Source organism: Nicotiana tomentosiformis, chromosome 11 (assembly GCF_000390325.3).
Source record: "Nicotiana tomentosiformis chromosome 11, ASM39032v3, whole genome shotgun sequence".
NCBI classification, from domain to species: domain Eukaryota; kingdom Viridiplantae; phylum Streptophyta; class Magnoliopsida; order Solanales; family Solanaceae; genus Nicotiana; species Nicotiana tomentosiformis.
In genome coordinates, this window is record NC_090822.1 from 29,434,208 (window position 1) to 29,506,296 (window position 72,089).

A 72,089-nucleotide genomic window follows, 5' to 3' on the forward strand; every position below is an offset into this window, starting at 1 on the left:
ATCAGATTGTGGATGATAAGTTGAAGAAGTATTGAGTTGTACCCCCTATAAAGAGAATAACTCTTGCCAAAATGAGCTTAAGAACACTTAATCCTGATCACTTGTAATATTATCAGGTAATCCATGTAATCTAACAATGACATCCATGAATACCTTGGCTACACTTTGGGCAAAATAAGGATGCTTTAAAGGTATAAAGTGCCCATACTTGCTTAATTTATTCACCACTACCAATATGACCTCATAGACATGTGACTTAGGAGAGCCATAAATAAGGTCTATGCTATTCAGAGACCAAACCACATCTGGAATTAGAAGTGGTTGTAGCAATCCAAGATATGCAGCAAGATCTGATTTGTTTCTTTGACATACATCACAATTCTGCGCAAAGATCTTCACATCTTTTCTGATTTCCTTTCAGTAAAACAATGCCAACCGACTCTTTAATGTGGCCTCAACCCCTGAATGTCCTCCTTGGGGTGTAGAATGCCGTAATTTCATGATGGGTTTCCTTAGCTGCAGAACCTTACCAACTACCAACGTCCCCTTCCTTCTTAGCTGGTTGTTACTCCAAGTAAACTATGAGTGAGAGGTTGGATTAGCTTGCAATTGTTCAACCAGTGTCTTCAACTCATTAGATGTTTCCCAACTTTTAACTATATCTTGAAGTAGGTCACAGTTAGTGGTTGAAATGACCAATGACATAAGCTCATCCCCATGAATCCTTAATAGTGCATCAACCACTTTATTTTTCACTCATTTCTTGTATCCAATGGTGTAGGCAAAGGGCACCAGCTTAGTTAGCCATATCAATTGTGAATTAGTGTGAAGTTTCTGTTCTATTAAAAACTTCAAAGTCCTTTGATCAGTTCTAATGATGAACTTCTGGCCAAGACGATATTGAGACCATTTGGTAATTGCATGCACTATAGCTAGTAATTTCCTGTCATGCACTGAAAGAGCAGCATGCCTAGGAGATAATGTCCTGTTAATGAATGCAACATGACGTCCTTGATGCTTGAGCACAAGCCCTATGCTATAACTACTAGCATCAGTTTCCAAAACAAAAGTCTTGCTCATATTAGGGAGAGCTAAGACTGGTGCTTTAGACAATGCCTCCTTCAGTTGTTCAAATGCATGGGAAGCTCCTGGAAACCATTTGAAGTTATCTTTATTCAAAAGTTCAGTCAAAGGTTTGATAATAATGCCCAAACCTTGTATGAATCTCCTATAATAGTCGACCAACCCTATAAATCCTCTTAATTGCTTAAGAGTAGTAGATGTAGGCCATTTCTGCACAACTGCTATTTTTGAGGGTCTGTGGACACCCCATATTCAGTGATAAAGTGGCATAGATATTCTATATTTTGCACACTAAAGAAACATTTACTCTCTTTGATATAGAGCTGGTGTTTCTTCATCTCATAGAATACATACTTAGGTGTACTAAATGGTCCTCCATATTCCTATTGTACATTAAGATATCATCAAAAAAGACCAACACATATTTCCTAAGAAAATCATGGAAGACTGAATTCATTAAGCCCTGAAATGTTGCTGGTGCATTTGACAATCCAAAAAGCATCACCAAGTATTCAAAATGACTTGAATGGGTTCTAAATGCAGTCTTGGGAACATCTTCTTCTGCCATTCTCAATTGATTATATCTTGATCTAAGATCAATTTTTGAGAAGATCTTAGAACCTCCCAATTCATCTAACAAATCTTCTACAATAGGTATTGGGAATTTGTTCTTTACAATGTACTTGTTTAAGTCCCTATAATCAACACACAACCTCCATGTACCATCTTTCTTCCCCACTAAAACCACAGGAGAAGCAAAAGGGTTGCTATTTGGTTGAACTATTCCTTGATCTAACATTTGTTGCACCAATGTCTCAATGATATCCTTTTTAATAGAAGGATATCTATATGGCATCTTATTAATAGGTTTAGTCCCAGACTGTAACACAATTTTATGGTAAAAAATTCCCCTAGAAGGTAGTAATTGTGTAGGCTTATCAAATACCTCCCTAAACTCTTCCACCAATTTTAGCAACCTAGGATCTTTTTCATGTTCACATTTAGTTTCTAGTGAATACCACTGTAATTTGTTACACATAGCAGGTACTACTTGTATCATACAAAGTTGTGACTGATTACCTGAGAATTTTGTCAACTTCCCAGCTCCAGAAGTTTGCACTTGCTTTCCTGCACCTCTCAGGACATGTTTCCTGCCCTTGCACATGAATTCCATGGTCAGTGTTCTAAAGTTCATTTTTGATGTCTCCCAGAGTAAGCAACTACTGCACTCCCAATACTATTCCACAAGACCCCAAAGGCAGCAGTAAGAAGTTTGTTGAAAACTCAACACCTTAAAGTAGTCAGAGTATTCTACACATTTTGTTAACCTTTATCATATTGCCATTTGGTGCAGCTACTAACTAAGGCATAGTCTCCTTAATAAGACATCCCAATTTCTGGACCAATTCAGGGTCTATGAAATTGTGGGAGCTACCTGTATCAACCAATATATGTAATGACTTCTTTGAATGATAGTTAGTTACTTTTAAGGTTTTGTATCCCAGGGATCCATTTAAAGCATGAATTGAAATCTCCATTTGCTCCATAGTTTGATTTAACTCCAATTATGATCCTTCTGATTCACCAGAATTTTCATCTTCCTTAGTGTTTTCCTCCACCTGCTCCTCTAATTTCTGAAGGTACAGTTGCTTGAAATTTTTACACCTGTGATCAGGTACATACTTCTCATTGCAGAAGTAACATAATCCTTGAGCACTTTTTCATTCATTTGTAGACTAACAGTTCTCATGTTAAATCCTTTGGGAGCCGTAAAATATCCAACATTTGGTGTTGGAAGTAGAGGTTTGTTTTGGGTCCTATGGTCGGTATATTTTTTTGTGGTTGTATCTTGGGTATGTGACAGAGAGAAAGATTGTCTAATGGTAGCAAGATAAGCTTCTTGCATTCTAGCAGCCTTGTAGACTTGAGACAGGGTGGTTCGATTTGTAATTTTTACTGCAATATTTAGCTCATGCTTCAATCCCCCAAGAAAATAACTAATTGCATTCTTCTGAGATCACCCTTGTCATATGTCTCTCGAAGGTGGCTTGGTACTCCCTCACACTCCCAGTTTATCTAACTTTCTTTATTTATTCTATGAGATCATCAAAATCAACGCCAAATCGTTCTACCAAAGACTTAACATACTCAGTCCATGTAGCTGGTTGTAAGTATTGCATGTATCTCATAAATGGCATATGCATTGGATGGCTTCCCCATCCAATTGCATCGATGCCACCTCTATTTTCTCATATCCTACAACCATTTCCATGGAAAAAAAATTATTCGATCTTGAATATCCAAGACCTCAGATCATTCCATGTGAACCTCAAGAATTCCATCCTCGGCCATCTAGAATAATTTGAGTTACGATTGTATCTGGCAGGACTCTTGTCCCTATGTGATCTTTCTTCTGATTTCCTCGACATAGAAGGTCCATATTCAGGCCCTAATAGAGCTTTATCCTTACGATTCTCTCCAGAATTAGTCAGTTGCTCCTTCAGCTCGAGCACTGTCTGATCTAAATGCTTTAAGTTGGAAACTTCTCCAGGCTCCAATATCTTCCATATGTTTCTGCATCATCTCACGCAATTCCCCCATTTCATTGATGGAATTGTCATTTGATCGAACACCTTTCGTCAAGATTTTGCCAATGAGCGATAAACTTTGATACCAATGTTAACTGAATTGCAGGAATTTCAAAGAACTCGAGGATTCAGCAGTTGATCAAGAGCTTAGCAGTGAAGCTCGAGAGAACAACTAGGTTTGAGAAGAGAAATTGTAAAAAGGAAGGAAAGAAGAAGAAAAGTAGAATAGAAAAGTTGAATCTTACTATTATGAAATGTAATCTCTGTAATACAATGATTTATATGAAGGGAATGAAATACTAACTGATTTTACAGCTTGTAATCTTTCACTGTTACTAACCAACTAATTGCTAACTAACTTTCTAATAACTAGTAACGATTTCTAACTAACTCTGAGCTGACATGGAATTTGGCTGACGTGGCATTTCTCATTTGCATTTCATGTATCAAAATCCTCAATCACCAATCTTTATATGAAAATATTTTCCCTAGTCACATTTCACTTTTCGGTAAGGTTTGAATTTCTTTTTCTAGTACAGGGTGAAAGGTTGAAACCTCCACGTTTCTAGCACTTCTTCTTTTATATATGACGCCTTTATTGTTTATAACGCTAATTATAAAGTGAGATGCGTCGTGTATTTTTGTTATGAATTAAAGTTAATGTGATAGGGAACACAACAAAAGATATAATTCACTTAGTGATTGCTTTGAATCTCAAACATCATATATATGGGGAGGGGCGTTTTGTTTTTGATGAAAACGATAGCACTAGGACCTCAGTTACAAACATGAAAAAGAAATAGTAATAAACAGAAAATATTAAATCTGGAAAAGTTTTTCGCGCTCATGAAATTACTTAAATTGTTAACCATTATCATACACCCAAAAGAGCTTTTCATTAGGCTTTATCCGAAGAAGAATTATAGTGTGTCATGAAATACTAGAATTACTTTCCTTGTGTGTCAATTTTCATTTGTCGGCGAATATCGTCTTTTTTTCTCTTTCTTTTGTTCAACTTTGAATTGGAGCCAATTGATGATTTCGAAGACTAAGAAGATGAAAGTAAGAGAGCCAATAACTGCGATGTAGGCAGGTCTCCACTTGTCGTCTTCTTGCATTATTTTTATCCCTTTGAATATGTTGACACAAATCACTGCAAGTAATGCATACCCTAGAGAATGATGGTACATACTCCAGTATATGTGAAGTTCATCGTCTTTTTTGGGTTTTAATCTCAGTGCCAGCGCCTGTATATAAAAATTAACCAAATAATTAATTAGATATTTGACAAGTGGCGGTAATAAGATTTTCATCAAGAGAATTCAAAAAAATAAAAATATGCAAAAAAAACCCAAGAGAATTCATTATATAAGATATATACGTAAGATTAATGAAATTAAATATTATATGCACAATTTAATTTTTCGACGAAAACAGTTAAAATGAACCCCATCCACCCCTAATTCTGGCCATGCATTTTTGGTGTATATCATGGATTAAGTTATTGAAATCGCTAAACTTCAATTAGGAAGAACGTAGAATGAATATTTTTAATACTAATTTTATTTAAATCCTTTCTCTAAAGAGATTTTATCAGAAGTATTTAACTTATACATACCCCGTTCTTGTAAAAGAACTTTTATATTATCCCTATTCATAGAGTATATATAATTGGAGTAATGGCTTTATTAGAGAGAAAAAAAGTTACAAAATTATCCTCTGCACTCCAACTTCAAATCCCACGTTAGTCATGTTTGATTAGACATCAATATGATCTTGCCACTTTATACGAGTGAATCATTTCAAAGGCATGGAGAAATAGTAACTTTAAATGGAGGGATCGGGGCAAATGCAATGAAGAGAAAAATATCAACCTACACATGGTGTTCACACAAAATATAATCCATTAGTTTATCATGGTTAAGTGATAGATTGATATGAGAGTACATACTATTAATAAACTATGGTTAGTAGTAAAAGAGTTTGTGAAAGATTTATTGAAAACGGAAGCATTTTATCCATCACTGGAAGAAAAATAACAAATATAATAATTAATATGGTTGACCATAAGGAAGAGCATGTTCTTTAGCGCGATAATAGTTCTCTTAATCGAATACTTATTATGATAACGAATATTCCATTTAAAAACTAAAAAATAACTCTCCGTTTACTTCTTTTTTATTGTATTGATAGATTTTGATGTAAACATTGATCGTAGATAAAAAATTTTTCCAATAAGTTAGGTGGAGAGAGAGTGTGTTTTACTTGTAGGGTGGCAAATGTGAAGATGGAGATGCCAAAAGCTCCATGTTTGGGAAAAGAGTAATATTTGGAAGAAATTCCAAGCCAGAGTCCAAGTCCCCAACCAGTTGCACCAATAATATATCCAAATGCTTGACATGTCTTATGAGCATGTTTCCATTCATCATGTTTATTCCATTGTATTGGTCCCTTTTTGAAGTATCTCGCTATTATCACACCAATAGGAAGGATTACACCCCAACCAATAATGTTAAGTATTCCATGAGCCTGCATATACAAAAATAATATAATTAAGCAAAAGAAATTCATCTAAATAATTGGCAGATGTATATATAATTTGTATATTATCGTGTATAGTTTATATATACCGATTAGATTAAGTAAACATTGAATTCAACCAGCTATATGTGTAAAATCCCCAAAAAATTACTGTTTTAAATAGTCGAGCGCGCTTCAATATCTAATAATAGATACTACTTGATATGTTTGGTATATGCAAGAGTGACCTATTACAAAATTTTGATTTTAGATACCTGTGTGTTAATGCTTCAGAAATAAATGGAAATTGTGATTTGTTTACAAGAAAAATACACAGGTAAAATGGTTTAAGCAAGATTAAATAATACAGTAATTAATTAAAATTTTACGCCTTAATTCCAAATTAAGGTTAGTTATAAGTATTAAATAAGAGTACGTAATTGTGAGAGAAAAAAAAAAAATCATATTATGGCGAAATCAAATCTTATAATTAAAGGACTTAATTTTTATCATCTTTTGATAAAAGGGCTTGAAAGCCGTCTTAGAAACGTAACATCAATCTGTTATACCACTTAACAAAATGTAATCGAGTAGTATGGGGTCTCTGGTAAATTAAAGTACTTTCTAAAACTTTGAATTTCTACATTTTAGCTTCTAATTAAATAAAATTTTGGGAAAAAGAAGAAGCTAGGAAAAAAAGAGAACTTTAAAGCACTCGTTAGGAGACGTTTTGTTACAGGAATTATGGGGTTATCTCACTATAAATTTCAGTATTTGGTTGTGAGTATTAGCTAAATGCATGATAAAATTTATACCAAAATCATGGGAAGGAGCTGAACTACGTGGGCGAAAGGGGATTCAGCCCCGAAAATTACACTGTTTATGTAAGGCCAATTTTTTTCTCATATATATATATATATTAGATGTTGAATCCCATTAACTTCTTTGCGTGCCAGCTTTTTAAATTTTTTAAATCCCTTTGGTGAAAATCATGCTTTCTCCACTGATTATGGGATTATTTATCCCACATAGAAGGTGGAATTATAATCTGAGTTATAATTCTAGTTATAATCAAGGTGAGATAAGATATAGGATAAGATTAATACCTTGTTTAGTTTGAGGTATAAATTTATCCTGCGATAAATTTATACCGCCAACCAAACAAGGTATAAATTTAATCCCAAACTTAATCCAGGATATCCCATCTTATCTCACTTTATCCCATCAAATGTGGGATTATTTTATCCTATCTCTCATGTGTTATAAATTAGTACTAGGATTATAATCCCAGAATAATTTAGTCCGCGTACCAAACGAACCGTAAGAGTATAATCGTGGGATAACCTTGTTTTGGAGTTTGGACCAAACGACCCCTTACCGTTCATTAGTGTGCTCCTTATGTCTAATAGTTTCAAGGCTGCATGCATGCATGCTACGAAGAAAGACAATTACTACGTACAATCGTTCATGATAAGTGAGATTAGTAATATAAAAAATAAGACAGATAACCTGCTAAAGCATTTTAAGATAATGCAGATTTAAACAGTCAGTACCAAGAGAAAAAAGAGAGTAGAGTAATTAAGAAGAATGATCCAAAGTTAATTAGGCTTACAGTTCTTGCATGATGACGTTTAGCAGCTCTAAAACGTAAAGATTTGCCAGTCTCCAAATCAATGGTCTCTGTGCCATCATAGTTATGGAGAGTTTTATCATGAATCTTGGGTTCCATTCCTGCTGCAACTTTTCCAACTTGCCAAACATGATTAATTCTTGAAATACTAACTGACTGAGGAAGATGTATAGTTGCTTCTATTATGTGATATTGAAAACTCAGAGAACTAAACCTCAATTTGCTTACATTCAAATCAATAGGAGAAGGTAACAATTTGCACTCTATTTTGATATATTCTGTGACATTGTACTTGTCACCAAGAAATGAACCATTTATCTGCTTGATACCAATAAGAGCTTGAGTCCCCACCATTCTTGGTTCTGGTCCAAAGTTCAAACCCCAGGCTAACCATCCTGTTTCACTTTGTAATTTAGCTCCTACCATTACCTGGCGAATTCAGAATTTATAGTTAGTCAGGAGTGGCAGAATCAGGAATTTTGACAAGGGAATTCAGAAAAGAAAAAAAAAAGGTCACATTTGAGATTTGAACCGCAGCCAAACACGACTTTTGAATCATTTTTACTACTAGGGCAGCCCGGTGTACTAAGCTCCCGCTATGCGCGGGGTCTGGGGAAGGGCAGGACCACAATAGTCTATTGTACGTTGTACGCAACCTTACCCTCTATTTCTGCAAGAGGCTGTTTCCACGGCTCGAACCCGTGATCTCCTGGTCACATGGCATCAACTTTACCAGTTACGCCAAAAGTACTCCCCTTGAACTACTATTCAACAAATTTATGTATATATACTTGCAGTGTAACTAATTTACAGCAAAAGGAGTTCTATTACACAATGTTAGTGTGCGAATACAATGAATTTAATCTAAATATATAATCACAAACATAATTTATTTTTGTGTGCATGTGCTTATGATCGAGATGAAAGTAATGAGTTCAATTTAACCTGGAGGATATGAGTGTTGTTCTCCAAATTCCATGCAAACTCAACCCCATTGCTATGTTCGTACCTCTTGCATAACGTTAGATTTCTGCTGAGGGCTTCAGACCAGAAGTCATCACTGCAACGATGAGCATGAATTGTAATTGAAAATAAAGACAAAAGGAAGATTGAGTTTGAGACCAAAAATATTAAACAAGATGGAGACATCTTCACTTTTTTATTGGCCTTTTCTATTTCTCCTGTTTCTACCTCAAGGTAGGACAGTATATATAAGAGCCAACCCAAGTTAAAAGGGGAAAATTTTCCATGAGTTTTTGCATGGAGTCAGAAAAATTGGAGTTAAAAAGAAGTAATGTATTTGTTCTGTTTTCTTTATTCATTTTTCTCACTTTTTGGATAATATCTGATGTTCTTTTTGGGAACAAAGTGTGAGGCTTAAAGCAGTGTTTTAGTTACTCTTCCTAGGTACTTACTTTACTCCTCTTTTTGTTGCTTTTATTGTTTAAAATAAAATGCTTTTACCAAAGTGAGACGCTTCACACTTTATTGCATACTCCAACATTAATGTGTTTCACGTATTCACTATTCAGTATATATAATGGAATTGCAAAGACTTCCACTTGTCTTTGAACAAGTTATTTTCATGATTTTACTTTGGGTTGTTGAAAGAAGAATTAAGAAGCTGTTTCAGCTAAGGTCGTATAAGTAAGAATGTAAATTATATCAAAGTAAAGAATCGTTTCTTTCTCAACCAATAAAAAAAGGACCTTCGTCACTAGAAAAGAGGTGGCAAATCGTGAAAAAAGCTCATACTAAACACAAATACAGTGGATAATATTCCATTTAAAGGATGTCCTAAAACACCTTCCATGTAAACCACTAGGTAGCCACATTTGACTCGCCCCAAAAATGCTTTCTGGGAGGGAAGGGACTGAGTTCAAAGGTTTGTAATGTAAAGAACATTTGAAACAAATCAATTCTCAATAATGTTACCAATTTCACAATTTTGAGAGCAGGACTTTTCCTTGGCCAAACAACTTCACTTTTAACAGAAGACAAAAACACCCTTGTCCGATGTTATCATCCTTTTTGCAGCAGCAGTGCCAACAATCCTCTCAAGCTGAATTCAAGTGAAAGTAAATTTAAGAGACGGTACATTGACAAAAGCATTCATACAAGATACGAATGAACTCATAATTATATACGAGGAATTTGAAGTCATACCCGAAGCTGGTCAAAACGAGAAAATAGAACAGTGGAAGCAGACCCCTGTAGCATGTTTACAACCTGCACGAGAAATGAAATAGATCACTATGTGAACTACCATATAATCCTAATTGGAGAGTTGAAGTAGAGATGATCACCTCTGGGTAAAATTCTTTCCGCTCTGGAAGTGAATATATGATCAAGTTCTGGATGCCACGTATCTAATTTCCAGGAAAATAATTATTATTATTATGCAGACATTGAATAAAAGAAGACTGATAATATCTTTTAGAGGAATCTAAGGATATACAACCGATAATTGTGAAAGAAAACAAGATCAATACCAACATTAACTGCCAAATGGCTGTGTAATTGAGCAGGAAAAAGAGTGGAGAAAGTAAGGGAGCATGAATAGCACTCAAGATAGAGAACCTTGTATCGATGATAGAAGTGAGCTCTTTCAGTGTAAAGCATAATCTTTTTCGTTTCGTTGAAAAACCACACTCGTGCACGAGATATATCACTCTGCTCAGTGTACCTAGAAGCAAAGACAAACAACTGAACCTTAAAACCAGAACAGCCTACTCATATAATAACAAGTAGACCACTTGGATCACAAAATCCGATTTTATACACAGAAATGCAAAGCAATTTGAACACAAGATGTTACTCACTCTCCCAATAAACAAAAGGATGCCTCTTGTGATTTCAAAAAATTCCTTACTCGGATAAACTCAAAGTAAGAGCTAATAAATAGCATTATACCACCCTGCAGAACAGAAAAAATAATTAAGGAAAGACAATTTCTCATACAGCTGAATGCTTAAGAAAAATGAATTTGTTTCTCGAGCTCAGATGATGATACCTGAATGGAATCCTTTATCTTGGGGAACACCTGAAACAACAGACTTCACCAGTGTGAGATTTGACCATACACCAATAGAACATCACTATTGTAAGACCAACTGATTTGATGATGATATTAACTTTACAAAATCAGGTTACACGTGTAGAAGGGTGTGTGGTTATATAGTTATGCCATATGAGTTTACAAAGATCTCGGACTACTCCATTTATTGCCTTATTTGACTAGATGCTCAAATTCTTTCACATGCACAGAATAATGTACAATTCCATAACTAGTGAGTAAATGACAATTACCAAAGAAAGAAGACTGTCTCTATTTACATCGAAAAAATAGTACAAATGCAGATCATAAACAGCCCAGGAGACAAAAGAAGAAATGGGAGGTACCGCGATTGTATTGAATAAAATTTTAGTCTATATACACCAACATATTTTAGATTATCAAGTTGAAATTGAAACAAACGTTTTATACAGACAAGAAAAATGATTAGAGTATCAAGTGGCAAAATAATCATTTACACTGATACATACCCATCTAGACGGCAGCGAATTTAAATTGCTATTGACTTATCTCTAGCGTCATCACTAAAAAGGGAAAAAAGTTGAACTTATGATATAAAATATTAATGACAATATAGGATCTAAGAAAATTAGAGGCAAAAGGATGAATCATTTGGTGGCTCTATAACACAGCAGAAATAATGGAGTTAAACAGATCAGACAGTCGGACAGTAGTTATGTTAACTCAAGCAAAATACAATAATAAGATCAGGTGCTGTTTGACATGAATTACGGAGCTTATTTCTTATTATTCAGATTACTGATCATCCATTTAGCGATGACATACTCACTTCCGTTGGAGACTTCTTATCTGCACTCTCATTATTTTTTCCCTTTATTTTGTGTTGCGTTTGGGGGGGGGGGGGGGGGGGGATGGATTAAAGAATTTGACAAAATTTTGATTAATATAGGTGAAGAAAACAAACAGGCACTACAACAACAAAAAGTGGATATCAGTTTTAACAGTTTAGAAATACATTCCATCTTGTCAAAGGCGGAGCAAGCTTTATGTCTGAACTTGTGGAAATATATCACCACAATATTTTGACTCAGGTCATCATGACGAGAAATGACTGACAATGCAGAAGGATAACAGACCTTTTTTGTGAAATAGTCAAACCGAGCATCATCAGCATCTTCTGCAGTCTTCACATCAAAACGCTCATAAATCTGCAAGTTTGAGAAATAGCAAAAACCCATAAGCAGAGAAAGGAATCTATAGTACTTCCACAGGAACATGATTAATCAAATTCATGTCAGCAATTATAAAATAAAACAGAAGCCAGACAAGATTCAAACTTAATAATTTTAGATGAGGTAGTCACATTATCAACATAATCAAAAAGTGACATAACTACAGACACAAAACTTGATGTATTCCTTTTGATAAACTGAAATTCTTACACTGGAATTTGGTCGTATTCATGCTAAAATATTAAACATAACTATAAGACCATACTTTTATTACTCACCTGCCTTATTTGAAGTACTACCTTTGGTAAAATACCTTTATACTCGCTTGCCAATTTGACCTGAAAATACAGCACTTAGATAAGCAATATCTCTCTTTTCTAAGCATCCTCAGAATGTAAGCATGCTGGAATTCCATATTGATAATTTTGGACAGTACAAAGGATATTTCTAGCCACTTTCTCGTATTTTATGTTATATTTTCGAAGAGCAAATGTATGCGACCCTTCAAAACTCAAAATAAAGTAAGAAGAACTACATATTAAACTCACATTACAATTTTTATCTCCCACTAATTAGAAAATATTGTATAATGGAAATTTATTCATCATTTTCCATAAGTTTAGCCACGTATATCATCCTCATAGAGCAATGCTACTGGAAGGAGGAATGGAGAAGTCAAGTGGAGGATGTTTTCAATCACAGGAAAAAAACTAACTAAAATTACAGCTTCAAAGTGCCGCCAGGGCTTTGGTCTAGTGATAAGAGCGCAGCCAGTGATGTGTGGTTTAGACCCACTTCCTGGTTCGGACCCTGCTGCAGACAAGTCCGGTATTTAAGAGTAAAGGGTAGAGGGTTAGGTAGGTCCATTATCTACCAAGTTTTGAACCGTGCATCACGGGTCCTCGGGGATTTCTTGGTTATAAGAAAAATATTACAACTTTCAAAGTATAGCTGTAAATCAGCAGTTAATGGGCGAATAATTTAGTTCAGCCATGATGACAAGGCTATCAACGTCTTAACAATTTGGGTGAACAAAATAATTCTATCAGACTGGTCCAGTAATTTGCTTTAACAAGTGGACCAATAATTCCTGTCCCCTTTTTCTTTTGTAGATCAAGAATAATTTGTACCCTTCTAAAAAGCATATACATCTTTTTCCCGATAGATGCTCAAACAATGCCCAAAATACTTATTCTTCCCCCAACTCACCAACTTATGATACACCAAACACCAGAGGTAATAACCGAGGGAAAGGGGATGACAAAAAGAACTGTCAAAAGGTGGGTTATTACTATCCCAATGTTTCAAATCATTGTCACCAGAGAAAAGAGGGCTGTTATTTCTATGCAATGCCAAATGGACAGACCTTTCCTTCGTGGTTGAGGCAATGATGGTTAAATAACCCATTGATATCTGCGTAGGACAGAAAATAACTTTAGCTCTTAGGCCCTAATTAAAAACAATTATCAAGAATGATACCAGAATTTAAAGATTGTATCATTAGCATCTATCTTCACTGCCTAAAACACCACACAAAAGTTGTGAACTACCTGGATTTATATGAGAAGATAAGATTATAGATTGGCGGTAGAATGGCGCTTGACCGTCTAAATACCTAGAATTGACATTCACAAAAAGCAAATTATTAGCAAAAAGCATCACTCTGCAACATGTTCTAATGGATAACAGAAGTTGGCAATAAGGCAAAAAAAAGAGGAGCAGCTTACGAGCATACCACTGCCTAATGCGCATAATATCTGTTCCATGCTGCTCGGAAGGTATCCGATTTAATTGTTCAACAATTGTATTCACGTGTGACCAATTCTGCGAGTATAAAAATATGAACAAAAGATAATAAAATGTAGACATACACTAAATCATTCCAAGGGGCATAGATGAACTTTCAAACTACCTGCATCAGTATGACATCTGCATGGTCAACAATCAGAATCTGCTCAAATGGTAATTATACCGTTAGTTGATAAAAAGGTAATGAGCATTACTAAAAAAGATTAGAGCACAAACCATAAACTTCCAAACTAATATCACAATACAAACAAAGATTACCTCTATAGAAGAAAGATAATCAACATTTTTTTCCTTAAACATTTCTGCCTCCCCGATTTTCTGAAGGAATAAATCGATAAGAAGTTAGTCACAGCTTAACTTATAACAATTTCCTACTATAGAGTAGAGCTGCAGAGTGTTAGCATAAGAGAACAAGCTTTGAGCAAATCTGTTGATATATTGAAACAGGGTATAGAAATGACAAGAACAGAGTTCTGAGGCTACAGAACAACGCATGATGTTTGCTTAGCCCTGTATAGCATACTACAGATATAAGCCCCCCCACCCCCCCCCAAAAAAAAAAATCAGTCAAGAGGTGACAATTTTCAAGATCCCTTTATCATATAAACTTATTGCTTTGAATTTTAGATAACTTTCTTTTCATTTTCTGTATTCCGGAAAAGTATCCTATATACGTCAAACATAAGAGAGAATCAAAGATTTTATGAAAGATCTAAACACCATAAAATGACAAAGAGCAATGAGAATCAAACAAGTGTATGTATTAGCAAACTTACAGTGATTAGGCCAAGTGGGGAAGCAACAATCATGTCTGACGAGTAGAAGTCACCGTACAACTTTATGCTCCTCCTAAAATAAAAAAACATGCATATGTTTTGCATTAGGAAAAACAATGACCATAAAAATGCTCCATATGGATTTCTCCAAAATTTTGATATATTCAGTGGAGTTACTCATATCTATGTACACAGTTTCATTAACTTATGAGTGTTCTCTATTCTGTAAGAAAAGATTGTGTCTCGATTTATCCATCTTCACGTATTGCATATATTCCATATTGAACTATGTGCCACATCCATGAATTGGTAGGCAAAGCTTACTTAGATTAAAACCAAGTAAAAGCATATAGCCACAATACGGCCATGAACATACATGACATTTTTAAAATTATGGGTTTCATTAAATGACTTCGTTCTTTTTATAAATTGTGATTTTATTTAGCAAAATGTGTATCAAGGACTACTATGACATGCAGGGAGTTGAGATAGACCAACTCAACTTTTCCCATAGGAACCTGCTTGCATAATAACATAGTACTTATGCGAGTTGTTCATGACTGAATAAAGTGAGCAAACTATGTTTCCATTGAGTAACGCTTACCAGCAATATATAGAGCATCTAAGTCGAAAAGCACTTGAAAAAAGAAGTGCAGCTTTCATGATGCAGTAAGTGTTTGGGCAATTTCACCAGAGTTGAGAAATATACCTGGTGAACTTAATTCCAAGCATGAAATGATCATTGTTATTTCCCCCAAATAATGCTTGAAAATCAGATGGTTTTAAGCTCTTTTTTGATTCAGTGCTTTCGACCACATCTTCATCCTCCTTGTCTTCGCTTACTCCAGCCCCGAATTCTCTATAGAAACGTTCACGCTCCTCTACATTAGACTGAGGGAATCAACACCACATTAATATAGTCTGAAGAAGCAATATCGCCGTCTAAAACAAGCCTACATGATGCCAAAATAAGCAACTTGATCTTGGTTAAGTGGCACCTAACTGAATAATGTCTTTATCTTAATTATGGGCTCCACTTTATGATTCTCTCTAAGTCTTAACTATTTCACATCTAACAAGGTCAATACGTTTTTCCAGAAATCTAAAGATTCACATCAAGCCCTAAAATGACAGGGCCATAGATCAAGTCTTCTAGAAGTAGCTACATTGTGCAAGATCAGACATGTAATTCCGTTTTACAGCAAACTGATTAATAGAAGTTTGCATATTGCTGCGAAAAATGAAATAGCACATACTTGATATATGTTATCTTACGATGGCAAGGTGCCTATGGCAAGTTGCTTGATCCCCAACACGAGTCAATATAATATCTTACTAGGCAAAGTTTTGTGCACTTTGCAGCAACTAACATAAATTTCTAGGTCAAGCAGCAACAGCATGAGCAACAACACTCTTGCTCAACTCCAACAAGGTCAAAGCATTTCATCTTATTAAAAATAAAAGCATTTAATGGAACCTGATGCAGAAATCTTGGAAGGCACTGCTGATATATTTTGCATGAGAATTCAGAAAAGTGGAAAAGCTCATGTACCTTGTATTTAGGAGGTGTCAAATCGATCAGCCTCTTGACTACCCGAAATGCAACACTTGCTAGAGGGAGAAGGATCAAAACCTGAACCAATCACAAGAAAATGATCTATATTCTTACAAGTTAACCAATCACAAGAGAATGATCACCACTATAAGTTTCACAGTGCTTCGTAAATGATAAGGGTACAAAAACGACCACAAGGAAATGCAAGATCATTGTACAAAAATTGGTACAGATTAAACAACAGATCTAACCAAAAAAGCACGTTCATCAAGAAAATTAAGCCAACCTGTCACCAAGAAATGTATTTGAAAATTGATCATGCTCATATTAAAATCCAGAATATAGAGCCGTAAGCGGAACTCAAAAGTACTGTTAATTCCTAAGACTCAGGTGATAGTCAACTGTACTTTTGCTATGTCTAAAGACAGAGTTGAGCAGGTAGTTAATGTTAGGGGGACAGGAGCGCAGCCCCGTGCGCAAAGCCTCTGCTATGCCAGGGTCCGGGAAAGAGCCGGACCACATTGGGTGCAGCCTTACCTTGCATTTGTGTAAGAGGTCTCTTGGTCATATGGCGGCAACTTTTACCATTGCGCCAAGGCTCCCCTTCTATGGGACAGAGAATAAGGAAAATCTTATGATAAAATGACTAAAGGTAGTGGATTCTGAACCTCCAGAGGGGAATAAGCTTATCCATAGGGATCTGATCCATTGGCGCAGCTAATTGGGAAAAACTTTTAACAACAACAACAACCCAGTATAATCCCACTAGTGGGATCTGGAAAGGGTAGTGTGTACGCAGACCTTACCCCTACCCTGGGGTAGTGAGGCTGTTTCCAATAGACCCTCGGCATCCTTCCCTCCAAGAACTACCCACCTTGCTCTTGGGGTGACTCGAACTCACAACCTCTTGATTGGAAGTGGAGGGTGATTGGAAGTGGAAAAACTTTTAAGAGATCATTAATCCGCCCAGCTGGAATACAAGTGAAATATATAAGCAGAAAAGAAGAAAATGAACTAGGATCATAGAATAAGTAGGACATATCAACAAGAGAGGTTGCTCTAGTGGCAAGGGCACTCCACTTCGAACCAAGATGTCGGAAGTTTGAATCACCGAGAGAAGAAGTGGGAATAGCCACTGTTAGTCCCTCGTGAGGGGTTTAAGGAGGCACGTTTACCAAGTCACGAAAAAAGAATTTAGAAGGGCATACCACATGTGCCTAACACATTAAAAGGCCCTATCGATCCTAGTCGAAAAAGAAATTTTATCAGGTATTTCTGATTCTTTGGAAATGGGAAATGTTGTGGTTCAACTTCTTAAAGGCTAACCCAACTATCAGGATTGATACGCATAAAAGGTGGGTCAGTGGTGGAATACGTTGAAGTATCTCTTTCAAAAAGACTAAGAGCAGGATCGGAAGGTTATAGTTGTACTTCAAGTAGTCTCCTCTGCAATAATCCAACTCCATCATAACTATGATGTATGATATAGCATTTAAGAGTAGAACTTCAGCAGACAATACAAAAGGTAATGTCAGGAAAGTGCAGGTACGAAGAGTAGGTTGGTATTTTCTCTTTTTAACCAAGTCACACAATTCCCCACAAATAGGAAATAACTACACTACCATATACAAATATAATTCTAAGAATAACCTCAATTTCACACATCAAAGCCCCGATTGTCTAAAATTTAGACAACGATGCACCTTCAACAAAACTTACCAAGCTACATCACATGGATTCCTTCGCGGATACGTATCCAGTACTGGTGTGGGGAAATATCTGGTGCGAGTATGTCAAGTTTTTTTTGCTAGTTCTAGTGTATTTTTAAGAATCAGCACAAAGTACTCACATCCTTGACCCTTATCACACCCAAAATACTCACAACCCTATAATAACCCCTTATCACACCCGTCCAACGGGTACGTCAAGGCAAATAAAGAATCGGCATAACATACATAACAGGTGTCTATTTCTCACGACTTCATTTTCAGAAGCATAACGACAAAAATAGGTACATACCTTAGGGCGAGTAAAGCCACGGTCAAGAAAAGCTTCATTATTAAGGATATCTGCTTTCACACTCTCCTGAAGCTTAGCAAGTTTCGCCTCGTTCTTCTTTACAAGATCCCTAGTTCTGAATATATGATTGAGCTGCATAACATGATTCCCTCAAAATAATCAAGACATGGTTGCAATTTTGGATATGAACTACATCACGCAAAATAGAACAAAGAGATTATGGTGAAAAGAAGTTTAGCAGATGCTCTTACAGAATGCATAACATAAGCATCCATGGTATTTGAATCTTCTTCTAGACCTTTGAGATAGAAGGGTTTCTTGTTGTGGTGCAAAATATCCCGGTAGCTGTTGCCTACATGAATGAAGGAAGTCATAGCAATTACAACACTTATAAATAGCAGAACGAAGAAACAGAAAGTAATACATGGACAGCAAGATAAAATTCACCAGGTTAACCACAAAAGCGGCGCCGCAAGAATAAGTCAAGTATGAATACATAGTCAAGCATTTTACCTTTTTTGCAATAAGTCAAGTTTAGAGTAGTGAAGCATTTTAGTCTTCTTATTTTTTCCTTGGGGGGTTAATTATAGTATTTGGACCAGCTTGCCTTCATCTCGACCAATCCACCAGGCCTACTACAATACACAAGCATAAGTGTCGCGTAGTTGGCAAACCTGCCCGCAAAAAGCTGCAGAAGATGGGCTCACACTGAGGTTTGTTATGACGATTCCAATCTGGTGATCCTGTATCCTCCACCAAGCCACCCACACTCTCCCTCCTCCATCCTTTTTTATTTTTCATTTTTGTTTACTTTTTGCTGTGCCCAATTACATGTATACAATTATTGCACTTGGAACAATTCCAGTTGTGTAAAATTTACAAAATCAAATACATACATATAACAACTCCACAAGTATTTTCACCGCAAAATGACACAGTAGCTGATAATGCAGCCTAGGACATCTCTATACCGTTAACGATCTCTTCTTGTTCTAATTTCGCCACAAGATTAACTCAAATCCATTACTCTACTTTTATTGATAACCAAATTCATTGCTCTACTTTAACTTCACTAAATCACACCTAATAGGAAGCACTACTTCAGACAAAAATACATGGTGTTATTAAACCACAACTATCAATGTAGAACCACAAAACATCAGGAAACAAGTGATACAACCACTTTGATTGGCAAACTGAAAGAAATCGGGTGCTGGAGTCGCACTAATGATCTGCTCTGAGGGTTGCGGACTGCGATTTATACATCCTCCACAAGTCATTGCAAAATAACTAAGAAACAGGCACATAGTTCTATCCACCAATCATCAAACCACAGACAACATACATTTGATAAATCTAATACGAGTAAATGACCAAAACAAACTTGATGGGCTTTACTTACAGAGGGAGAAAAATAATCTCTGCTTTGATGAATCAAAATCGGACCCTCCAGACTTCTCATAGATACCTAACCAATGCTTGTATAGTGTCGGCTTCAAGCCATGAAATAAGAAGCCGTCTAGCTCCTGCAGAATAGCTATGCAACTTCTTGAATAGGAAGATCGTTGTGGAAAAGCAAAGCATAAAATTAAAATCGTTGAACGTATTGACTATTGATGTAGCATAGAGCAGTGCAGTTAGGTATTGTAAGGTTTGCCTCTACTCAGCAATGCAACAAAAGACATTCCTTTGTGAACCTAACACAGTCACCTACAAAATATGACCTAAACTCATCCATTAAGCATCAAAAACATAGTACACATATAACTCAATACAAATATAGGGAGTAATATTTTAGAAAAGAGAGTTCTTGATTGTCAATATCCTTAACAGGCTTAAGTTGTTTATCCCAAAAAGAAACAACAGAACGCACACACAAGTTTAGACTAATGGATATTAAAAGGAGAAATTCATAAAGGAACTGCAGAGTACCAAGACAAGCACTACAATAAGTATTAGGGTATTACCGCACCTTCAAGTTTGAAGCTTGACACAAATAATTGGAATTGACAAGGATCTAAAGAAAGGCAGATGCAAAATGAGAATTGATACCACAATCCTAAAAAACCCTAGAAAAAAATGGAAGCCCTACCAGATGGACAAAAATTATTAACCTCCGGCAACAGCACTGTCCATGAACTACTTTTTTGGGGGGAAAATGACATTGTATAGCCGCTCTTAAAATAATAGCCAAAAATATATATATATTTTGTATATATATACATTTTGTATGTTATATACAAAAATTATACAAATTCTATATACGTTTTCGGCTACCAAATGTAAATAGCTTTTGGCGCGGGCTAAAAGTGAAAAAAGCCCTTTTTTTGGGATGAACAAGAAATCCCTCTGGGGCCAACCCTTGGGACTAACCGCAGCCATGGAAACTCAGGGATAAGGGGCCCGCCCCTCTACCCTTCTCCAATTAAACACCACACTTAATTCGCATGGTACAGGGCTCGAACATGTGACCTAAGTATTCAACGTTTGCCACTTAAACTATGCCCTAGGGACGCACTGCCCATGAACTATTTTCTGTTCCTTTTGAAAAATAGGCAAATAAATCCAAGAAGATTTTAAGCAGGACACCACTTCCAAATCATTTGGATAAAAAATACTCTATAGATTTATCGGCAAATTTTCCACTAAATTGGATGTTAGGTCCAGCGAAGATATGTGTTGCTCCAACAATTCTGCAATGAAGTAAGGAAAATCACAGACCACTATTTATTTATTTACCAAACTCATATTACTTGAGCATAGCCTAATAGATCTTTGTAACACCCTGGAAAATTTTGAAGTACTTAAGCGCTATTAAGAAAGTCGATGTGCACTAATTATATTATTTTGTGTTTACGAGGTCTATTAATGGAATTGATATCAATTAGATATGATAATAAGTGTACGAGTCATATTATAAGTGATGTGGGGTCTAGGGAGAGCCCTCAATGCAAGTCAAGTTGAGAATTTCATGATAGACTAAAGTTGCAAATGAGTACGCACAAGACCAAACTTTGGACGAGCATATATATATATATATAAGGAGTTATGTGGTGGATGACCTATCAAATTAAAGGTCTTTGAGTATAGTTTCTAACACTTCAAACCGTTTGTCATTTGGACATTCCTACAAGAAGTTATGACCAAATTACCAAAGGCTGGCAGTGAAGTGCTGCCATAGCATCCAGGTCCGCATCCGACCTTCAAAGAGGAGTGAAGTGGGGATGCGAAGCATCCAGGGCCGCATCCGAAACCCAGAAATCTGGGCCTATAAATACAAGGTCGGGTAAAGAGGGTATTTTGTGTATTTGGGGGTTAGGGTTCTTGAAGTGAAGGGGCAATTTTGAGCTCAAGTCAAGTCCAATCCACCAAGGTAAGTTGTTAATGATGTTTTGGGTTGATTATCACTCAATATACATGAGTTCTAACATCATTTTTACATCCAAATACAAGATTTCATCATCAAATCCTCAAGAACACGAAAATCACCAAAGTTGTGATTTTTCAAGATTGATCTACTAGAGGTAATTCCAATGCTTCAAACTCGTTTATTATGAGTAGTTAGAAGTATTTGAAGCATTTGTTACAAGTTTTAATGGTTGAAAGATTGGATTATAAAACTCTAGTTCATGGCATGAATAGTACTTTTGAGAAAATAAGAGAGAAGGTGAATGGTAATCTTGGCGATGAAATTTATGAATACAATGAACCTATGGGATTTGTTACTAAATTGGTCCCAATGGATGTTGATATTGTAGATTGAAGTTGCTTAGTATAGTAGATCGTTGTATTATCATTAAGGGGTGAATTTCAGTTTCGGATCGTTGGCATTGAATTGAGGAGACAAGAAGGCATTCGGAGGTGGATACGCACGGATTGGAAATTTCCTGAGTATTGATTAGCTTGCTCGACGTTGGGTTCATCTTGTTGAGGTAAGTAACAGTTTTAACTCTGGCTTTGGGGGTATAAACCCGGAGATTTGACATCACGTGATTACTTGGAAGTGATACCCACGCTAGGTGATGAGCGTGTGGGTGTACACCACGAGGGATTGAGACTTGGTCCGTCCCGTGAGGCTGTGAGGCCTAATGGCTATTATTTGTGGTTATGTGTTTATTTGTTGTTGAACTTGTTTGCTTTCATGTTAGAGATCATGCTTAGGCTTTATTCATGCTCACATTATTTGTACTCAGTCATAAAAATTATTGTACATGTTTACCTCAGTCTCTATTAATTGCTAATATACGGTGATACTCGATGCGGGTTGTGTTCCCTTATTATTGATGATGGTGAGGCTAGTGAGGTACATGATTGAGTGAGGCCGAGTGCATGGTTGTGAGGATATTAATACCATAGCGCGTGAGTTGTCCGCGTAGCATGTGAGTTGACCGTGCGGATCCAGGTATTTATACCATAGCGCGTGAGTTGTCCACGTAGCACGTGAGTTGACCGTGCGGATCCAGGTAGTACATGATTGAGTGAGGCCGAAGGCCTGGTTGCGAGGATATTAATACCATAGCGCGTGAGTTGTCCGCGTAGCACGTGAGTTGATCGTGCGGGTCCAGGTATTGATACCATAGCGCGTGAGTTGTCCGCGTAGCACGTGAGTTGACCGTGCGGATCCAGGTATTGATATGATGACACGTGAGTTGTCTGTGCTTAGCGCTTGGGCTTTGGGAGCCCCTCCGGAGTCTGTACACACCCCCAGTGAGCGCAAGAGTGTTTTGAGTATTGAGTGCTGAGTGTGAGTGATGAGTGATGGAGTGACACTGCTGTGAGGTTGTATTTATTTGTGTTGTTGCTGCATTTATCTGTTAAACTTCTTTGTGGAATTTACAGAGTTATGGAATTTACCTATTTATTTCTGCTTATTTTTAAATTGTGAAAATAAATAATTGGACTGTTTTACTTAGCTCTTCGCTATTGCTCAGTTCCTTAGTTATTTCTGTTACTTGCTGAGGTGGTTGTACTCATGCTACACCCTGCACTTTATGTGCAGATTCAGGTGAGTTAGAGCGCGGCGATCGTTGAGTTCAGGCCGGGTATTTGTGGAGATTGCAAGGTAGCTGCTAGCGTCCGCAGGACCTTGTTACTCCTTTTATCATTTCTTCTTTTGGATTGTATTGACAGTTAGACAGTTTCATTTCTTAGTTCATAGATTTAGACGCTCATGACTTAGTGACACCCCGATGTTTGGGGCTCGTTTCCGTATTTTCTATATTATATTTAGAGTTGATTTAGTTTATGAGAAATTCAAATGTTGGAAATGTTTTATTAAATTCTTATAATCGGTTTAGTAGAAATATTTTGGAAAATAGGCTTGCCTTGTAACACGATAGGCGCCATCACGACCATGGTTAGATTTTGGGTAGTGACAAGTTGGTATCAGAGCCTAGGTTACATAGGTCTCACGAGTCATGAGCGGGTTTAGTAGAGTCTTACGGATCGGTACGGAGACGTCTGTACTTATCTTCGAGAGGCTGCAGAACCTTTAGGAAAACTTCACATTCTTGAATTCTTTTCGTGCGTTAATGATTCAGCTTGAAGTGTAACTATTTGAATTTCTTCCACGCATTTGTATGCGAACATGAGCGCTCGGTATCAGTTGTGCATCAACGGCTTGTGATTCCCTGGATGAGGTGCGAGATGTAATTTCTGTGCGTTGATGTTGGGCCAGTCTGGAGGACATGAGGCCGGTTTTTGACTGTAGCTTAAGCACTGAGGTGTTGATTGTATGAGCGCGTGCTTGTGGTACTTTGGGGGATATTTAAGAGAGTATTTAGCAGCTTATGAGCCTTAGGGCGGTGTGGTTTTATGCTTGGGTCTCGTGTGGTGAGTCTGGGTTGAGGATTATGGCGTTATGGCGGGGCAAAGTATCAATTTGAAGGTAATTCAGAAGGGACTCGGGTAGATAGGACATCTTGGTAGTAGGTTGGATCGGCATGGTAATGTGTATGATTAGTTCTTTGGGTGTGTATGAGGTAATGAGTTCTATAGGTGTTTTGTGGCAATGTCCTTGGGTTTTTGGTGGCCTTTGTAGCTTGGTTGAGTTAGAAGGATTCAGTCCTGACGGATTTGTTTTGAGCCATTGGGGTTCTCTGGCAGGTGGACGGCCTAGTTACAGGGGAAACTCTGCCAAAATTTTTACGAATTTGTAAAGAAAGCCAAATTTTAAGGGCCATAAGTAAGTTGAAATTTTTGAAAGGAAGTATGAGATTGATGTAGTCATGAGTTCCTATGTATAATGGTTGGAGGTATAAGGATAACTCTATTCTTAGAAGTGACTTGTGAAACATTCGAGGACGAATGTTCTTAAATGGGGGAGAATGTAACACCCCGGAAAATTTTGAAGTACTTAAGCGCTATTAAGAAAGTCGATGTGCACTAATTATATTATTTTGTGTGAAGACGAGGTCTATTAATGGAATTGATATCAATTAGATATGATAATAAGTGTACGAGTCATATTATAAGTGATGTGGGGTCTAGGGAGAGCCCTCAGTGCAAGTCAAGTTGAGAATTTCATGATAGACTAAAGTTGCAAATGAGTACGCACAAGACCAAACTTTGGACGAGCATATATATATATATATATATATATATATATATATATATATATATATATATATATATATAAGGAGTTATGTGGTGGATGACCTATCAAATTAATGGTCTTTGAGTATAGTTTCTAACACTTCAAACCGTTTGTCATTTGGACATTCCTACAAGAAGTTATGACCAAATTACCAAAGACTAGCGGAGGAGCCTGCGGATGCGAAGCATCCGAGGCCGCGTCCGAAAGAGAGGCTGGCAGTGAAGTGCTGCCATAGCGTCCAGGTCCGCATCCGAAACCCAGAAATCTGGGCCTATAAATACAAGGTCGGGTAAATAGGGTATTTTGTGTATTTGGGGGTTAGGGTTCTTGATGTGAAGGGGCAATTTTGAGCTCAAGTCAAGTCCAATCAACCAAGGTAAGTTGTTAATGATGTTTTGGGTTGACTATCACTCAATATACATGAGTTCTAACATCATTTTTACATCCAAATACAAGATTTCATCATCAAATCCTCAAGAACACGAAAATCACCAAAGTTGTGATTTTTCAAGATTGATCTACTAGAGGTAATTCCAATGCTTCAAACTCGTTTATTATGAGTAGTTAGAAGTATTTGAAGCATTTGTTACAAGTTTTAATGGTTGAAAGATTGGATTATAAAATTCTTGTTCATGGCATGAATAGTACTTTTGAGAAAATAAGAGAGAAGGTGAATGGTAATCTTGGCGATGAAATTTATGAATACAATGAACCTATGGGATTTTTTACTAAATTGGTCCCAATGGATGTTGATATTGTAGATTGAAGTTGCTTAGTATAGTAGATCGTTGTATTATCATTAAGGGGTGAATTTCAGTTTCGGATCGTTGGCATTGAATTGAGGAGACAAGAAGGCATTCAGAGGTGGATACGCACGGAGTGGAAATTTCCTGAGTATTGATTAGTTTGCTCGACGTTGGGTTCATCTTGTTGAGGTAAGTAACAGTTTTAACTCTGGCTTTGAGGGTATAAATCCGGAGATTTGACATCACGTGATTGCTTGGAAGTGATACCCACGCTAGGTGATGAGCGTGTGGGTGTGCACCACGAGGGATTGAGACTTGGTCCGTCCCGTGAGGCTGTGAGGCCTAATGGCTATTATTTGTGGTTATGTGTTTATTTGTTGTTGAACTTGTTTGCTTTCATGTTAGAGATCATGCTTAGGCTTTATTCATGCTCACATTATTTGTACTCAGTCATAGAAATTATTGTACATGTTTACCTCAGTCTCTATTAATTGCTAATATACGGTGATACTCGATGCGGGTTGTGTTCCCTTATTATTAATGATGGTGAGGCTAGTGAGGTACATGATTGAGTGAGGCCGAGTGCATGGTTGTGAGGATATTAATACCATAGCGCGTGAGTTGTCCGCGTAGCACGTGAGTTGACTGTGCGGATCCAGGTATTTATACCGTAGCACGTGAGTTGACCGTGCGGGTCCAGGTATTGATACCATAGCGCGTGAGTTGTCCGCGTAGCACGTGAGTTGACCGTGCGGATCTAGGTATTGATATGATGACACGTGAGTTGTCTGTGCTTAGCGCTTGGGCTTTGGGAGCCCCTCCGGAGTCTGTACACACCCCCAGTGAGCGCAGAGTGTTTTGAGTATTGAGTGCTGAGTGTGAGTGATGAGTGATGGAGTGACACTGCTGTGAGGTTGTATTTATTTGTGTTGTTGCTGCATTTATCTGTTAAACTTCTTTGTGGAATTTACAGAGTTATGGAATTTACCTATTTATTTCTGCTTATTTTTAAATTGTGAAAATAAATAATTGGATTGTTTTACTTAGCTCTTCGCTATTGCTCAGTTCCTTAGTTATTTCTGTTACTTGCTGAGGTGGTTGTACTCATGCTACACCCTGCACTTTATGTGCAGATTCAGGTGAGTTAGAGCGCGGCGATCGTTGAGTTCAGGCCGGGTATTTGTGGAGATTGCAAGGTAGCTGCTAGCGTTCGCAGGACCTTGTTACTCCTTTTATCATTTCTTCTTTTGGATTGTATTGACAGTTAGACAGTTTCATTTCTTAGTTCATAGATTTAGACGCTCATGACTTAGTGACACCCCGATGTTTGGGGCTCGTTTCCGTATTTTCTATATTATATTTAGAGTTGATTTAGTTTATGAGAAATTCAAATGTTGGAAATGTTTTATTAAATTCTTATAATCGGTTTAGTAGAAATATTTTGGAAAATAGGCTTGCCTTGTAACACGATAGGCGCCATCACGACCATGGTTAGATTTTGGGTCGTGACAATCTTCTGCCCAGAATATAAGAGATGAAAGAATGGAGAACTACAACAACCGAGTGCGAAGACAGGTATGAGCGCTATGAAACAATCAACGATAGAATAAGGAAGCATAGCAATATTTAAAAAAAAAGAAGGCCAAAGCTACCTTCAGAAAACATTCGCGTGTCCCTCTCCACTTGCAATTTGATATGTCTACCACCCATTTGTAAGTCCATTTCTTTTTCTGTAGCATGTCAACTTCTTCTTTGGATAACTTGTGATCCAAATGAGAGTGAAATGAGCTGCATGCATGGAAAGAACATACTAGGTTAAGAATTTTCATAACTTCTTCTGACTTATAAAATCTTTCCTCAACCATCAACCTAGTACAAGCTTTGGATCTGGATCAGTCCAATTGCCTTTAGATTATTATTACCCTATCTTCTCCTTCAAACCAGGACAACTTTGAGGAGCAAGTGATACAACAAAACCATCACTAATGTGCACATTTCATGTGGAAGAATGCAGTTTAAGAGTAAAAGAAGCAACCGATTCAGAATGGCACATGATTCACTGCATCTTGTCTGTGATGGATTGTCAATGAAGCATTTAGATATTTCCACTAATTAACTATTTATGATAAGTAGATGTTCATATACTATAATACAGTGTTAACATATCTTTTGTCCAATAGTCTTTTTCAGCCAACCAAACATTTAAAGCAAGTGGACACTACCAAAACCAAACACTCTCCCAGTCTTTTAAATCTGAAACTCATAGCAATCTGGCAGTAATATTGCACAAGTAATGTACTCTGATTTGTTCCCAAAGGAAGAGACATGTGCATTATATCGAGAATTTAATCCAACAAAATCATGAAACATAAACAAGTGAACAAACACAATTATTTGAGCATGAAAGGGAAATAAAACAAAAGGCGACAAACTCAATTAAAACTAGTCGGACCTCGTGCTAGCACAAGCCCCTTTGGTAGGTTGACCAATGACTCTCAATTCCTGTTCTTCATCTGAACCAGAGGCCTCCGAATCATCGTCGTCAGTTTCGGTACCTCCAATCTGTCCCACGGGGTTACCAAGACCACCTCCATGTAGACTAGCACCAGGTTCGCAAAGTCTAGAAGCCTCACTATCACTGCCTATTTCCAAACACAAAATTGGAAGAAAAAAAGAATTTAAGATCAGCTATAGAGTTGACATTTCTGAAAGACCATTCATTTCCAATCTTACTTATATGTGCTAAAAGTCCCGGTCTCGCCCTAAACAACTTAGAATTAGAAATAACCACCTTAAGGAACTCAAAGATTATGGAATGTAAGAGCAAATAAAGAGCATAAAACATCCAGCAATAACGTTCACACAACTAAGAGTAAGATGCAGAAATTCTCACTAGTCCTGAAGACCTTACCTTCATTTTCATCATCAGACGCACCATGAGCTTGCTCAACATCATCTTCATTTTCTTCTGAGTCTGTGTTATATTCTTCTCGTTTTGTCCTACAATTGCACGCAATTCACAAACCATTTTCATGATATAATCACAAGCAGCTTAATGGTTCCAAAATACATGAAAAAAGGAGATGATCGTCACATTCCACAACCATTAGAATTCATTGTTTCAAGAAGGTCCTAATAATCCAACAAAATTTCAGCAATCACAAAGAAACTAAGTAAATGGAGCGGAATCAATATTGTAGATTCATATAATTGGCCTCAACTAGTTTGAATTGATGCATACTTTTGTTGTTTTACAAAAGCATAAGCAATTATTTGCAAAACCATTATTACTTTATAGGTACCCAATTCGACGCATAAAAAGGATACATAAACAACACAATCCTCATGAATCATGATGCCTTGAAGCAGCAACAAATCTTAATTCACTGGCTTATCAAGCCTAATAGTTGGATAAGGTACAGAGAATGGAAATGCAAAAGTTCCTCACATCAGAAGATACTTCCTTTCCTAAAGTACCTTATGTGGTGGATTATGTGTTGTAACTTTGTTTGTGTACCAAAGATGTCGACTTTGCTTTAATTTAAAGAATATAGAGCTCGATAGTTTAACATAAAAAACATAACCAAATACAGAACACTCAAAACTTTTCATTTTCTTCCACAAATAAAACCTGCATTTGACAATTCAAGCAACCATCATCACAAGTATTTGACAGATACAAGCAACTATATTTTTTACCTCAATGACTCCAACAAACTGTCATACATTGTTGGCTCCTTATAATTCAAAACTTCTTCTTCTTGTTGTTCCTTTTGTGCTTCGACTTCTTCTATCTCCGAGTTTTCTTCTCCGGAATCAGCTATTAACCCACCACCCAAAAAGAAAAAGATTTAAAAAAATGAGAACTTTCGGCAAATAACAGAACACAAACAAGGAAAAATCGGTTCTTTTTATTACTCTGATTATCGTATTTCATGTATCACAGCTACGAGTTTCTTCACAATCATTTATGGTTTGAATGAGTTTACCTGAGACACTTGGAGAGGGGCTTCTATTGAGCTTTTCTTCTCTACCAAATCGACCATTCTTCTTCTTCTTCTTCATATTCTCGTTCTTTGTAAAAGGTTTCTGTTCAACTCTTCTCTTAATGCCTATACCAAATTTCAGACACGAAAAGAAAAAAAAAACGGATAAGTTAAAAAAAAAGTTGCAAAACAAACAAAAACAATAATTGATATTGAGGAGTAAACAACCTCGTTGGTTGCCCATTGTGCTGCAATTCAATGAGGAAAAGAGTTTGCTTCTTTTCGAAGGGTTTAAGAGAAGGGTTTTAAGGTTGTCTGAAATTTTTGCGAAGTTGTGTGGCGTTTGATGAACCGGGTAAGATTTCGACCGGTTAGACGGCGCCGCCGAAGGTGTTATTTGAACCGGGTTTTACGAATTGGACTTTAATAAATGTATAGAAAAGTAGAACCAAAAAAGATTAAAAAGGCTAATCCACCAACTAATCAGTGGAGAGGGCTTACGCTTACCAATGGGGACTTCTACTTTCTAGGGTTGCGTCTACAGCACTTTCTCTGCGCATGGTTGTAATTAAATTAATTAATTTGGATTACTATAATTAATTTTACTCTCGGGGTGTAAAAACTTGGGGAAACCAAAAAAGCAAAGGTTTAGCAAAAATGAAACTCTCCACCTTTAAGAATAAGGTAACAAATTTTTTTACGCTTCAGATCTTTAGTAGCGCATTTCTGGAGTTTTATTGCGTTTTGCACCTTTAAGCGTGTGTCTCTTTTATATTTTGCATTACATTTGATTATTTTTAAGGATTGGCGCCTTAATTTCCTTAATTTCTTTGCAAAACCATAAAAGAAATCCTTTCCATAATTTATAAGGGCAAAATAGGCATAATTTAACTCTTTCTACCAAATATCATGTGCTTTTACTTTCTTTATTTACGGGTCATTACCTTGGATCTAATTATCTATCTATCTATATCTATATTATTATAAAAGTATGAATAATTTATGTTAATGTTGAGCGACTAAAATATTCCCAAAACTTTGATAGACTTTTATGCCCTTAAATATTTATATAATTTAAGGATCTAATTGTAAATTACTTAATGTTTGAACTCCATATACACTATGTATAAATTCCTACTCTATCAATATCGAGAACTTCTAATTCAACTAAAAAGTGGTAAAGTTGAAAATAATTATGAATTTGAACAAGCTTCTAACACCAATCACGTTCTAACTTTTCATTTATTTACCATATGTGTTCTACTTATAATGTGGAAGTTATGTACCAATCTTACATGGATACAAGCACTTTTAAACACTTATCGACATGGACAAGGACACTTTGTATAATTTATATATGTCTACCTCAAACAAATTAGGTAGTATTTATTGTTTGGAATATCAATCTTCTAGAAGTAATTTAGTAGTTTTGTTCATTACATAATTTTCTCTCAAAGATTAGTTTCATGTATCTAACTCAACAAGTTTAGACATAAACGAAGTATCAAACTCGTAGAGGAAGCAAGCGCACAGCTGCATGTAGTAGCATTTGAGCTTTGGCGGAGTGAGTAATTTACTTCAACAGCTTTGTCTGTTAAATCTAGTTAAGATTTTTTTTTATTAATAATTTCATAACATGAATTCCTTCTCGAGATTAAAAATAAAAGGAGTAAGTTGTAACGATCTCAATGGAGAATAAACTATGTAAGCTTGGCTTCTTATTCCAGTGTATTATTTATCCGTCCCAATATGATGACTTTATTTAATAATGCGCTTCATCATTTGTTGTTACACTCAGAGGACATAAATCATTTCAGAGGTAATTTTTTTTTTATTCCAGAGGTAATTTAATGAATTTTCTCTTAAAGCTTAACTTAATATATCTAATGGAGAATTCATGAAGTATACCAGCATGCACTACATTGCTATTGTTGTTCTTTCTTTAAAGGTAATTTAAAAAAAGAACTGATATCTTCTTTGTTTTTGTTGATCTTACGCTTCACGTTAACAGACCCAATGGGAATATCAGTATAAATTTTTAACACAATTCTGCAAATTAGGACTTAGGAGGGTATCATTTATCCAGTTCTCTTTTCTGTTATAAAATTATATTATCATACATAATGTCTTTCTTAAAATACTTATATAATAAAATCATCTACAATTAAGGATTTCACTCTTCTCAAGAATTTATTTTAAAATTTAAAAGCCTAAAGCATGTTGTCCAAAGATCTCACAAACCCTATTCTAATACATATCTATATTGTACTTGTCAATCGATACACAACTTGCATCATAAATAATATTAAATAAAGATACTATGAAAGACCTCCCTTCAGGTTTGGTTTCATAACACTAACATCCTTTATGGTTCACCATATTCCGTTTACCTCCCTTATTTTATATTTGATGTAACAAAATTATTAATTGACTAAAAATAGACAAGTTTGCCCTAACAAGTTTTTCTTCTATTTTGTATGACAAAGCTTCTTTTACTTTTATTAGTAACCACTTCTACGAACAAATAATACATTCATGCTACTCAATTTTTTTAAATGATATCCATGAATATTAAGTGATGAAACATAATTGCATACGTATTTAGAGGCCCTACAACCGGAAAGTCAAAAAATTTAGCGATCAAACATCAACGTGACATTGTTATCGTGCAATGCATGTTCATAGAAACTCTTATTATTATTAAAGCACGAATAATTTATGTTAAATGTTGAACGACTAAAATATCCTCAAAATATTAATCGACTTGTATGACCTTAATGTACAGTTTAAGGATATAATTGTAAATCCCAAGACTAGAATTCTTTTTCGATTTAAACTACACATATATCGACCCTACAAAATTGATTTTGGGTTCATTTGAGACTTTATCGGTTTGGACTATTCCTTTTAACCTTGAGTTTGGATTATATTAATTGGTATGACAATAGACGAAGTATTGATTTTTTTTCTTCTTTGTTGCTGACTTTTTCTCAAGTAGTTTATGTATGATAAAATTTTATTATCTAAAAATATTTCTGAAACATTAATCGACTTTTAGTTAAGGATAAATATGTAAATATCCTAAGTCTGAAATTCTTTTTCGGTTTAAACTACACATACATCGACCCTACAAATATGATATTTGTCAAATTCTCTTGGACATTATCATTTTGAACTTTTTATATTAATTGGTATCACAACCTAAGAGATTAATGGGAATAGAAGACATGATGGAATGCTTTTTGATTTCATGGGAATATAAGACATGTTTTTTTTTTTTTTTTTAAATCTTATCATTAAAAGAGATTTAAGCCGAATAATAGATAATAAACCAAATCAAGTTTCAGCCTTTTGAATTTACAAAAACACATGTCGATAAATTAGACTTATATTAACAACTACTGGAGCAAGTTGTAATGGAGCGAACCCTGATTAGATGCAAGATTGGAAGTTTATAACTTTTGACACAAGATATTCCGTACATCGCACGAACATAGAGCCTAGTTATATTAAAAGCACGCGCCCTGAGCAAAATGTCGTTCGTCTTTTTTACCTTTTAAAAATGGATTTCATATTGGACAAAATAGTCATATCAAATTATTTTTCTAATATTTAGGAATAACATTTAATTAATTGTCTAATATTTAGGAATAGCTATTTAATTATTTTCAAGGAGTTTGATTTCAAATAATCTTTGTTAATAATATTTTCCATATTTGAACTAGGTAGGAATTCAAAATCAACTTAGTTCTACTTATAAATATGGTACTATATTTTGCATCCGATAAAAACTAAATATGCACAATCTTGACATGCACTTTCAAAGACGTTTTTTTTGATATTGAAAGTTGTTATTAAACTAAGACAAACTAAAGGCAATTAAAATTTTATTAAATTTAAATTCATAAGAAATTTGGATTTAATCTCAAATTAAATATATTTTGGCCCAAATAAATATTATGGGCTAATATATATTGACTTAATTATTTAAATCTAATTAAATTGATTTAAATAAATGTCCAATATTATTGGGTTATCCCATTTAGTTGGGCTAAAGTGATGAGCCCACTTCATTAAGCCAAGATGCCATCTTCCTAGAGGCCCAATTTGGTGCCACATGTCATATGACGTGGCACGTCAAGTCAAGCGGAAGAGCCAATAGGATCATGTTACGTGTCAAAATGACAAGGCATGTCAAGTCACATTAAAAAGCTAATGAAATCGCGCCACGTGTGTAAGTGACATGTTATGACCAATCAAATGCGGCTTTGTCACACTTCGATTTGATTGGTCGGAAAGAGTTAGTTCTTATCATAACTCTTCCCTCCCACAACTATAAATAGGGGTCTTCATAGCCCAGAAAAGAAACCAGAAGTTATAACAAGAAGCAAGAAATAGCTCGTGGATCAAACGCTGCAAATTCCTCCATAAGTTTCAAGCTTCAAGCAATCAAGTTTAAGTTCAACAAATCAAATTCAAGCTCAAGAACGAAGAACAAATCAAGTTCAAGCTCAAGAACGAAGAACAAATCAAGTTCAAGCTTAAGAACTAGAACAAATCAAGATTCAAGGAGTACGAGTTCAAATCAAAGTTCGTGCTAGTTAAATTCAAGATCATCGTCCATGACAACAAATATAGGTTCGAGATCAAGCTCAAAGGCCCTTGAATTTATTTACTATTGAAAAGAAGAATCAGAGGATCCATAGAGATTGTAAGACTCAAATATTTGAAATACAATACTACGATTGTTGCAAGATTTTTTTGTCTTGATTTTATTTTCTCGAAGCAAATTTATTGTCTACACAAACAAAATGTAATTAACTTATCAATTTCTAATTGAAACACATATATAATATATAACAACATTACCCATTTGTTTGATATTACACGTCTTTTATCACTAGATAAGACTTTTTCTACGTCTTTTACCACTAAATAAGACTTTTTCTCAAGAATTTAAGTTAAAGAATAAGTAAAAAGTAGCTATTATTTGTGGTAGGTTTAAATTACTTGTAGAATTATAAGCAATTAATTATATCTTAATAAGACATAGAAAAATACTTTTTTGTGAAAAAAAATATGTTTGATTTTTTGGAGTATATAATAATATGTTCATTACTGTTTAATCTAACACTCCTTCTATAAATTTTATGTACTAAAATCTAAATACACGTTTTATTAAATACTATAATTAGATATAAACTAACGCATTATCCATAATTATAATACTCTTTAGCTTAATGTCAACTTCAAGAAATACTTTCAAAATAACACATGAGAATTGAATGTCAAATATGGGTAGACATGCTAAGAGTGTTGTAACGACCCGGTCGGTCGTTTTGAGAATTATAGCCTCGATCCCCTATTTAACTGTTTCTTCCATATTTATTTCTGCTATTGTGACTTATCGGGAAGTTTCGTTTTGATTTTTGGAGTGTTTTGGGACACTTAGTCCCTAAAACGGAAGCTTAAGTCTTAGGATTTTGACCATAGTCGGAACTGTGTGAAGACGATTCCAGAATGGAGTTTTGTCGGTTTCATTAGCTATGTTGGGTAATTTTGGACTTAGGAGCGTGTCCGGATTGTGTTTTGGAGGTCCGTAGCTTATTTAGGCTTGAAATGGCGAAAGTCAAATTTTTGAAGATTTGGACCAGTAGTGAAAATTTTGATATCGGGGTCGGATTCCGATTCTGAAAGTTGGAGTACGTCCGTAATGTTGAATATGACTTGTGTGCAAAATTTGAGGTCATTCAGACGTGGTTTGATAGGTTTCGACATGGGTTGTAGGAATTTGAAGTTTCAAGTTCTTTAAGTTTGAATTGGAGGGTGATTCGTGATTTTAGCGTTAGTTGATGTGATTTGAAGGCTCGACTAAGTTCGTATGGTATTTTAGGATTGGTTGGTATGTTCGCCTGAGGTCCCGGGGACTCGGGTGAGTTTCAAGTGCTTAACGGATCAAAAGTTGGATTTGTGTTGCTGCTGAAGTCTTCAGGCATCTGTTATTTTGGCACCTGCGGTGGAGAGACCGCAGGTGCGAAATCGCATGTGCGGAGAGGCAAGCGCAGAAGCGAAAAAATGGAGGAGTGTTAGGGGTCGCAGGTGCGAGGTGAATTCTGCATCTGCGATGCCCGCAGATGCGTTAGGGTCCTCGCATGTGCGCAAGGTCCGCAGTAGCGGAAGGGATTCCCGCAGGCGCGCACGCGCAGGTGCGACCCTTTCATCGCAGGTGTGAAGGCAGATGAGGTAAGTGATTTGCGCAGATGCGCACATTTTTTCCGCACAAGCGTACCCGCAGGTGCGAGCCCAGGCTCCACAGGTGCGGAAATACCTAGGCAATGGTTAAAACCGAAGGACTTCGCGATTTTGGTCATTTTGGACTTTGCAAAATCGGTTTAGGGCAATTTTTAAGAGTATTTTCGAGAGATTTATTTAGGTAAGTCCCTTGTGCTTATTTAAAACAATAATCTTTCTTCCCCATGTATTCTTTTACCTAGTTAGTGTGTATTTAAGGTCGCAATTGAGAGTTGGAGGCTAGGGATTTGGAAGTTTGATTTGTGGATTTAGAGGGCCATTTGGTGTTGGATTTTAGTAAATTTGATATGGTTAGACTCGTGAGTGAACAGGCTTTCGTATTTTATGACTTTTACCCGATTTCGAGACGTGGGCTCCATGGGTAATTTTTTTGAGTTAATTTCGGAATGTTCGTTAAATTATTGATTTTATTAATTAGATGAGTTTATTATGGTTGTATTTATGATATGTAATTACTTTTGGCTAGATTTGGGCTATTCAGAGCCGGATATTCATGGAAAAAATATTCTTACGGATTGATTTAGCTTGGTTCGAGGTAAGTGGCTTGCCTAATCTTATGCAAGGGAACTCCCCGTAAGATTTGTATTGTTTTTTATATATGAGCGCCGTGTACGTGAGGTTACGAGTACGTACACAAGCTAATTGTGTAAAAACCCGATTTTCTATTAAGTAATAACCTGATTTCTTTCTTATTTGACTTTCATAAGCATGTGTAGGATCCTGCTAGAGTAGAATAGCATGCCTACTTGCCTTAATCGTTTACTTGAACTACGTGCATCATGCTTAGTGAATTTATCTGTCTTTCCTTAACTGGTACTTAGGTTGAACTGTAGAATTTCGTGCCATAACTATTGAATTCTATTATTTTCGCTGCATATTTACTTTGGGATTACGGAACGGTATTTTGGGAGATCCCCATGTACTGCATATTTACTTTGGGACTACGGAACGGTATTTTGGGAGATTTCCATGTACTGCATATTTACTTTGGGACTACAGAACGGTATTTCGGGAGATCCCCATGTACTGCATATTTACTTTGGGACTACAGAACGGTATTCCGGGAGATCCCCCTATACTGCATATTTACTTTGGGACTACAGAACGATATTTCGGGAGATCCCCATTGTACTGCATATTTACTTTGGGACTACAGAAGATCCCCACGTACTGCATATTTACTTTGGGACTACGGAACGGTATTCCGGGAGATTCCCATGTACTACATATTTACTTTGAGACTACGAGACGGTATTCCGGGAGATCCCCCTGTACTGCATATTTACTTTGGGACTACGGAACGGTATTCCGGGAGATCTCCCCCCTGTACTGCAAATTTATGTTTGGGACTACGAGGCGGTATCTCGGGAGATCCCCTGTTGTGTTTCTGTGTTAGAGCTGTTACTTTCTATGATTTCATTGTTGTTAGATTTCAGCCTTTATTTTATTGCGGTATTACACTTTATCTTGTTTTATTATAGATTTACTATTAGGGCCCTGAACTGACCTCGTCACTACTCGACCGAGGTTAGGCTTGGCACTTACTGGGTACTGATTATGGTGTACTCCTGCTACTCCTTGTACATGTTTTTCGTGTGCAGATCCAGGTGCTCCTTATCAGCCGCACTATCAGTGAGCCAGGACAGCTTTGGAGACTTCAAGGTATATCTGTCGTGTCCGCATACCCCAGAGTCCCCTTCTACTCTTCCCCATGTCCATTATCTTCTGTATTTTCTTTTGATAGACTCTGATGTATAGAGACACTAGATTTTCCTCCTGTAGTTTGTGATTCACAATGTTCCGGGTTTTGGGATTGTTGTGTATTTTTGAATAGTTGGTTAAATTTATATTTTTATTTCATTATTCCGCAAAATGTTAGGCTTACCTAGTTGTAGAGAGTAGGTGTCGTCACGACGTCACACGGAGGGGAAATTGGGTCGTGACAAATTGGTATCAGAGTTCTAGGTTCGTAGGTATCGTGAGTCACAAGCCGATTTATTAGAGTCTCGCGGATCGGTACGGAGACGTCTGTACTTATCTTCGGGAGGCTATGGAGCTGTTAGGAAAATTTTACTACTTTGATTCTTTGTCGTGCGAAAATTGTTGACTTCAAAGATTCTAAATTTCTGTATTCTGTTCTCTCACAGATGGTGAGGACACGTACAAGCGGATCTGATGAACAGGCACCCGCGTCCCCTGCTAGAGCCGCGAGAGGCTGGGGCCGGGGTAGAGGCCGAGGACGTCCACGTGGTGCAGCCAGAGCACCCGCACGAGCTACTACAGAGGATCCCCCATTAGCTTCAACTGGAGGGCAGGCACATGAGGTACATGTTTCTGCACCAGCCCTCCAGGAGACTCTAGCCCAGTTTCTGAGCATGTTTAGTACCTTGGCTCAGGCTGGATTGATTCCACTTGCTCCTGCCACATCTCAGGCCGGGGGAGGAGCACAGACTCCCGTCACCGGTACTCCAGAGCAGCGGGTTCAGGTCGATCAGGTTCCAGAGATTGTACCAATACAGCCGGTAGCTCCAGCTCAGCCCAAGGTTAGGGCAACAGCTTCTGAGGCGGAGCAACTCAGACTTGAGAGGTACAAAAAGTATCACCCACCTACCTTCAGTGGATTGGCTACAGATGATGCTCAGGGTTTTCTGGAGGAGTGTCATCGTATCCTCCGTACTATGGGTGTAGTGAAGACGAGTGGGGTTTCTTTTACCACATTCCAGCTTAGAGGAGCAACCTATCAGTGGTGGCGTGCTTATGAGCTGAGTAGTCCGGATGAGGCAGTTTCACTTACATGGACTCAGTTCTCGGACATGTTTTTGAGAGAGTATGTCCCTCAGAGCCTCAGGGACTCATGGCGCACGAAGTTTGAGTAATTGCGCCAGGGTGCTATGACTGTGTCAGAGTATGCAGTCCGTTTTAATGATTTGGCCCGACATGCACCGACCTTAGTTGCCATAGTTCGAGAGAGGGTTCAACAGTTTATTGAGGGACTCCATCCCAGTATCCAGAGTAGTATAGCCAGGGAGTTAGAGATGGATATTTCTTATCAGCAGGTTGTGAGTATTTCCAGGAGATTTGAGGGCATGTTTGCCCGGGATAGAGAGGAGAGGGAGGCCAAGAGGTTTCGAGAGGCTGGTTATTATTCTAGAGCTCGTGCCCCAGCAACTCACCATGGTAGGGGTTATGTGAGCCGCCCCATTCATTCAGCTCTTCCAGCTGCTAGCGGTGTTCCAGCTCCTCCTAAGCTCCGTGAGCCTTATTATGCACCGCCAATTTCTAGTGTGCCTCATGCACAAGGTGTTCCTAATGGCCAATCAAGCAGACCTGGCCCGAGCCAGTCACAGCAGCCACGCCCTCCCAGAGCTTATTTTGAGTGTGGTGACACTTGCCATGTGGTGAGGGATTGCCTTAGGATTAGGAGGGGTGCACCTCCATAGACTTCTCAGCCACAACGTGCTCCACCGGGTCCTCAGGCTATGATTACAGCACCAACTGCCACCCCACCTGCTCATCCGGCATGAGCTGGAGGTCGGGGAGGTAGAGGTCGCCCTAGAGATGCGTCGGTATTATTTGACCCAGGCTCTACATATTCTTATGTGTCATCTTATTTTGCCCCGTATTTGGGCGTATCTCGGGATTCTTTGAGTTCCCCTATTTATGTGTCTACTCTTGTGGGAGATTCTCTTATTGTGGACCGTGTGTATCAGTCATGTTTGATCGCTCTTTGTGGTTTTGAGACCAGAGCCGATTTATTATTGCTCAGTATGGTGGATTTTGATATTATTTTGGGCATGGACTGGTTGTCACCCCATTATACTATTCTTGATTGTCACGTTATGACCGTGACGCTGGCTATGCCAGGATTTTCGCGATTATAGTGGAGAGGTGCCTTGGAATATACTTCCAGCAGAGTTATTTCATTCCTTAAAGCTCAACGAATGGTTGAGAAGGGGTGTGACGCGTATCTAGCTTATGTGAGAGATGTCAGTATTGATACCCCTACATTAGAGTCAATTCTAGTAGTGAGGGACTTTCTAGATGTGTTTCCAGCTGATCTTCCAGGCATGCCGCCCGACAGATATATTGATTTTGGCATTGATTTGTTGCCGGGCACTCAGCCCATCTCTATTCTTCCATATCGTATGGCTCCTCCTGAATTGAAGGAGTTGAAGGAGCAGTTACAGGAGTTGCTTGATAAAGGCTTCATTCGGCCTAGTGTGTCACCTTAGGGTGCTTGATATGGTTAGACTCGTGAGTGAACGGGCTTTCGTATTTTATGACTTTTATCCGATTCCGAGACGTGTGCCCCACAGGCGATTTTTTTGAGTTAATTTTGGAATGTTCATTAAAGTATTGATTTCATTAATTAGATGAGTCTATAATGATTGTATTTATGATATGTAATTGCTTTTCGCTAGATTTGGGCCATTCAGAGCCGGATATTAGTGAAAAACGTATTCTTACGGATTGATTTAGCTTGGTTCGAGGTAAGTGGCTTGCCTAACCTTATGCAGGGGAATTCCTCGTAAGATTTGTACTGTTTTTGATATATGAGTGCCGTGTAAGTGAGGTGACGAGTACGTACACGGGTTAATTGTGTAAAAACCTGATTTTCTACTAAGTAATAACCTGATTTCTTTCTTATTTGACTTTCATCAGCATGTGTAGTATCTTGCTAGATTAGAATAGCATGCCTACTTGCCTTAACCGTTAACTTGAACTACGTGCAACATGCTTAGTGAATTTATCTGTCTTTCCTTAACTGGTACTTAGGTTGAACTATAGAATTTCGTGTCGTAACTATGAATTCTATTGTTTTCGCTCCATATTTACTTTGGGACTACGGAACGGTATTTCGGGAGATCCCCATGTACTGCATATTTACTTTGGGACTACAAAACGGTATTTCGTGAGATCCCCCTGTACTGCATATTTACTTTGGGACTACGGAACAGTATTTCGGGAGATCCCCCTGTACTGCATATTTACTTTGGGACTACAGAACGGTATTCCGTGAGATCCCCCTGTACTGCATATTTACTTTGGTACTACGGAACGGTATTTCGGGAGATCCCCCATGTACTGCATATTTACTTTGAGACTACGAACGGTATTCCGGGAGATTCCCCTGTACTGCATATTTACTTTGGGACTACAGAACGGTATTCCGGGAGATCCCCCATGTACTGCATATTTACTTTGGGACTACAGAAGATCCCCCTGTACTGCATATTTACTTTGGGACTACGGAACGGTATTTCGGGAGATCCCCCATGTACTGCATATTTACTTTAGGACTACAGGATGGTATTCCGGGAGATCCCCCTTGTACTGCATATTTACTTTAGGACTACAGAATGGTATTACGGGAGATCCCCCCTGTAATGCATATTTACTTTGGGACTACGAAACGGTATTCCGGGAGATTCTTCCTATACTGCATATTTACTTTGGGACTACGGAAGACCCTCATGTACTGCATATTTACTTTGGAACTATGGAACGGTATTCGGGGAGATCCCTCATGTACTGCATATTTACTTTGGGACTACATGATGATATTCCGGGAGATCCCCCTTGTACTGCATATTTACTTTGGGACTACGGAACGGTATTCCGGGAGATACCCTTTGTACTGTATATTTACTTTGGGACTACGAAATGCTATTCCGGGAGATTCCCCTATACTGCATATTTACTTTGGGAGTACAGAACGGTATTCTGAGAGATCTCCCCCCTGTCCTGCACATTTATGTTTGGGACTACGAGACGGTATCTCGGGAGATCCCATGTTGTGTTTCTGTGTACTGAGCTGTTTCCTTCTATGATTTCAATGTTGTTAGATTTCAGCCTTTATTTTATTGCGGTATTACTCTCTATCTTGTTTTATTATATATTTATTAGTAGGGCCTTGAACTGACCTCGTCACTACTCGACCGAGCTTAGGCTTGACACTTACTGGGTAGTGATTGTGGTGTACTCATGCTACTCTCTGCACATGTTTTTCGTGTGCAAATTCAGGTGTTCCTCAGCCGCACTATCAGTGAGCCGGGACAGCTTTGGAGACTTCAAGATATATCTTCCGCGTCCGCAGACCCCGGAGTCCCCTTCTACTCTTTCCTATGTCCATTATCTTCTGTATTTTCTTTTGATAGACTCTAATATGTAGAGACACTAGATTTTCCTCCTTTAGTTTATGATTCACGATGTTCCGAGTTTTGAGATTGTTGTGTATTTTTGAATAGTTGGTTAAATTTATATTTTTATTTCATTATTCTGCAAAATGTTAGGCTTACCTAGTTATAGAGACTAGGTGCCGTCACGACGTCACATGGAAGGGAAATTGGGTCGTGACAAGTGTACTCTAAAAGGGCGCCCTTCGCGAAGTATTGATCGACATTTTTACCCTTCAAAAATAAATTTCACATTAGACAATCTAGCAAATTAGGATCAATAGTCTATCATTTTCTGAAAGTTATATTTTGTAATATAATTTTATTTTATAACTCAAATATATTATTCAAAAATATTATTGTTAATTTTTAAATTATATATACATAGGTACATGCGCGAAGCGCGTATCCTAAGGCTAGTACTATATTAAAAGCACAAACGTCTTTAGCAAAATGTCGTTCGCCTTTTTTTTACTCTTTAAAAATATATTTCATATTGGGAAAAATTGCAATTCAATTTATTTTCCTAATATCTAGGTCTTTAAAATCAACTAAAATCTTGTTTATTAAGACTTTTCCTTATTTGAGTCATATCGATATTCCTAAAATTTAGCAATTTAATCTGGAACAGTTTAAAGTACGTAACTACTTTCCCTGTTAGAATCGAGTAAGCTACAATAATGTTATTCTTGTTATTTACTTTTCGAATTACAATAAGTATTTTCTTCCACCACCTAAAACCGGGAAAAACAGATATAGCCAGGTTTATATTTGTTAATTGAGAAATAACCACCGTTTCAAAAATAATCGAAATATAGCCACTTTTTCATGTAAAGATAAAATCTGAACAAAAACACCCTTAAAATCCAGAAAAATTTCAGCATAATATGCTGGAGTTTGAATTTTTTACATATGAGATTCCAGCATAATGTGTTGAAAATTTTATAATGTGCTGAACTTCCAACATAATATGCTGGAACTTCCAACATAACTATACACAGGAGCTCCAATGTCCAACATATTATGATGGAACATTCCGTGTGCTGGAGTACCAACATAATATGCTGAAAGTTTATACGCAAAAACTCCATAATCCACATATTATGCTGGAACTTTTCGTGTTTATTTTTCGTCAAGTTTGTCTAATTATTTTATTACATGTTGTATGTAAAAGTAGGACTTAATTTTAAACTTGAGTTTAAAATGTTTGCTTCCGTTTCTTACAACTTTTTTGGACTATTTTCCTTCTAATGTCTTTTATAATATGACATATTTCAGGTATTTAGATTCTTAATATATATCTTCTTGAGTCGAGGGTCTATTAGAAACATCATTTTTATCCCCAGGGCAGGAGTATGGTCTGCGTATATACTACCCTCCCTAGACTCCACTTGTGAGACTCTACTGGGTGGTTGTTATTGTTGTAGATTCTTAATAGTATACATTAGCACAATAAAATCAGAATTTTAAATTTTTATCACACATTAACAATTTTGTGATATTAGTAAATAAATTGAAAGGAATAATCGATTAATTTATCTCATTCCTACAGATTAATATTCAGTTTAGGTAAATAAATATGCAACATGAACCGTGGAATATGTTAAAATTCGAGCGTGAGATGAAAGAGATGTAATTCCCGTTTTTATTGTTTTGGAAGTGCAAATACTTTTATTTTATACTCATGTGAATAATTTTGTGTTACTAAATTTAGTATTTAATATCTAACGCCATTGAAGGGTAGTTTGGAACATTAGATAGATGTTATTATATTTTATCATGTGAATTTTGTTTCGTTATAAAAAAGTAAAAATAAGAGAGCTGAGCATAATTCTTAAACTGCAATAGAAATTTGTGTTATAAAGAGAATCTCGGGGAAGTTTTCGAAATTATCCCTATTGTAATTATAACTAAATATTAAAACTTAAAATGAGTTAATATTAAGCTTTTAAATTAACGAAAAAAAAATTCTTTAATATTTAAAATAGATACTTAAATTAGTTAAGTAGCAAAGAATGCAATTCAATTTTTTAACAAAATTATTATACAAGTAAAAGTATTTTCAAATGGAAAAAACCCCTAGGATACATATATTTGTTTCATAAGAAGTGCATTAATTGTGAAAGAATAAAAAATACAGCAAAATCTGTTATTATTAAGAGTCAAATAGAAAAAATACAAATTTTAAACAATAAAGATGAAATAGTACAACACAATTAATATTATATATGAGTTATTATTATTATTATTATTATTATTATTATTATTATTATTATTATTTGTAAACATTCGTACAAATTGAGCTCCCTATATCTTTTAATGTATTTAATTGTTTGTTATAAAATATTAATTTAATATTAGTCATTCTTAGACTTTAGTCATATGTACCTTTTTTCTAAAAATCATAAGGCAAAACTATCATTCCCAAATCTCAAAAAGACTAAGAGATTATATTTTAAATTTGAGTTATTTGCCAAATCTTTGATGAATTGTGGTAAGTATTTTTGTGTTACTATTTTCTTTTGATAATATATACAAAAATATTAACAATTTTTATAAGATATTTTACATAATTCTAAGGATTTCTAAGATGCATAATTTCTTCTTGTATTGAACTAGGTAAAGTGGAACTAACATTTCATCAATTTTAGGAACTTACTTTTTTGTATCTCAAATATTTTGTTTAATGCTACTTATTTTAATTTTTTAAGACGATTTATTTATTGAGATAGAATACACGCGCAAAACGCATACCCTAATACTAGTCTAATTAATTTCATATACGCACATATGGGAAATACTACAATGAGTGTCTATATAGCCTGCTATATGCATAATGAATTTTTTTTAAAATAATATAAATTTTATTACTCCTTTTTTATACTCATATATTGTAAAAAAATTGCTTTATGGTTTTGCAAAGAAATAAGAAGATTAGACCCATTAGGGTGCCATTATTAATTATTATAGGATAAACTGTAAATTACGAAAGAGCGCATATATTAAGGATGCAAAACACATATGTTTAAGTGTCCAAAACGCGAAGAACTCTGCATTTGTGTATCTATCTATCTATCTATCTATCTATCTATTTATCTATGTAACGACCCAACCGGTTGTTTTAAGTATTTTAGCCGCGATCCCCTAATTTATGCTTCCTCTATATTATATTGTGATTTTATGATTTGTCGGAGTGTTTGGTTTTGGTTTTGGGTGAGTTTTCAGAGAGAAATGGGACACACAATCCCAAAGTTGGAGGTTTAGGTTGTAAAAGTTGACCGTAGTTTGACTTATATGAAGACGACCCGGAATAGAGTTTTGACGGTTCCAATAACTCAATATGGTGATTTTGATCTTAGGAGCATGTCCGCATATTGATTTGGAGGTTCATAGGTCGTTTTGGCGCGAATTGGCGAAAGTTGAAAAATGGGAGATTTGAAAAGGTTTGACCGGGAGTAACTTTATTGATATCAGGGTCGGATCTCGATTTCAGAAGTTGGAATAGGTCCGTAATGTCATTTATGACTTTTGTTTAAAATTTAGAGTCAATCGGAGTTGTTTTGGTATGAATCGGTATTGGTTTTCAGAATTTGGAAGTTCATAGTTCATAGGCTTGACTTTGGGTTACGATTTGTAGAATTTGTGTTGTTTGATGCGATTTGACACTTCGAGCGTGTTTATATGATGTTTTAGGACTTTTTGGTATGCTTGGTTGAGGTCCCGGGGACCTCGGGTGTAATTCGGACCATGTTCGGCGCATATCAGATCATTGAGGAATGACTGAAGTTCTGGTTCTTCTCAGTTCTGGTTTCCTTTTATGCTATTGCAAAAGAAGGGCCGCGATCGCTAAGCTCTGAGACTGGCACGCATGGATTGATTCTATGTGATCGCGAGATGGCTTATTCGACCGCGGAGCTTGGAAGGTCAGTGCATCACGAACGTGTGAAAGGTGCTGCGTTCGCAATGGAGGAAGGGGAGGTTTGGGAAGGTGGATGCATTGCTCTATGCGGCCGCGAATAGGTGCACGCGATCATGTAGCCTTGGAAAGTTTCTCACCGCATTCGCGACCAGACTTCCGCGTTCGCGTATAACATTTTGAGCTGATGGAATTTTTGTTCTTCGCGATCGCGAAGTGTAAATCACTAGGCAACAGACTGAAGTTTTAAAATCGAGGGTTTATTCCATATTTCACATTTTGGACTTGGAGAGCTCGGTAATTTCGAGGGATTTTCAGAGAGATCATTGGGGTAAGAATTCCTAACTCGATTTTGGTTAAATTACTCGAATCTATTATTGTTTTTATCATGTAATTAAGGATTGGAGTTGGAAAATTTGGAGAAAAGAGGTAGAACTTCTTAGACTAAGTTTTTGAGTTTTGAAAGGCGAAATGAGGTCGGATTTGAATAATTCTTGTATGGTTGGACTCGATATCGAGTGGGTGTTCAAATCTTATAATTTTGGCCAAGTTCCGAGATGCGGGCCCGAGTTTGACTTTTTGGTTGATTTTTTAATTCTTCGCAAAGATCGTAATTTTTATTGTTTGAATTAGTTTCCTATAGTTATATTTATAGAGTGAAATTATTTTGGCTAGATTCGAGCTGTTCAGAGTTGGATAATCGAGGGAAAGGCCTTCTAGTTGATTTATTTAGCTTGGTTTGAGGTAAGTGGCTTGCCTAACTTTGTGTGGGGGAATTTTCCATTAGGATTGGTGTTGCTTGTGATAACTATGATGTGTAAGAGCCGTGGACGCAAGGTGACGAGTGTGTACACGGACTAAATGTAAAAATTATCGGTTTTTAGCTATGTAGATTCCTTTCATGCTTTAATTGAGTTACCTTAACATGTTATAGTCATTATATTTAGTCTAATTTTACATGTCTACTTGTCTTATCTCTTGCTTGCTAATTGCTCTACATGTTTAGTTGAAATTCTTGTTTCTTTATTCCGTATTCATTATTTAACTGTTGAATTCTTACTTGAAATTGCTATTTCTTGGAATATCTTGTTGTTGAAATTGGTATTGAGTTGTAAATGTCGTGATTCCTATTGAGGCAAAGTGTTAAGTTGTGAAATATCATTCTATTGAGTTATTCTTCCGGTTATTATTGTTGAGACTTTGTGTACATTGTGGTTGAGCCGTTGGCTCTTTATTGTAAAATTCTGTTATTGTTTGGTTTCTCTGGCAAATTGTGATATTGGGCACTTGAGGTGCGATTTGTGATACGTTGTGATATTGATACGCATGCGGCGGTATAAGGTCTGGGTGTTGAAACACATGCGGTGAGATAAGGTGGGATTGATACGCGTGGCTAGTAGGGGAACTACTAGAAGCTATGCGGTGTGATAAGGTGGGCTAAAATGCGGGATGCTATTTCGGGAAAAATGATTTTCAAAACTAAATGTAAAGGCTCCCGCGGTGATATAAGGAAAGATTGTGATTTATTTTTGTGATTTGAGACTACGAGGCCGTACCTCGGTAGTGACTCTTGTTGACATTTCCCCATCCTTTGTACTTGTCTTTGATCGTTGTTTCCTTAACATACTATTAATTGTGTTTCTCCGTGTTTCACTATTTGCTTAGTTCTGTGTAGCTAATCTTGTTATACTATTCGGTTTTTAAGTTTCATTATTGTCTTTATTACACAACCTATATTTGTTCACTCTTTTATTATTTCTAGTAGGGCCCTGAACTGACCTCGTCACTACTCTACTGAAGTTAGGCTTGTCACTTACTGGGTACCATTATGTTGTACTCATGCTACTCTTCTGCACATCATTTTGTGCAGATCCAGGTACTTCTTACTAGCCCAGGTATTAGTTGGGATTCTATTACAGAGACTTCAAGGTATACCTGCCAACGTCTCCAGGCCTTGGAGTCCCCCTCTCTCTAGATCTCTTATTTCATTATCCTTTATATATAGACATGATGTATAATATTATCCAGTATTCATACTTAAAGCTTGTGACTTGTATTACATGGGGTCTCGGGATTTGTATATGCTGAGTTGTAACGTTGTTTTTATACAGCTGTTGAGTTTGAGACTTATATCTATTATTATTTAAATTATTCCGCATGTTGTTAGGCTTACCTAGCCTTAGAGACTAGGTACCGTCACGACGTCCTATGAAGGGAAATTGGGGTCGTGACAAGTTGGTATCCGAGCTGTAGGTTCGTAGGTATTATGAGTTACAAGCAGGTTTAGTAAAGTCTCGTGGATCGGTATGGAGACGTCTGTACTTATCTTTGAGAGGCTACAAAATTGTTAGGAAAAACTTCACTTCTTTGATTCCTTATCGTGTGAAATTGTTGACTTCGGGATTCTAAATTTCTATCTTTCTATTCTCTCACAGATGGTGAGGACACGCACATCCAGATCGGATGACCAGACACCCGTGCCCCCTGTTAGGCTGCGAGAGGCCGGGATTGGGGTAGAGGCCTAGGACGTCCCTGTGATGCAGCCAGAGCACCTGCACGAGCTGCTACAGAGGAGCCACCAGTAGCTCCAGCTGGAGAGCAGACACCCGAGACTCCTGTTACTGCCCCAACACTTCAGGAGACCCTCGCCCAGTTTCTGAGCATATTTGGCACTCTGGCTCAGGCATGGTTGATTCCACTAGCTCCTGCCACATCTCAAGCTGGGGGAGGATCACAGACTCTCGCCGCCCGTACTCCAGAGCAGCGGGTCCAGGTTGACCAGGTCCCAGAGGTCATACCAGTACAACTGGTCGCCCCAGTTCAGCCCGAGGTTAGGGCAACAACATTTGAGGGGGAACAACTCAGGCTTGAGAGGTACAAGAAGTACCACCCTCCTACTTTCAGCGGGTTGGCATCAGAGGATGCCTAGGGTTTTCTTGAGGAGTGCCACAGTATCCTTCGTACTATGGGTATTGTGTAGTCTAGTGGGGTTGCTTTCACTACGTTCCAGCTTAAGGGATTGGCTTATCAGTGGTGGCGAGCGTATGAGTTGGGTAGTCTGACCGAGGCAGCTTCACTCACTTGGGCTCAGTTCTCAGATATGTTCTTGAGGGACTTTGTTCCCTAGAGTCTCAGAGATGCATGTCGCGCAGAGTTTGAGCAAATTGCACTAGGGTTCTATGACCGTATCGGAGTATGCAGTCCAGTTCATTGATTTGTCCAAGCATTCACCAGCCTTGGTTGCTATTGTTAGAGAGTGAGTCAGTTGATTTATCGAGGGGCTCTACCCTGGTATCAGATTTAGCATGGCCAGGGAGCTAGAGATAGACATCACATACCAGTAGGTAGTGGAGATCGATAGGATATTAGAGGGTATGTGGGCCTGGGAGAGAGAGGAGAGGGAGGCCAAAAGGCCTTGAGATTCTGGCACATATAGTGGTTCCCGTGCCCCAGTTGCAGCCCGTCATGGTACGGGCTATATGAGTCGCCCTGTTCATTCAGCACTTCTAGCTTCCAGTAGTACTTCGGCCACTCCTAGGACCTAGGTTCCCAATTATGCACTGCCATTGTCTAATGCACCTCCTGTACGGGGGGCTTTCAGTGGCCAATCCAACCGATCCGACCCGAGCCAGCCACAATAGCCATATCCTCCGAGAGCTTGGTTTGAGCGTGGTGACACTTATCATATGGTGAGGGATTGCCCCAGGCTCAGGAGGGGTGCACCTTCACAGACTACTCAGGCTCCGCGCATTCCACCGGATCCTCAGGCCATGGTTACCGCAGCATTGCCACTCCACCTACACAACCAACTAGAGGTGAAGGTTGGGCAGGTAGAGGTCGCCCTAGAAATGGAGGCCAAGCCAAATATTATGCTCTTCCTGCTAGGACGGAGGCAGTTGAATCCGACTCAATTATCATAGGTATTGTTCCGGTTTGTCATAGGGATGCATCAGTCTTATTTGATCCAGGCATCACTTATTCCTATGTATAATCTTACTTTGCTCCATATTTGGGTGTATCCCGTGATTCTTTGAATTCTCTTATCTATGTGTCCACGCTTGTCGGAGATTCCCTTGTTGTTGACTATGTGTATCGGTCGTGTTTAGTTGTTCTTAGTGGTTTTGATATCAGAGTCGATCTATTGTTGCTCATTATGGTAGATTTTGATGTTATTTTGGGCATGGCCTGGTTGTCTTCCTATCATTCTATTCTTGATTTTCACGCTAAGACGACGACATTGGCTATGCCAGGTTTACCATAGTTAGAGTGGAGAGGTACTCTAGATTATGTTCCTAGCAGGGTTATCTCATTTCTAAGGGCTCAACGGATGGTTGAGAAGGGATGTGATGTGTATCTAGCATATGTGAGAGATTCCAGTATTGATACTCCTACCGTTGAGTCAGTTCCGGTAGTGATGGATTATCTAGATGTATTCCCAGCAGATCTTCCAGGCATGCCGCCCGATAGGGATATTGATTTTGGTATTGATTTGTTATCGGGCAGTCAACCCATTTCTATTCCACCATATCGTATGGCCCCACCAGAGTTTAAGGAGTTAAAGGAACATTTGCAAGAGTTGCTTGATAAGGGTTTCATTCGGCTCAGTGTATCACCTTGGGGTGCTCCTGTCTTGTTTGTAAAGAAAAAGCATGGTTCTATGTACATGTGTATTGATTATTGCTAGCTGAACAAGGTTACAGTGAAGAACAAGTATCCATCTCCATGTATTGATGACCTATTTGATCAGCTACATGGTGCCAGAGTGTCCTCCAAGATTGACTTGCGTTCAGGCTATCATTAGTTGAAGATTTGGGAGCCAGATATCCCGAAGACTGCCTTCAGGACTCGTTATGGTCATTATGAGTTCCTTGTTATGTCTTTTGAGATGACCAATGCCCCAGCAACATTCATGCACTTGATGAACAATGTATTTCGGCCTTATCTTGACTCATTCATCATTGTGTTTATTGATGACATTCTGGTGTACTCCCGGAGCCGGGAGGATCATGAGCAGCACCTGAGGACCGTGCTTCAGACATTGAGAGAAAAGAAGTTGTATGCAAAATTTTCAAAGTGTGAATTTTGGCTTGATTCAGTGGCATTTTTGGGTCATGTAGTGTCGAGTGAGGGGATCAAGGTAGATCCGAAGAAGATTGAAGTAGTGCAGAGTTGGCCCAGACCGTCTTCAGCTACTGAGATCCGGAGTTTTCTTGGGATGGCAGGGTATTACCGTCGATTCGTAGAGGGTTTCTCATCTATTGCTGCACCTATGACCAGATTGACCCAGAAGGGTGTCACGCCCCTTCTTTCTCGCGGAATCGGGATTCGACACGTGACAACTCTTTTAAAGGAAAGGTGTTAAAAGTGAGAGTCGCCACCTAACGGGTTTGAGGTGCGTTAGGGCACCTATTTGCAAGTAACTCTGGTTTAACCAGTTTGCGTCACCAAAGATCGGGTAAGGGCTCAAGTTACCTTGAGGAAAAGGTGTTAGGCATTCCTCGAGGTCCACAACTGTGGGTCCCGGCTGAACTCAGAATTATATGAATTAGTCAAATAGTAAGAGAGAAAAACAAGAAGTAAAAAAAAATCATTATTAGAAGGTCCTTGAGTAAACACAGATAATTGGTTTAAAGACAAGATAGGGGGGTCCTACATTTTTTAGCCTAAAGGATCACCCCGTGCAATATAAATAATACTTCGTAACTCCCTCGAGATGGGGTGTTACTCATATTATTCAGCGGGCACAAACTATCATCTCCTGCTACCCGATAACTATCTTTATGTTTTTACCTAAAACGCACTAGTTGATTCTAAATGGTACCTTATGCGTGCACTACCCGACCCATACCTATAGTCCAAGAGGTATTTGGACCTCTTTCTTGGGTGGTTCTAGACTTGACTTAGGTTGCTCAAAATGATTAAACTAGGAGACATACAAAATAAGTTGGACTTCATGTGAAGGCAATTAAGGGCTCAAGTTAGCCTCCACACTTAGACAACAAATGCACGCAAACAAATTAGGCATTTGACAGTTTCAGAATTGAGATAAGTTAAAGCCATTAAGCCCTATAGACATAGTTTCTATGTGACCTTGGGATTCAAGCGTGCAGGCAGTTTCAGAGCAAGATGCCATTTTAGAACGACTTCTAAGTGACTACGCAGTTGCCTACTGATTATAGGTTATAAGAGGTTAAACATATAGGCATGATATCTTGGTGATTTATACAGTAATTAGCAATGATAATTGCAGGAGAATATTCAGAATTGCTTAGTTGGATTCTATAGGCATGCTTTCTAATAGTGACAGTGACACAGTGTTGAAAGTTCAACATTAACACTTAAATGAAACGAGCAAGAAAAACAATAATTAAGGTTGGTTTTAGATCCTATAGGCATGATTTCTATAATCAATAATTAAGATCTATAGGTAGGAATTTTAAATGGTAGATTAGGTAGCATGTAAATTAACAGAATCCTATAGCGCCTAATGAGTATACTGTAATGCACGTTGAGACATTAATCATTTAATTTCCTATAGGCATGGTTTCTAGCATTTGGAAGCAAAATGTGTCAAACAAATTAAATACCTATAGGCAGGATTTCTACCCGTTTCAATGCAAGTATTAAGATAAGCCCCCTTTTCCCAATTTTACTAATACCCCAATTGTTATTACAACATTATTATAGACCAAATGAATGGCATAAATTCCAGAGTAAAATAACTATAGTGAGCCTACAACAGACCAAAGATATACCCAGCCATGCCAGTCCTTTATTCTCAAGTCCACATAGTTCACAACAGTCTAGAAGTCATATCTTCATTTACATAAGGCAGCCATAAACCAATTGATTCAGCCAGTAGGTGAAAACAGAGTTGAGCAATTAGAACCATGACCCTAGTGTGTCAGAGTTCCCAAGGGCTTCAAGGACCCAGGGCAGTGCTCACACTAGGGAGGTTGATAGGGGAAATTCAGAGAAAGACTAAGGACCAAATACTAGCGTGTCAGAGTTTACAAGGGTCTCAATTGGACCCCGAGCAGTGCTCACACTAGGGAGGTTAAATGAGAGAACCTAAGTAGCCTTGGTTTTCAGCTGGCTAAGAATAAGAACTCAAAAGAGACCAGGCAGTAAGTGAAGTAAACCAAGGTTGAGAGACAAAACTAAGGGATACAGACATAGTCAAGTTGCATATATAGCAGATAGTTGGACAAGTTATAGAGTTTAAGAACAATCTTAGCAAAGATTTAGAAAAAAAACAAGTTCAACACTTAGTGCATAAACAGTCCTACATTATCAAAGTCAAGGGAAGAACATGTTTGCAGGATTGATGAAAAGTATCATACATAGTCATAATATAAAAGAAAAGGTTCAAATTATACTAATTATAAGTCCTAGTGTTATGAAATAGTCACACTAATTTGGTGGCAGAACTACATTTAGACATGATGGGGAAACAAATTACTATTTCTACTGGTGAATCAGGGGAGCAAAAACATGCTAAAAGGGACATATTGATAGAGAACTAGTCGTGATTGACAGGATTAAAACATACTATATAAGCAAGATATAACCACGAAAATTCAGAATAGACTTGTGCCATAGAATAGATGTGAACATTCATGTTTTGAACACAATTGACTAGTCGACTAAAGAGGATACAAATTATGCAAGTAAAGCATGTTCACACAATAGGATTGATAGCCTAAAGCAAAAATAAAACACCACAGAGAAGCTTACAAGTGCAAAGATCCCAAACAGTAGTAACACATTGAGAAGAATTTAATTTACTCGAATCAAGTTTAGGCATGCTTAAAGCTATCAACATTATGAAGTTAAACGATAAGGAGACCTAAAAAATTGGAGTAAAATAAACAGAATCGCACACAAAACAACCCAGAAGACTCATTAAACTAACGGACTTCAGAAGTGAAGGCATATGCAAATTGCAGATACATAGGAACGAAATTACAAAGGTTCAGTAACTCACCAGTTAAACGAAAATACAAGAAAGAACAAAAGTCCACAGTATTCTAAACATTAATTGGAAGCAAGAGCCTATAATTTAGTGGCCTTGGCTTTCAGTCGGCCAAGAACCAAAGTATAGAACGTGATAATGAAGAAATAACAGAATAAAGCTTTAAATTTTAGTGAGATTATAGCGATTCCAAAAGAGTCTCTTTCTAAAGGGGAATGGGGAGGGATTTATATAGTGACAGAGATTGAACAAGTAAATGAGGAAAAGTGTCAATCAAATGCTAGAAAGGAAAGAACATCACATGCAATCGAAATCAGTAAGGAAAAGAGAGAAATTTCAAAACCCTAAATTTAGGGAAAGTACAAAAAATCGTCACAATCTAAAAATAAAAAATCAAACATTGCATAGAATGAGATGAATATAGACAGAAACATCGCTTAAAATCAAAGAATCGAACCAATTTTAGTTCGATCTAAAGAGATATGAAACCCAAATTTTTAGGGTAAGTAAGAATCAACAGAATATAAGCAAATGTTCGAACTCACAGTAGCATAGGATGAACATAGACGGAATAACATTCAAAAAACAAGTATTTGAACCGATTTTGGTTCGATTTTGAGGAGATTTGCTTGCCATATTTAGGCAAGCACTATAGGAGAGTAGCCAGTACCAGAAGGGGGTCTAGTATGGTAAGGAATGGCCGTATAATCCCATGTCTGGTGGGATTTGGAGAGATTTTAGGGGAGGCGGCGCTAGGGTTCTTAGGAGGGAGAAGGGAGGTGAGGGGATGCAGAGGCGGCAAATGAGGGGGAGTGAGATTAGGGTTAGGAGTTTGGGTAGTTAAAGGGGAGGGTGTAATGTGGGCCGTTGATCTCAGAGATCAACGACCACGATTTAAAAGGGGTCTTGGGTCGGGTGGTTAAACGGGTCGCGACCGGTTTTAGGGGGTTGGGTTAATTTGGTTTGGGCTGGGGTATTTGGGCCAGTGTATTAGGTACTTTGGGCCATTTTTTGGTCCGAAGATAGGTTTAGTGTGAGGCTAGTTTTTAAATACCCAACATTTTAGGAAAAAGATAAGTTATAAAAGTAATTAATAAATAACAAAAAATATTATTTGTGTACTAAAATATTAAAAATAATAACTTAACATTATAAAAATATAAAAGGTTATCTTTTGCATAAATAATGTAATTATATATGCATATGGGCTATTATTGCAAAATGTGTAATTTAGCCTTAAAAATGCAAATGTAGTTATAAGAAATGCACTGAAAAATATTTAAAATCTCATGCTGGTATAAATGATAAGTTTATATGCTTAAATAATCATAAAATAATTTGGAGGATAATTATTGGATATTTATACAATAAAAATGCAGAAATAAATTGGTTTAAAGTCTTTAAAAATCATGAAAAATTATGAAAAATACTTGTGTATACTTAGAAATCAAATGATGATGCATATGCACTATTTTGAAAGTATATATATATATATATGAGGGAAAAATTGGGTATCAACAACTGTCCCTCTTTACCCGGGAATGATGAAAGAGTTGTCAGGTAAAGAAATGATGACCGATTTTGACCGAATGAGGTGATTTTGAAAAATATAGGCTGAACCCTAGTTTCTGAGTTGCCTACATATCCCTGATTTTACAGGAATCAGGCCATGTATAGTTCTGGATCCAACGGTGGAATAAACCGATGGAGTTGTTGTAGGAACGAACAAGCTTTTCTGGACAGGATGATATCGGGATTGTAAATGGATGTATCTGGGGGGGTGGATATGGATATTTGAACGGTTATCAGATGGGAACGGGTAACGAACGGTGGTTGGTTACGTTTGAAATTATTGCAAGATATGAACGTTGAACGGAAACCGGAGCGAAGATTGCTCCCGTTAAGAGAACAGTTACTTCCTGGATTACATGCAAAACTTAAATACAATGCATTCAGGTGTATATTGCGATAATTTAAACATGATGCAAATTCCCTTTTGACCATGAAAGTTGTCTTTGGACGATGGGGATGATGTCCTTAGACCATGATATCCTGGGCCATGAATTGCGTGATAAGGGATTCGCAGGCCATGAAATGATGTTCTCGGGCCATGAAAATGATGCCTCTGAACTATGACGCCTTTGAATAATGATGTGCGACTTTGAGAGATCCTCAGGCCATGGCATGGTGTCTTCCGGCTATGAGGATGATTCCTTCAGAGTATGACGCCTTCGGACAAAAATGGCGGTATTTTAGCCCATGAGATGCAAAGACATGACGTTTGGTTATGTGAAGCGAAACAAGACAGAGCTTAGTCTTGTGTAAGATCGGGGGCAGAGCTTAGCCCCAAGCAAAATAGAAGATAGTGCTAGATTTCAAGTAGCATAGCATTTGGTGTTATGCAAGGAAAGGCAGAACTTAGCCTTATGCGACTAAGGAGGCAATGCTTATCCTCATGCGAAATGGGAGACAATGCTTAGTCTCATCCAAGGAGGAAGCAGGGCTTGGCCTTATGCAAGATGGGAGACAATGCTTAGTCTCATGCAAGAGGAGGCAGGGCTTAGCCTCATGCAAGTGGGAGACAATGCGTAGTCTCGTGCAGGGGAAGGCAATGCTTAGCCTTATGCAATTAAGGAGGCAGGTCTTAGCCTCATGCAAGCGGGAGACAATGCTTAGTCTCATGCAGGGGAAGGCAATGCTTAGCCTTATGCAATTGAGGAGGCAGGGCTTAGCCTCATGCAAAGGTGGAGACAATGCTTAGTCTCATGCAGGGGAAGGCAATGCTTAGCCTTATGCAATTGAGGAGGTAGGGTTTAGCCTCATGCAAAATAGAGTCAATGCTTAGTCTCATATAGGGGAAGACAATGCTTAGACTTATGCAATTGAGGAGGCAAGGCTTAACCTCATGCAAAGGTGGAGACAATGCTTAGTTTCATGTAGGGGAAGGCAATGCTTAGCCTTATGCAATTAAGGAGGCAAGTCTTAGCCTCATGGAGACAATGCTTAGTCTCATGCAATGAACATATAATAAGTAGTAGCAAAGTATTTCTTAGCTGGAAATGTGTTTGCGCTTGGCAGCTTTGTCGTTATGAAGATAGTGATTCTGAGGTGTGCCCGAATTTGAGAATATTTCTTGTTCCTGCATCCAAAGGACAATAGTAAGTTTTACGGGGGAAGGTTGGTTCGTGCCTCCAACTTCCTGCTTTGCTTTGCTCTGTACCGAAGTCTTGCTTAAGTTACCACGGGTAGCATCTGGTTGTTTCATAAAAATAAAGTTTTCGAAAATGTGCGTGCGTATGATGAATGTAGTTATTTAAAATACATTAGTATGCAGTATTGGATAAATTAGATGAACCAATGACTATGACACTTTAGAGACATTGCAACTTCCTTAGAATTTTGAGGGTCCTCCTAAAAATTCTGCCCCAGTTTACTTAGGCGATTCTCTGACCGTTCTGCATATGATGACGTTGGCTGCACTTGCTCCAGAATTTTGAGGGTCCTCCTCAAAATTCTGCCCCAGTTTCTGGTTGTGGGGAAAATGATCATTTATTGAATTGTGACCGAATCCACAAGGCTTCCTACGTATCCCCTCTTAAATGGGAATCAGGTCAAGCGTAGTTCAATTACATCAGATTAAGAAATGCGAACATTCTAAACGTAATATCTTTTGACTGCGTCTGAATTGATAGGCTTTGGCCAAACCTCTCCGTTCATTTCTGTGAGTATGAGTGCTCCTCATGTTAGTACTCTCTGAACCATGTAGGGCCCTTGCCAATTGGGTGAAAATTTCCCTTTGGCTTCATCTTGATCCTGGTGCGAACTGTGTAGGTTTGACCCTTTTGTTGAAGGCTCTGGACATCCTATTCTAATAGAGTTGACCATGACACTCTGCATTCATTCTTTTCCCGTCAATGACAGCTAATTGTTCATAATGTCTTCTTATCTATTCTGCATCACTGAGTTCAGCTTCTTGTATGATTCTTAAAGAAGGAATTTCAACCTCGGCAGGAATGACAGCTTCGGTACCGTAGACCAGCAAATAGGGAGTAGCCATGGTTGATGTGCGGGCTGTGGTACGGTACCCCAATAAGGCAAAAGGTAACCTCTCGTGCCATTGCTTATGGTTGTCTACCATCTTCCTCAGTATTTTCTTGATATTCTTGTTTGCGGCCACCACCACTCAATTCATTTGAGGCTTGTATGCTGTGGAATTCTTGTGCTTGATTTTGAAGGTCTCGCACATAGCTTTCATTAGGTCACTGTTGAGATTGGCGGCGTTGTTGGTGATGATGGACTCTGGAACCCCGAATCGGCAAATAATACGATCTCTGACAAAATCTGCAATGACTTTCTTGGTTACAACTTTGTAGGATGCAGCTTCGACCCATTTTGTGAAGTAGTCTATGGCCACTAAAATAAACCTGTGCCCATTAGAAGTGGCGGGCTCGATTGGTCCAATGACGTCCATTCCCCAAGCGGCAAAATGCCAAGGTGCACTCATTGCATTGAGTTTATTTGGTGGCACTTGTATCATACCTGCGTGTATTTGGCACTGATGACATTTTTGGACATACCTGATGTTGTCTATTTCCATAGTCATCCAAAAATAACCTGCCCTCAGTATCTTCTTGGCTAAAATGAAACCACTCATGTGTGGTCCGCAAGTTCCCGAGTGTATCTCTTCGAGCAGTTTGGAAGCTTCCTTGGCATCGACACACTATAATAACCCTAGGTCTGGAGTCCTTCTGTACAGAATTCCTCCACTTTGGAAGAAATGGTTGGACAATCTTCGGAGCGTGCATTTTTTAGTATGATTTGCATGCTCCGGGTACTCTCCTTTGCCATGTACTCCTTGATATCATGGAACCATGGATTCCCGTATGCTTCTTCTTCAACATGAGCGCAGTAAGGTGGCTGATTATGAATCTTTACCGGAATGGGGTCGATGAAATTGTTGTCCGGATGCTGTATCATGGAGGACAAAGTGGCCAATGCGTCTACGAATTCATTCTGGATTCTCGAGACATGTCTAAACTCTATCTTCGTGAACCTCTTCATCATCTCTTGCACATGATATAGATATGGTAATATCTCGGTATTCTTTTTAGCACATTCTCCCTGCACCTGATGTACCAGAGGATCTGAATCACCAATTACCAGTAATTCTTGGATATTCATGTCAACGGCCAAATTGAGCCCGAATATGCAAACCTTATATTCTGCCATATCATTGGTGCACGAAAATCTGAGTTTTGCGGATACCGGATAATGTTGACCTGTTTCTGACACCAAAACGGCTCCAATACCCACTCCTTTGAAGTTTGCGACTCCATCGAAAAACATTCTCTATTCGTCGTAGGCTTCGGCGATATCTTCTCCTACGAATGATACTTCTTCATCAGGAAAATACATTTTTAGTGGTTTGTATTCTCCTCCTACAGTATTTTCCGCAAGATGATCCACTAATGCTTGTCCCTTAACCGCCTTTTGTGTCACATAGACGATGTCGAATTCACTTTACAATATCTGCCATTTTGCCAGCTTCCCTGTAGGCATGAGTTTCTGGAAGATATAGTTTAGATGATCCATCCTTGATATGCGATATGTGGTATAGGCACAGAAGTAGTGCCTCAATTTCTGGGATATCCAAGTCAAAGCACAGCAGGTGCATTCCAACAAAGAATACCGTGATTCGTAGGGTGTGAACTTCTTACTCAGATTGTATATGGCCTATTCTTTCCTTCCTGTCTCATCGTGTTATCCCAAGACACAACCAAAATCCCCATCTAATACAGAGAGATAGAGTAGCAGTGGTCTACCAGGTTCTGGCGGGATCAGGATTGGCGGTGTGGACAAATATTCTTTGATTATGTCAAAAGCTTTCTGGCAGTCTTCAGTCCAACTGGTTGTGGCATCCTTCTTTAACATTTTGAAAATCGGCTCACAGATTACAGTTGATTGTGCTATGAAGCGGCTGATATAATTAAGACGTCCCAAGAAGCTCATCACGTCTTTCTTGTTCTTTGGAGGTGGCAAATCCTGGATAGCCTTGACCTTTGATGGGTCTAGCTCAATTCCTCGGCGGCTGTCGATGAATCCTAATAACTTTTCTGCGGGGACCCTGAAGGCACATTTTGCGAGATTCAATTTCAAATTGTACCTCCGAAGCCAATCAAAGAATTTCCTTAGGTCTGCTATGTGATCTGTACTCTTCTTGGATTTGATGATGACGCCATCCATATATACCTCTATCTCCTTGTGTATCATGTCGTGGAAAATATTTGTCATGGCCCTCATATAAGTGGCCCCAACATTCTTTAGACCAAACAAGATCATTTTATAGAAGTACACCCCCAACGGTGTAATAAAAGCTGTCTTTTCGACATCCTCTTCATCCATCCAGATCTGATGATATCCCGCGAAGCAATCCACAAAGGATTGGAGTTCATGTTTGGCGCAGTTGTCGATCAATATGTATATGTTGGGTAACCTGAAATCATCTTTGGGACTTCCTTTGTTTAGGTCCCGATAATCGACGCATACTCTGACTTTCCCATCCTTCTTCGGAACTGGCACGATGTTAGCCAACCAAGTTGGATATTAAACCACTCTGAGAACCTTAGCTTTGATCTGCTTGGTAACTTCTTATTTGATTTTCAAACTCATATCTGGCTTGAACTTTCTGAGCTTCTGCTTTACCAGCGGACACATTGAGTTGGTAGGTAGTTTATGAGCCACTATGGACGTGCTCAAACCGGTCATATCATCATGGGACCATGCAAAGATATCCTCATACTCCTTCAAGAACCGGGCATACTCTACCTTCTCTGATGGTTATAGGTGGATGCTTACACGTATTTCCTTGACTGTTTCGGAGTCTCCTAGATTAACTGTTTCAGTCTCATCCAAATTGGACTTAGGCTTATTTCAAAGTTTTTCACTTCTCTGACAATTTCCTCGGGTATTATATCCTCTTCCAGATCCTCTGAATCATTATCCTTATGTTGCGTTGTCTCATTACATGTCACAGTCGTAAGTTCATCGGGATAGGTAATAATAATGCTGTAGAGAAAAATGTAAAGAATAATAATAAATAGTAAAAATAACAATGCACTAGATAAATCTTGAAAACGTCAAACGAGTACGGCTCGATGACACGAGCAATTATTTCAAAACAAAACATGCTTAAAACAAAATACTGAAAATGTCTTAAATGCTCATAAACATTGCTTTTAAAATAAATGATGCTAATTGCCAGGCTACCCAGGAACTCGACTGGCTCTTGATGGTGTAGCAGTCCAGTTCTTGAGAACAACTCCCTTCTCCACGATCTGAATAATGAGGCCTTCCTCCTCCTCAATTATCACACTGCAATCCATGTCTTCATCATCCAGAAACAGATTCCTTATACTAGCTAGAACTTCATCTTCTTCGGACTCTCACATCATGTCAGCTTGATGAAATGACTGGCTCAAATATGGTACTGGTTGCTCTAGAGGGTAATAAAGACCACACCATGGTGGCGACCAATTCTGATACTCGTGCCAGGTGTATTCATACCCAAGCCCAAAAGTTATGCCGTGACGCTTTAGCTGTATTGGTTTGGTGATCCCCCGGAGATTCTTATCGAGACCTTTGCCAGGCTCATACCCTGTCCATGCCAATATGCCTTCTATCTTATTGCTCCACCATTTTTCCTTTTCAATTGTGTTGACACGCTCGATGCGATGGTATGTTTCTCCACCCAACTTCCTTCTATTCTCGATGACCGAAACAGTTTGACTGGTGTAAATAGGATTACTTCCATCCCCATGGATGATCACTTCCTGATGGTTCCACTCAAACTTCACGACCTGATGTAGAGTAGAAGCTACGGCCCTAGCGGCATGTATCCAAGGTCGTCCCAACAATAGGTTGTAGTAGCAGATATGTCTAACACCTGAAACTCAACATCAAACGAGGTTGGGCCCATCTGTAGGCTGAGGTTGGTTTCCTCAATTGTGGCTCTTTGAGACCCATCAAATACTTTCACATTCATACTTCCTGCTCGTATCTCATACAAGACTTTACTCAATCTTTTCAGAGTAGTTAATGGACATATGTTAAGACTCGAATCCCCATCTATCAGGACTTTGGCAATGAACTTATCCTCAAACTGCACTGTGATATGCAGTGCCTTGTTGTGACTTAGTCCTTCTGGTGGTAGCTCGTCTTCATGAAAAGTGATCTTGTGGCTTTCCAACACTTGTCCTACCATATTGGCCATTTCCCCTGGTAATGTTATTGGGTACATTGGCTTCGTTCAACACCTTCATCAGGGCATTCCTATGTGCCTCAGAGTTTTGAAGTAGTGATAAAATTGATATTTGAGCAGGGGTTTTGTTCAGATGATCAACCACATAATACTCTCTTGCCTGCACCTTTCTCCAAAGATCATCTGGGCCAGTCTCACTAACAGGCGGTTTAGAGGCCGCTTCTTTGCTCGTCCTTCCAAATGCTCGGGTGTATAAATTCTACCAGTTCTGGTTATGCCTTGTGCTGCACCTGTTTCTTCCATTTTTGCCTTTCCTTTCCTTCTTGCTTCCGCAACATAATCCCATGGTATAACATTAGACTTATAAGATGGTGTAGGTGCTACCATCACGGTGAAAGGTGTTGTTACTTCAATCTCAAATAGAGTTGGTGCAGTTACCTCAACTTCAATCGGTGCCTGAGTTTGTACCATGATAGGTGTGAAAGTGACTGGAAATGTTTCAGGATTATCCCCTTATCGAATGAGTCCAATTGACCCCTCTGAGTCCCATTCTTTATCGGTCTCTAATCATGTTTACCCCTCCGCCTCTGTGATATGGGAGAGGATTGTTACGGACATTGGGTGCAGTCTCCTTTGCCTGTATAACTTTGGTATCAATCAACGTCTGGATCTTATCCTTCAGAGTGTGGCATTCATCAATAGTGTGACCCTTCATGCCCGAATGGTAGGCACATGTCTTGTTCGGATTGATTCATTAAGAGGAATTTTCCATGGTGACAGCGGGAATGAGAGTGACAAAACCGGCAGCCTTCAGCCTCTCATACAACTGGTCGATGGGTTCAGCAATAGGAGTGTATTGTCTGGGCGGTCTGCGGTCAAAATTTGGTCTAGGGTTTTGGTAGTTTTGGCGGGCTGGTGGTGAGTGGTAGTATGCAGGTTGGGTGTTAAAGGTATGGTAAGTGGTGTCAAGTTGTTGGTATCTGGGAGGTGAAGGCTGATATGTGGGTGAAGGTGTTTGGTATGTGAGGGAGACTTCGGACCTTGGGCTACCATTACTGTACCTACTTCTTTCTTCTTGGAGATACCTCCTGACTGTAGGGCCTTCTTTTTGGCTTGGAGTGCTTCAAAATTTGTCACCATTCCGCTTTTGATCCCTTCTTCTATTCTCTCTCCCAACTTGATGATATCATAAAATTTATGGTTTTCAATAACCATCAATCTTTCGTAGTATTTCGGATCCTGAACTCTGACGAAGAACTTATTCATCTGTTCTTCTTCTAGCATTGGCCTTACTTTTGCAGCTTCAGACCTCCACCGAGTAGCATACTCGCAGAAAATTTCCGTTGGCTTCTTCTTGATATTTTGAATATAGAAAATGTCTGGTGCATTTTCTGTGTTAAACCTGAACCGATCCATGAAATCCGATGCCATGCTTACCCAATTAACAAATTTATTTGGGTTCTGATTGATGTACCAAGATAGGGCATCTCTAGTGAGGCTTCTCATGGACAGCTTCATGCAGATTGTTTCAACCCTGCCAACTCCTACAAGCTTGTCACAATATGTTTTCAAGTGCACCTTTGGATCACCAGTTCCATCGAACATTTCGAACTTAGAAGGTTTGTAACCCTCTGGAATTTCTACATTTGACCGAATATACAAATCTTCATAATTTAAACCCTCAATGCCTTTGCCCCCTTTGACATTTTGAACCCTGCCGATAAGTTTCTTGAGTTCCTCTGCCATGTTCTTGATGAGAAGGTCCTTCTCGGTGGATTCGGGTATGTATAGGGTCTTTTGTGGGGTGTGGGGTAAGGATTTCACATATATGGAATTTCTTTGGTGGACTCCGGGAATCTGGGCATAATGGCGGTCATTGGTTGAGTTTTGCGGGTCAGGAGTAGGCTGTGGTGCATTCTGAGGAGTGTGGTATGTGGTAGTTTGTGGGTATTGGGTCGGATGATGATGATGCGGTGGAGGAGTTGGTACTGGTGGAGGATTAGGATTTTGGGGAGGCGTGGCGTATTGATGAGGTGAGAGAGGGTTTTTGTGGGTGCTGGTTTTGTGTGTTTTGAGGAGGTGTTGAGTTTTGGGCATTTTGTTGGTTGATGTCGGGTACATTCAGGGTAAGGGAAAGGTTTGCCAAGTTACGGACCTGCTCAAGTTCCCCTTGTAACTCCAGTATCGTTTTCTCTAATCGCAAAACCAAGTCGTTCTGTGCCAGAGTACTCCGACCATCCGAAGTCTCAACATTCTCTGCATGTGTAGCGTTATCTTTCCTGATACCGCTCAAATCATCCATCTTAGCCTTTCCTTTGTTCTTAGGATCACTTGGAGGAGGAGGAGGAGGTGGAGGACCTCTAGATCTGGTATGATATGCCGATGACCAGTATGCACAAACCAACCTTAGGGGATAGGAATAAACAAAGAAAAGAAGAAAAACAAAAGGTAAACAAGTCAGTAAGGAGTATTAAAAGGATATTTACGATATTTAAACACGAATTGCGGAATTCGCATCCTAATTTGGTGACCTCATTATGCCCGAGGTAGGCCTAGCGACATATAGCTTTGGAGAAAACTCAATGCCGATAACTGCATCATATCATTAATATGATAAATAGACCAAATCTCTACTAAAACGAAAATAATTAAAAAGAGTCACTAGTGGCATTTGACTTATTACAATCAAATTCTAAAACGAATCTAGAAAACATCACCCCTAATCTACTTGGTCCCAAAGGGACCTTCTCCAAGCTTGGCCTTCTTAGCCCCGTCAATCAGATTCCCCAGGTCACGCATGTCCAATAGCAAATATGCCCTTGCTAGATGTCTTCCTTCATTGCCCTCTGCGTTCTGACAATTCGAGACCCTTTTCCTCATCTTTCCCTCAAGTTCCATCAAACCCTGCTCCAAATACTCCAACCTTTTTGTTGATTTTGTAGCGATTCCCCTCCATTCATTGATTGCTTCCCTGTCCACTTTATGCTGTTCCAAATGCCTGGCCTCAGATTCAAAGACCTTTTTGCGCAACCTCCTGTATTTGACTTGTGCTTCAGCAGCGTCGTCTATGACCCTATTTCTCAAATAAACCCCTGGCTTGACCTCTCCTACTATGTCATCGACTAACCATGATGGGTAGAAGTACACATGGCCGACATGATATCTGTCTAGCTCGATGGTATCTTTCTCTACAATAATCTTTTGATTCCACATGTGCTGTGCCTCGAACTTGAATGGAATGACATTCCCTTGGAAATCTGCTTTGTAATGAACCATTTTGCAAACTCGTGGTATAACCTGCTTTCTCCCAGCTTGCCTCATGACTCTGATAGGAGCATAAGGATAGATTCCCCTTAATCCGATTAGCACTAGATAAGGAACATCTCTCGACCTGATGATGAATTCACTGCTAGGGAACCACTCGAACATCCAATGTACCTTGTCATCAGTCAAATTGCTAAAGAAATGTACCCAGCTCACAGTGTTTCCCGGTTGTGCAAACCTGTATGGGATAAAAGTCATTCTCTTCGGATGGTGATAAGCTATGTGGTCATTCTATGGCCGTCGCAGAAATACTTGACGGTATTGTCCTCTCTGAAGGTGTTCCAACAACCATATTTGCAGCAACAGTTTGCAACCCTCAAAATGCCTATATCCCTTTTTGCAACGGTCTAAGGCTCGGTACATCTCAACCACGATCATTGGGACAATAGTGTAAGTTTGCCCCTCAATTACTTCCATTAGGGTCTTAGTGACCATAGCTAGGCGAGTGTGGATCCTTTCTCCTTGTATTGGAAATATCAACATCCCTAGAAAATAGGCAGTGAATACAAAAACCCGGCGGTGATTCCAACAAAGAAGTGATGGCAAATTCATCATGGTAAAGGTTGTCACACCTCCTTTTTCCCGAGGGGATAAGGAATAAGGGAGTTTTTTCAATTAAAGTGACATTGTTCGAAATGAGATTATTTATTTATTCAGAGTCGCCATTTGGAATAATTTATGGTGTCCCAAGTTACCGGTTTATTTTAAATCCCAAATCGAGGAAATTGACTCTATTTTTACGGTCCGCGAACACAGAAGATCGGGTAAGGAATTCTGTTAACCCGGGAGAAGGTGTGAGGCACTCCCGAGTTCTGTGGTTTTAGCATGATGGCTTAACAATTAATACTTGGCCTAATTATCTGATTTAATACATGTTTAAAACCTATCGTGCATTCTTTACTTTTAAATCGCTTTTAGTATTTATGGAATTTGTTTGAACAAGTCGCGATGTCGCGCACTCGTTTGTTTTTGTACATATTGCGAATTGCGCCACGTGAAATGCACCCGCGATTTACAACGTGTTAATTTTATTATCATTTGAAGTTACGGTCGGGTCACATGAAATACACACCCGAATTGGAATTTACGTATCGTGACTATGCCACGGGAACCGTACCCATAGTAACAATGATTAATAATTAATCGCGCCTAAAGCAAGCTACGATGATCATGAGTTATTTTCCTAAACTAATTTGAGGTTATTGTGATGGTCAAAATTATGGAATTGATTGCGAGTAAATACATGTTTGAATACTAAAGAAGTATCACAAATGGTCATAACATGATTAATTTAATAATGCTCATATTCTGAATTTTTATTAAAGAAAACATACATATTCGGCAAAAGTGAAGCCAACCAGAACTCAAGAACGGACTCAGTTGTTCAAGACAAACATAATTATAATTGCACATGACAACATCAAACTAGTTCTCAAATGATTTTTATAATCTCAGTATTCTATAACTCTATAACAACACAAAGCTCATAGATAAAGAACAGAACATTCTTAAGTCAACCAAATTCTTTCAAAAATCCTTTTAGAACAGAAGGCAAAAGACGAACCTCTACATGTCAAAGCTTCCGCCCTCTACTAGCCCCAACCCCACTAGCTCCATCGAACACATCCAATCGAGAAGCAACCTATTACCCAGCAATCTACGAAGCAGCACAACCCAGCAGAAACAAACAACAATTTCCATTAAATGCCTAGATTTTCGGAAGCTCCTTCCTTTTCAGATCTTTCTTTTTCTTTTTGTTGAAATTTTGAATGCTAAAACTTCTTCTTCCAGCTATTTCGTGTGCTTGCGTATATGTGTTTCGGAAGGGGTCACTGAAGTTTCTTTCGCTCAGAGGAATTATCTGTGTGTATTATGAATTGAATATTGTGTGTTTGGATGGGAGTCAAGGGAGAGAGTGACGGAGGAGGAGGCGGTTGTTGTGTAAAACCAAGATAGAGAAGGATCTTAGGTTTATTTTTTTTAAGGGAGCCGTCTGATCCTGTTTGTTCTCCTCTTCGAAAAAAGAGAGATGAAATTAGGGTCCCTTTTAGACATGAATAAGGAATATTGGGCTGGCGGGTAGTGGGCTTGGGCGAATGGAAAGAAAATGGGCCACTAGAAGCACATGCCCAAAGCTGTAATGAGACCTCATAACCTTCTCTTTTCTTTTTTTGTATTTTGCAAGACTAATCAATTTATTTAATACTCCTAATTCCAACTAATTTGTAAAATTAACCTAATGACCTATTTTTCTACAATTAACTAATTCATTTAGCTAACAAATGCATGTAGAGTTACTAATGTATTTTTTGGTATTTTAGTGTTTTACAAATGCAATTAATTATGCAACTAAAATCTAAAAATATAAAAATTAAAAAATATTTTTGTATTTTCTTTAGGATTTAAAATGCAACTTAAAAATGCATCAAACATGAATACGTACAAAGCAAACTAAGTAAAAATATAGAAAAATAATTTAAAGCTATTTTTTGGATTTTTTAGGAGTAATTTTATGTTAGGGCAAAAATTAGGTGCTCACAAAGGCGATATGACTTGTTGTGACCATAACGCTCGTAAAGGAAGTCAAATGGTATGTAAGATTTCTTCAGACAGACTAACTCATCATTTTTCCTGAAACTCATCATTTTTAGGAAACCTCGAGAAGTACGGTTTTCCGGTACCAACAAGCCAGGATTATCCCTTGGGATCCCAGCGAAACCTTCTATTTCCTCTAGAAGGGGAGTCATTTCTATATCACCAAAACGGAAGACGACCCTCTTCTCATGCCAGAACATGGTGGCAGCCTCAATTAACACATTGTTCGGCTGAATATCTAACAAAGGAGATAAATTCCCGAGAACTCTTTTCACATGGTTTTTGTCACTCGGTGAGAGATTTTTCCACCAATCTAGCAACAAAGGTGGGTTACTTCGAACCATGCCGAACCTGGGGACTTCGTGCCTTATTTCTGCAAAATATATAAAGTTAGCCCTTTCCCCTCCGGATTCGACTATTTACACATTAATGATTAGCATATTGGCACATTTTCTCCAAATAATGCACATATCATGATTGTACCCTTTGGGATTTAAGAAAATCCTGGCGGGCTTTGGACAAGGCTTGCCTTAGAGAGTTATTACGCGGACAACATTCTAACCCATACTAGGTTTAGATATGATACATGCACAGTTAATATAAGAGTGGGAATTTCTAGAAGAGTCTAGACCGGTACCCTCAAGTGGACAACTTGAGAGGGGAAGGCACGGAACCATCGATTGCACCGCTGATCGACTAGTTTTACTGCAAATAAGCCTTTCCAAATCTAAAAGGGTGATTTAGGAAGAGCGCGGACACTCATCAAGCGCTGCTATGGTATTAATTACACACGAGTGGAATATGATGTGGAGCATGCTTTATGTAAAGATAAAATAACACGTTGTTAAGTATTTTGCATGATGAAAATAATAAACGCAATATTAAATGGAGCGTAAAGACACAAAAAGAAAGAAAAACAAGGAAGAAGTTAGTTCGCGCAATGTGAAAGAATAGAAAATAAAGGAAAACACACATTGTAACCAAATTAAGCAAAGATTTGCATGTTAATACAAATTCAAAATAGAGGAAAATAGGGAAAATAGTGTGCATGTAGCCATAAAAAGGGAAAATGAAAGTGAGATGTTCATGTAACGATAAAGAATAAGGAAACACATTCATCAAAGAAGACTAATTCATATAGACCAAGTTCACTATGGTAAGAGCCTAAAAAATATCCCCAGCAGAGTCGCCATGCTGTCGTGCCCCTTCTTTCTCGCGGAGTCGGGCTTCGACACGTGACAACTCTTTTAAAGGAAATGTGTTAAAAGAGAGAGTCACCACCTAAAGGGTTTGAGGTGCGTTAGGGCACCTATTTTCAAGTAACTCTGGTTTAACCAGTTTGCGTCACCAAAGATCGGGTAAGGGCTCAAGTTACCTCGAGGAGAAGGTGTTAGGCATTCCTCGAGGTCCACAACTGTGGGTCCCGACCAAAATCGAATTATATGAATTAGTCAAATACTAAGAGAGAAAAACAAGAAGTAAAAAAATCAATATTAGAAGGTCCTTGAGTAAACACAGATAATTGGTTTAAAGACAAGATGGGGGGGTCCTACATTTTTTAGCCTAAAGGATCACCCCGTGCAACATAAATAATACTTCGTAACTCCCTCGAGATGGGGTGTTACTCGTATTATTCAGCGGACACAAACTATCATCTCCTACTACCCGATTACTATCTTTATGTTTTTACCTAAAGCGCACTAGTTGATTCTAAATAGTACCTTATGCGTGCACTACCCGTCCCATACCTATAGTGCAGGAGGTATTTTGACCTCTTTCTTGGGTGGTTCTAGACTTGACTTAGGTTGCTCAAAATGATTAAACTAGGAGACATACAAAATAAGTTGGACTTCATGTGAAGGCAATTAAGGGCTCAAGTTAGCCTCCACACTTAGACAACAAATGCACGCAAACAAATTAGGCATTTGACAGTTTCAGAATTGAGATAAGTTAAAGCCATTAAGCCCTATAGACATAGTTTCTATGTGACCTTGGGATTCAAGCGTGCAGGCAGTTTCAGAGCAAGATGCCATTTTAGAACGACTTCTAAATGACTACGCAGTTGCCTACTGATTATAGGTTATAAGAGGTTAAACATATAGGCATGATATCTAGGTGATTTATACAGTAATTAGCAATGATAATTGCAGGAGAATATTCAAAATTGCTTAGTTGGATCCTATAGGCATGCTTTCTAATAGTGACAGTGACACAGTGTTGAAAGTTCAACATTAACACTTAAATGAAACGAGCAAGAAAATCAATAATTAAGGTTGGTTTTAGATCCTATAGGCATGATTTCTATAATCAATAATTAAGATCTATAGGTAGGATTTTTAAATGGCACATTAGGTAGCATGTAAATTAACAGAATCCTATACCGCCTAATGAGTATGCTGTAATGCACATTGAGACATTAGTCATTTAATTTTCTATAGGCATGGTTTCTAGCATGTGGAAGCAAAATGTGTCAAACAAATTAAATACCTATAGGCAGGTTATCTAACACACACAATAGCAGAACATATTTGAGCAAAGTAAAACACATATAGGCAGGATTTCTACCCGTTTCAATGCAGGTATTAAGATAAGCCCCATTTTTTCAATTTTACTAATACCCCAATTGTTATTACAACATTATTACAGACCAAATGAATGGAATAAATTCCAGAGTAAAATAACTATAGTGAGCCTACAACAGACCAAAGATATACCCAGCCAGGCCAGGCCTTTATTCTCAAGTCCACATAGTTCACAACAGTCTAGAAGTCATATCCTTATTTACATAAGGCAGCCAGAAACCAATTGATTCAGCCAGTAGATAAAAATAAAGTTGAGCAATTAGAACCATGACCCTAGTGTGTCAGAGTTTCCAAGGGCTTCAAGGACCCAGGGTAGTGCTCCCACTAGGGAGGTTGATAGGGGAAATTTAGAGAAAGACTAAAGACCAAATCCTATTGTGTCAGAGTTCACAAGGGTCTCAATTGGACCCCGAGCAGTGCTCACACCAGGGAGGTCAAATGATAGAACCTAAGTAGCCTTGGCTTTCAGCCGGCTAAGAATAAGAACTCAAAAGAGACCAGGCAGTAAGTGAAGTAAACCAAGGTTGAGAGACAAAACTAAGGGATACAAACATAGTCAAGTTGCATATATAGCAGATAGTTGGACAAGTTATAGAGTTTAAGAACAATCTTAGCAAAGATTTAGAAAAAAACAGGTTCAACATTTAGTGCATAAACAGTCCTACATTATCAAAGTCAAGGGAAGAACATGTTTGTAGGATTGATGAAAAGTATCATACATAGCTCATAATATAAAAGAAAAGGTTCAAATTATACTAATTATAAGTCCTAGTGTTATGAAATAGTCACACTAATTTGGTGGCAGAACTACATTTAGACATGATGGGGAAACAAATTACTACAACTACTAGTGAATCAGGGGAGCAAAATCATGCTAAAAGGGATATATTGATAGAGAACTAGTCGTGATTGACAGGATTAAAACATGCTATATAAGCAAGATATAACCACGAAAATTCAGAATAGACTTGTGCCATAGAATAGATGTGAACATTCATGTTTTGAACACAATTGACTAGTCGACTAAAGAGGATACAAATTATGCAAGTAAAGCGTGTTCACACAATAGGATTGATAGCCTAAAGAAAAAATAAAAACCACAGAGATGCTTACAAGTGCAAAGATCCCAAACAGTAGTAACACATTGAGAAGAATTTAATTTACTCGAATCAAGTTTAGGCATGCTTAAAGCTATCAACATTATGAAGTTAAACGATAAGGAGACCTAAAAAATTGGAGTAAAATAAACAGAATTGCACACAAAACAACCCAAAAAACTCATTAAACTAACGAACTTCAGAAGTGAAGGCATATGCAAATTTTAGATACATAGGAACGAAATTACAAAGGTTCAGTAACTCACCAGTTAAACGAAA

General features: G+C 38.0%; 2 protein-coding genes across 4 annotated transcripts; both read right to left on the bottom strand.

The window, feature by feature from the left end:
• Positions 1–4,373: 4,373 nt before the first annotated feature.
• LOC138900675 (cytochrome b561 and DOMON domain-containing protein At5g47530-like) lies at positions 4,374–9,793 on the bottom strand. Of its 2 annotated transcripts, XM_070187909.1 has the most exons (5): positions 9,757–9,793; positions 8,767–8,881; positions 7,804–8,250; positions 5,937–6,200; positions 4,374–4,918 (listed from the first exon to the last, which is right to left on the bottom strand). In XM_070187909.1, the coding sequence occupies exons 3-5, from the start codon at positions 8,245–8,247 to the stop codon at positions 4,634–4,636; spliced, it is 993 nt and encodes a 330-aa protein (XP_070044010.1). In that variant the 5' UTR covers positions 8,248–8,250; positions 8,767–8,881; positions 9,757–9,793; the 3' UTR covers positions 4,374–4,633. The 2 variants fall into 2 exon arrangements, with proteins under 2 accessions (XP_070044010.1, XP_070044011.1); XM_070187910.1 differs by lacking the exons at positions 8,767–8,881; positions 9,757–9,793 and adding an exon at positions 8,483–8,756.
• Positions 9,558–30,044, bottom strand: LOC104118889 (protein NUCLEOLAR FACTOR 1). Of its 2 annotated transcripts, XM_018778508.3 has the most exons (25): positions 29,805–30,035; positions 29,580–29,702; positions 29,290–29,410; positions 28,502–28,590; positions 28,043–28,232; positions 27,243–27,378; positions 19,652–19,775; positions 18,501–18,601; positions 18,250–18,381; positions 16,228–16,308; positions 15,385–15,566; positions 14,676–14,748; positions 14,158–14,217; positions 14,003–14,041; positions 13,826–13,914; positions 13,641–13,705; positions 13,457–13,503; positions 12,369–12,428; positions 11,995–12,066; positions 10,835–10,864; positions 10,644–10,738; positions 10,402–10,507; positions 10,128–10,190; positions 9,988–10,050; positions 9,558–9,883 (listed from the first exon to the last, which is right to left on the bottom strand). In XM_018778508.3, exons 1-25 carry the CDS (start codon positions 29,818–29,820, stop codon positions 9,809–9,811), a joined length of 2,232 nt encoding a protein of 743 aa, XP_018634024.1. In that variant the 5' UTR covers positions 29,821–30,035; the 3' UTR covers positions 9,558–9,808. The 2 variants fall into 2 exon arrangements, with proteins under 2 accessions (XP_018634024.1, XP_070044009.1); XM_070187908.1 differs by lacking the exons at positions 9,558–9,883; positions 9,988–10,050; positions 10,128–10,190 and having other exon boundaries at positions 10,604–10,738; positions 29,805–30,044.
• Positions 30,045–72,089: the final 42,045 nt, after the last annotated feature.

Excerpts from the sequence above, each read along its gene's own strand:
- LOC138900675 (XM_070187909.1), bottom strand. The coding sequence starts at position 8,247 with ATGGTAGGAGCTAAATTACAAAGTGAAACAGGATGGTTAGCCTGGGGT. Across the intron at positions 6,201-7,803 it reads AACGTCATCATGCAAGAACT|GCTCATGGAATACTTAACAT; the intron begins GTAAGCCTAATT and ends TTGTATATGCAG. Across the intron at positions 4,919-5,936 it reads TCACATTTGCCACCCTACAA|GCGCTGGCACTGAGATTAAA; the intron begins GTAAAACACACT and ends TTTTATATACAG.
- LOC104118889 (XM_018778508.3), bottom strand. Across the intron at positions 19,776-27,242 it reads CACGCGAATGTTTTCTGAAG|GAGCTAGACGGCTTCTTATT; the intron begins GTAGCTTTGGCC and ends GCTATTCTGCAG. Across the intron at positions 13,915-14,002 it reads CAGATGTCATACTGATGCAG|AATTGGTCACACGTGAATAC; the intron begins GTAGTTTGAAAG and ends TTATACTCGCAG.